We start from the raw sequence: 59443 nt of genomic DNA, 5'->3' as shown, positions 1-59443 counted from the left end.
GCCTTGCCTCATGTTTAGTTGGACGAAGTTTCTTTCTCCTGCCGGAACTAAAAAGCTGAATCGGGAGTGTTTGTGAAATGAACAAAAGTCGGTGGCAGTGGGGCTACGGGACAGTGCGATGACGGCAGGGCCTGGCAGAAAGGGCTCTATGGCCACAGCCTAGGATAAAGGGGAGATTGGGCCCCCTCCTTTCCTGCTCTCCAAGGCCCTGTCATTTTCCAGGTAAGATGAATGTCCCCCCATCAATCATTCCTCGCAGCCCCCAGGGAGAGCCGGGAATTTGCTCGGCTACTGAAACGTATTAGCCTCAGACTAGGCGGCTTTGTTGCCCTGACAGAGCTGCTCTTTTGTGCGCTTTGTTCCCGGGGTTTATACATTTACATAATGGATTAGCCTGTAACAAATCTTAGCGGAATGGCTTTCCACGTTTCCGCCACTTTCTTAGCCGACGGATTTTAGGACAAGTTCATTTAGAAAATATGTGTTCCTCTTCCCTCCAACCTGTTTTCTTTCGAGCTAAGCGGGCAATGATCGATCAATTTAAATGCAAATGGTTTTGTAGAGGAATCAAGTGCACGATCACTTGTCATTGCCCCTACACTTTCCTCTTCTCCCTACCCTGCTCTGTGCAATAAACATTTATTGGACCACGCACTCATCTTTTGAACTTTGAGGGGCTCCGTGCGAGAGGAAAGAGCTTTGTTTAGGAGGAAACCAATTGTCACTGTCGTTTGTCACGAAGTACAGAAAGTATGAAAAACAGCAGGAAACGTAATTTGTAATGCACTGTACTCCGGCCTGTTAATTCTTTAGCGAATACGTCTATCCCTTGAACTCCAAGGAAAGATTAATCGCTCATCAAATAAAAAAGCGTGTTTAGCGTGCTACTGGTTGACGGCGGATATCTTAGTCACGGCATATTTATAACTATTTGTATATCCCCAGCAGAAAAAACAGCAGTGGCCGCTCTTAGGAACTGTAATGCTTAATGCGGTGTATGTTACAGCGATGAACGGAGGAGACGGATTTGTAGAGAATCCAGTGTATTCAAATGTATTCAATTCTTGCTGCTCATTTTAAAGCGGGTAAAAGGAATTGCAAAGAAACCAGAACAGACAAATGCAATGGGGAGTTGGAGAAATCCAAATGCACTGGGAGAAAGTCTCTGGTTTTTTTACTGACTTTTCCATTACAGGCCCCAGGCGATGATCATGTTCTAGTTTAACGCCGTGGAGGCTTGAATAAAAATATTTTGAGCGCGGGAGAAAACAGCTTTTTCTCTTGGAAGTGGTTGGCGTTACTGGAAGTACCAGGAGGCAGCTGACTGAAAGCCACACAATTCACACCCGTAACGAAATCAATGCCATGTATTAGTTCTGCGTCTCAGTCATAACTTCCCCCAAGAGCCATGCATTTAGTCCATCGTTTCCCTCGCTTGGCTTTGGTCATAAATACCTGAGCTCAGAGCAGTCCATTCGTGCAAACGGACGGATGGCTCTATCGCATCGTTCCCTAGCCCCTCTCCGCCTGCACATGCACATACAGAAGCCAGGAGTTGCTGGGGGGGAGGAGGGGGACGGGGACACTCCTTGCTCCCCGAGGCTTTAATATGTCAGCAGCAGCAGGGCTTGCACAGGAGCCGTTTGTAAAACACTCTTTCTGAGTAAAGGTTTATTTCACTCCGGGCTGGAAGCCGCCCACTGCCGTCTCAGCCAATCGGGGTGGGGTTTGCTTATGGCCCCGCCGCCGCCTCCCCCCAACCCCTTCCCGCCAGGATAAAAAAGCAGGGTCCAGGGGCGAGTCGCAGCACCGGCAGGCGGAGAACGGCTCCGAGAAGCCCCGTGCGTGCCCGGGACAGCGCCATGAAGAACCCCATGTACGAAGTGGCCTCTCTGCTGCTGGAGAAGCTGCTGCTCCTGGCCCACGTCAAGCTCTGCAGCGCGGGGCCCGGCGCGGAGGAGGAGGAGGAGAAACGCGCCGGCTGCTACGACCCCACCCACTTCCAGCGGGGCGACCTGCTGGAGGTGCCCCGCACCCTCTTCGTCCACTTCGGCATCTACCTCGGGGACAACCGGGTGGCCCACATGATGCCGGACATCCTGCCGGCCTTCAGCGACGAGCCGCGGCAGATCCAGCGCGTGGTGACCAACAAGCGCCTGGTCCTGGGCGTCATCGCCCGGCTGGCCAGCATCCGGGTGGACACGGTGGAGGACTTCGCCTACGGCGGCTCCATCCTGGTCAACCACATGGACCGGGCCTTCCAGAACCAGGTGCTGGGCGGCGAGGAGGCGGCCCGCCGGGCGGAGAAGCTGGTGGGGGCGGCGGCGTACAGCCTGCTGTGGAACAACTGCGAGCACTTCGTCACCTACTGCCGCTACGGCTCCGCCGTCAGCTTCCAGACCGACAAGGTAAACCCCGGCCCCGCCCGGCTTTGCACACCCGGGAGGGGACCCAGCCACCCGGCGCCGGCCGGATGTGACTCAGGCGAGGGCGCTGGTCCCCGCCGATCGCCCCGCCGCGGCTGGGGTGGGGTGAGCAGAGTGGGTGTGCTCGCCCCTCTTGCCTGTTGGTGTCCCGCCATGGTAAAAAGGGCTCCCCTTAGCCACTCCCCAGGGTCGGGCCCAGCTCGCTTGATAACGACCTGTCGAGCTGAAGTCACCACGCGGTCCCACCCGGCCTTGGATGCAAACACCTGCGGCCGCAGCAAGCCGGGACTCTGCCGACCGCAGGAGCAGGGAAGACGGCCCCGCAGGAGCCGCAGCGATCTTGCGTTCACTGTCAGCCTGGGGCTAGCTCCGCGGTCTGAAAGGCGAGCTCCCGCAGTCTCCCCCCTGCAACAGCAGCATCCATGGCTTAGCGTGAGCCTCTTCTCTGGGGAGGGGCCCCTCCCCCCACTTGGTTTTTTTGGCTGCTGTTCCGCCAGCTGCTTACAAAAGTAGTGCAAAAGGAGTTGTCTGAAGCCATCATCATCTGCCAGAGGTTTTGAACTTTGTCAACATACTTCTAGTCCCTTGGCTAGTGTTTCCTCACACCCCCGGAGCCTGAAAACTGGCAAGAGATTGTTTTAACACTTCGAACCTCCCATGAGGTCAAATGACCTGACATCCTGCAATGGACCATTAATGCTAAAAGGGATTTTGGTCCTTGACTGCTAATGGGTTGCTAGACTCAGCATGAAAGAGCTCTTTCCATGCAGAGGGCACAAAGTTTGCAAATACAGATAGAGCTTACAAACTCACCCTGGGTGTAGGTAATTTCCGCCTGCCCCAAAAGGGACCCCCCCCACAACCCGGATTTTAAGCCCATTTAGAATGCTTGGAAACGGGTTGAAACCCAAGGCCGTCTGGGTCCAAGCATTGCTATTGCTACAGATCAAGCGCCCCTCCCGCCCCCAGTCTAATTGAATGGAAGAAAGGTAGATTGGCAATGTTCTAAAAGTATGCGAAGAGGAATCTCATTGACTGTTTGATCTGACCTAAAGGTACATTCAAAGTAAAGTATCTTCCGTGAAGTTCGACTCTAGGCTAATGTTTTAACTGAATAAAGTAGATCTGTCTGGCATGGATGAGGAGGAGTGTCACCCTTGTATCTGAAACTGCTTGTGGCACTGAGAAATAGGGTGTTTTGTGGCTAATAATCTCTGCGCTGGGGGTAGGGAAACCTACAGTGAATTTGTTTAAAGAAGCAAGTCTGGCAGCAGGCACGGGCAAAAAAAATTAAAATAAAATAAAAATACATTTCTGTCAACAAAGCACCCCCCCCCCCTTTACCTTCTGATGATCTAAACGACTTCGTACTAAACAGGCTTTACTTCGAGGCCCTGGATCCGTGCTCTCAAGAAATGAAAAAGCAAATCTCTATCCAGTTACCAGTTTTTAATGAAACCTTAACTAGGTTCTCAGCAAATCCTGTGCAATGGGAGAGATCATGGATTTTGGAAAAGAGCTGCTCCCTCCTCCCCCCAGATAAAACCGTTATGCAGTGTCTGAGGAAAGCGGTGGCAGCAGCCCAGGTTAGACAGGAGTCTCTCCCCGCACTTTACAAGCAGTCTCAGAAAGCCTACAAAAAGGCAACACGTCAGATTTATGTAGGTAGTGCAAATAATTTCTCGCAGTGAAAGCAACGCTTCTGCGTGGTAATTAGGACGGAGCACATACAGCCCTGTGTGCTCATTTCAGCCAAGGAACAGAGGCTAGTTCTCTTGTTTTTATTTACTTAAAGTAAAACATTTGATCTGCGTGTATTAGCCGTGGAGCACTTTCCCTCAGTGAAAGCTTTGCCAGGTTTTACAGGGGCAGAACGGCTTTTAATTGGTGTTACTGTTTAGCACCTCCAGCACAACAGAGGTTTTGTGTGGGGGGCTTGAATAGTCCAACAAACAGCTTGGCTGGGAGGCGAGGCTGTGTAAAATCTCGCTAGGGCTCAGAATTTTCCCAATTCTAAAAAACCAAACACAAAACCGACTTGTTTCCCTCCCCCCCTCCCCCAAGTATGCTGCCGGAGAAGTAGGTCACTTGGTGCTGAGGCCTGGTTTCCCTAAGTAAGCAATCTTTTGAGCAGTCTAGTCAGTACTCAGCTCTCTGGTTAGAAGTTACTGTGTGCTGGCGCAGCAGCCACAGACTGCTGCGAACAGTGTTTCACTGTCTCTCTCTCTTCCCCACCCAACTCCAAGCAGGATCCTGGAGGTTTTAGTCAACAGGAGATCAAACAGAATTAATGGCATTTTAATGGACTGCAAAAACTAACTCCAGGGATATTTCAGTCTGAATCCTGCAGCACAGAAAGCGTAATTTTCCCGTAGATGTTAACAGTCAGTGAATTAGGCTCACCATCCTGTCCATTTAAATCCTCTTGCCTGTAGGTTTCAGACCGAATTACAATCAGTTACAAGTTTTGCAAGTCATTAAAACAATTTCCAAGCTGTCTAGAAATAATTTAACCTGCAGGTAATTTAACCTCTCCGCAGTGACTTTGATCTTCAGGAAAATAAAGCTGGATTCATTAGATAACTATTAATCCACTCTTAAAATACCCTTGGGCTCTCTAAGGACCCGATCCTGCACGCACTGCAGTCAGTAGTAAAACTGCTAACGACCTCCCTGAGACGGGCCGTTTTTAAAGGGGAATACATCCATTTTCACTCACCCAGACATTCCTTTTTAGCCCACAGGAGTTGAATCCCCGGTACGCAGCAGACTTTGATGATCTGATGTCTCCTCCCCCAATCCCTGTCAGTTTAGAATGACTTTCATTCATGTTTAACCGCTAACCTTTCCCTCTGACTTTTGCAGTTCTGTGAAACAGTGAAGATGATTATTCGGGACCAGAGGAGTGTTCTTGCTTCAGTGCTCCTGGGATTGGCATCTGTACTCTGTCTGGGTCTGGCACCTTCCACCACTCTGCCCACCATCATTATTCCCTTCTTTCTGTGGATGGCTGGTTAACAGCAGCACTGGAGCCTGTGCCTGTACATAAAATGTATAATATATTTATAAAAACACAAATTACTTATCAGCGTTGTGTAAAGAGAAAAAATGTGACCGGTAACCTGTGTAATATTTTAATCACATCTTTATCCAGAACACAATGTACAAGGAGTAGCTTACTGTGTAAGCCAAATAACCAGATTTCCTGAAAATCTTGCAGAAGGTAAATTGAACACACCTTCCAAGCCATGAAAGGATAGGGGAGTGAAATAGTTTTACTCCCTGCTTTCACTCATAAATTAATCTAGTGAATGTATTTTATCATGTATTTTTCTCTCTTAACTTTGTGTATCCAAGCCTCATATAAAATAGTGAGGGCTAGAGTTTCATCCTGAAAATGGATGATAGAGTCCGTCTAAGTACCTAGGTAGAAATGATGGAAGCTGAGAACAAACTCATTTCACTTCCATATATATTCTGCATTCAGGGAAGTTACTGTTTGTGACTCAACTTGTACTAAGCCTAGAAATGTCTTTTAAAGGGGAATAAAAGCAGCCTCAGAACTGTATTCTGCTTTGGTAAAAATTCCTAGTTAAGTATTGTATTGTTTCCTGTATTACCATGTGAGGCTGGATTGATACTGTCCATTCAGTTCCTTTCTGGGAAGTGTTTGCAAATCACATAACCATTTTAATTGCACAAACACTTTCTACCATCCTGAGCTGCTTTTTGCCTGTGTTTAGTTGCAAGGAAAGCCTGCAGTTCCTCAGAATTTCCCTTGCTAATAAGTGTCAGTGCAGCCAATATAAATCACTACAGGGGGTTTCAGAAGATAGAGGAACAAAGCAATTTGGTTGGTGAAAACCAACTAAACATGCAAACCAATAAGAATTTTTCTATGTTCTAGGGGAGAAGGAAAGAGGCCAATATTCTCTTTTATCTTCCCTCAGTAAGGGGACCAGTGCCGGTGCCATAAAGTATCGAGGGTCTCTGTGGCAGATATTACAGTCAATCTACTGTAATTTAACACCTTTACATACCACCTACCCCTTAAAAATTATATGCCTTTCATATACTGAATATGCAAATATTTACCTACAAGCTAGAAACTTTTTGAAGAGAATGTGATATATGATTCAAGGGCTTTTGGAAAATATTACTATTTTTAACTCAGGCTTAAACTTTATCTCAGACCTCTAAGGACTTTTTCCTTCAAAATCCAAACCTGTCTAGTCACTCATTTTGAGTGACTATCCTATTAACTATTAATTATTATTATTATTATTTATCTACAATGCTTATTGCTGTTTGTAAACATGCCTTGTTCTGTGTGCTTAGGCATTTAAATATTATTGTGCCTCTCCTTTTAAATTTAAAGCATGCCTAATGCTGTTTTCAGTAATCTCTGAATTGGAGACGTGTTTCTCTTAACAGTAAAAGTACACTATACCACCGTCAATTAAGGACATTATTAAATAGCAAACAATGACCCCTTTATTACCATTTCTACAGTAAGATTTGCTTTTATCTGTATTTAAGAAACAAAAATCCCCAACTGTTTGACGTGTGGTATCTTGAATTAAATGTCTGCTCTGTTGCTAATAGTGATGTCTCATTTTGGTTACTCCACTACAATGGATTGAAAATGTAAAGAGCAGGGATGAAATCCTGATCTTATTGAAGTCAATGGCAAAACTCCCATTTATTTCACTTGAGACGGGATTTCACCCTAGACTTCAATACTAACGTAGAGTTGTATTTGGAATCAACTACATGTTCTGCTTCCACTCATGCTCCCAAGCAGCTGAATTTAAACTCTCATTAAATTGTTGCAAACAACTTACACTCTTCTTAAGAGAGGTAAGATGCCAAACTACAGGACATTTTTTAATTAGTGTGTAGTGCTTTGCATCAGTAATCTCTACACAAATTCCATTGTACTTTTTATTTACTGTACATAAGGTCAGCACTGTATAATTATATAAATAGAATGTATTCATTTTAAAATGTTTCTTTCTTTTGAAATCGATTAACATAATGGAATAGCGCTTCCCTACCAATGTTTATCTTAATAGGATACTGAGCAATCCATTGAGACATATATGGTATCTAATTACTGGTTGACATTAAATGTCCGCTCATCCCTTTTTCACTTGGGATTTGTAACAATTCCAATTAGTCTCATGAGAAATTTACACAATAAACAATGGGCCCATGACCAGTCAGATAATCATAACTAGGATTGTTGTGAGGTGAGTGTACTTGCAATAGCTGTAATATCTAAAGAGTGATGTTGTTGCTAATGGGGATGGGATAACCAGGGACATTTGGGTCAAGAAGACAGAACAGGCAATGGGAGTAGTTTCTCTGAAACCTTTGTTAGAGAGATGACACGGGGCACCTGGAACAGACAGTGAATTATTGTTCAGGCCGATTAGTAAGTGAAAATTACTCCATAAAGTATCCTTAAGGAGTACCACAGACATACTCAGACTAAGCCTTTTAAACCTGATACACTTGCTGTATTCTCTTGTCAGAGCTGATTCACAGGAGGACTTCAATTATGCCCTGATGCGCTTAGGAGTTTTCAAACAGTCCCCAATTCAGCAAAGGACTTAAGTCCCATAAAATTAAGAATGTGCTTATTTGCTTCGCTAAATTGGGGCCATAGACTGAGCAGGTCTAACACATGTGAATTCTCCTGTTCCTCCCCAGAGGTTGTTTGCTCTGAAGTCTCACACTTTAAATTTCAACACCAACTGTTTTGCTAATGGTTATTTTTTGCTAATATAATAACCTATTTAGGGATTATGAATAGAGTGTGCTTCTCAGGCCTGGGCTCAATTATGAATTGTGACATTGCTAAAAGGAAGGGACTAGTTATTATGAAGGACAAGACACAGGGCAGTATTGTCACTGGGAATTTTGCATGTGTTATAAGTATAGGATTAGCACCGTATATTGGTCACTATGAACGATATGGGATGGAGTAGATAGGCAGTGGAAATACAGCAGTTGCACTGTCTATATTGGTTCTTTGTATGATTGTTTTGAGGGTGGTGGATCTTCTTTAAGAACTTTAATGTGTAATGTGGGGACTTAAAGGGACATGAGTCTTGTGTTGCTGGGAACTGTTAGAAGTAAAGACATCAGGTTAAAAGGACACATTTCATTATTACCTTACAAAGGTAAATAAAAAAAAAAGGGGGGGGGACAATGTCAGAGTAGAAAAATATTTTTTAAAAATCTTGTTGCAAATAAAATCGTAGATTATTAAAACTCAAGTTCTAACATTTTAATCACTTGAAGCTATACTAACTTTTGTATTTTAGTTTGACGAATAAAAATGGGCTAGTCAGTTTCACTTTTGTGCACAGTTAGTTTCTAATTGACTTCACTTTCAGGTCCTTATGCACTAGCACTGTGTTATAATGTGTAGTTTGTAAAACAGTTGGGGAATGTGTGTGTGTGTGTGTATATATAAGTAAAATACCATTGAGATTTTAAATTCATGGCAATATTTGTCAGTCTTTTTGGCGACATATGACATGACAGCATCTCTGTGGGATTTAGAAGGAAAGCCACAAAAACAAGACAGATTCTCTCTTATGGCAACTATAAGTCTGTTTACACCATATTGTGTGTTTGTGTTATGTTATTAAATCAAAGTTTCACAACACTGCATGATAATATACTGCTGCCTGAGAATGCATCCTACATTAGAAAATAAGTGGTTAGTATGCTCTGACATTATATTTGAATATTAAATTGAAGTGACCAGATGACAAATGGCTCCTGGAGGTGCAAACTGCTTAAGCTCTGTAATACTTTAGGCCCCAATCCTACAAACACACATACATGCTTAACTTTACTACGTGAGTAGTCACATTGATTTCAAGTAAGTGTGTGTTTGCAGGATAGGGGCCTTACGTTGTAATATTGTGATTCATACAGCAAGTATATATTGTAATGTACCTACTTTTGTAGTGATCTTGCATGACCTTATGCTGTAGATATAAACTGCTAACTCAAATTTTATTATTCCCCTCCCCCAAAAAAGTTTACATCATTTAAACCTCTTGGGTCAGATTCTCAATTGGCAAAGTTCCATTTACTTCAGTGTTTTTAGATCCTTGGGTGGAATGTGCTATGTAAATACTATTAATATTAATCTCCACCTGAAGTAAAATTTCCCTGTTCGTGGCATCACAATTAGTATCTGTGGCAATCACTGTGAGGCCATAGGCTATGTCTACAGCACAAGCTCAGGCTCGCACACAGAGACTTGTGTTGGCTCAAGTATAAATAGTAGTGTAGCCATAGCAAGTACTCTGTGAGTTAAGTACTCAGCATAGCTGAGTCATACCACTGCTGTCCCTACGATCCTGGCTCCACTGCTATTTATTCTCATGTGAACATGTGTATCATAGAAGGTTAGGGTTGGAAGGGACCTCAGGAGGTCTAGTCCAACCTCATGCTTAAACAGGATTAACCCCAACTAAATCATCCCAGCCGAGGGCTTTGTCAAGCCGGGTCTTAAAAACCTCTAAGGATGGAGATTCCACCACCTCTCTAGGTAACCCATTCCAGTGCTTCACCACCCTCCTAGTGAAAATGTTTTCCCTAATATCCAACTTACACCTCCTCCACTACAACTTGAGACCATTTCTCCTTGTTCTGTCATCTGCCACCACTGAGAACAGTCTAGCTCCATCCTCCCTGGGACCCTCTTTAGGTAGTTGAGGGTAGTTGAGGTAGTTTGAGGGCACTGCGTGATAAATGGAGGACTTCATTTAGCAGAGCTCTCAAACCAACTGCTTCCATCACTGATGGTCATATAGGCCAACTCTTTTATCCAGTAGTAAAGTCATACAATTTTTACACTGAAGTTTCTGGTTATATGCAAATTATTTTCAATATGAAAATGCTCATGAAATAATTTGTAATAAAATATTACAGATGGAACTTCACAAACCATGGAGCAGCTGCAGCAGAGACTGAAATATTTAATTGCTCTTTCCAAGTCTTTGCTCGGAAAGTTGTGCTTCTGCTCCACCTCCCGGCTTCATGGTCCCTCTAGTAACCAGACTCTGCAGAGTCTCTAACAGGTTCTCCGAAAGATTTGCACAACCCAAAGGAGTGGTTTGTAAACAAAGCTAAAACAGCTGGGGTATGTGGAAGCACAGGGGCCCCAATCATCTGAGCTAGGACTCCATGAGCTGTTTCCTATAGGACTTAAGGCCGCCCTGCATTGACACGAGCCAAAGAACTACCACAGGCACAAGATCACATAGGCAAGTTTCCCTACTACAACTTGATGTACTTCTGCTACAGTAACAGATTAGTCATGAAGTACTGTGGGGAACATACTCAGAACTGCTACACCAGACTATGTGTGGCATTGCAGGATGCATTATACTGTGGAGGGTGTCCTTGGTACTTCCATTCAGCACTGTGTAGTAACACTCGGAAGGACATGCCTAGTCCTTACACATAAGAACATTTTTTTTTAGTAATTAATTATAACCAAAAAAGTAAGGAAATGTGGGGTGTGGCACAATGACAAGGACAGCAGGAGAAAGACCATTCACACAAAATGGGATACAGCATAAAAGAAGGGGACAAGCACTACTAGAACCAAACAGGCCTACTTCCCTATGGACCAAGTAGCAAATACAAGTTTATGGTCATATCATTCCTGCACTCTTTACACAAAACTCCCACTGAGTTAATTTGAAATTCTGCACATGTAGTAAGTTAAAATATGTCCCTGAAATATAGTCATGTAGACCAAAAGAAATGGAGGCAGCAGTAGCATTTCTTCACACTATAAACCAGCTACTAGGAGCTAATAATCACAGTATCCAGCATTATTCCATTTCCCTTTTCTATCCCACCTCCTTGGCTTACTCCTGGTGGTAGTGCCTCTGCCACATGATACGTAAGCTAAGGGCCAGAGGTCAAAACAAGAAGAGTGGACATAAGAGTTCAGCTGCCAGGGAAGGTTCATAATTCGATGATTATTAATTTATTTAATAGACAGAATTTAGGTTGGGAATGAGGGCTATGCAAAAACTAGCTAGAAAGAAGCACTAGAACTTGTCTTGTAGATAATAATCTTGCTTTGCCAATGAGATGAACTCTCTAAATAGGTCTTTTCTAGCTGTAATTTCTATGACGGAACCCATAATCCAGTGTTGTCAGAGTGCAGACATTGCTCAAGAAGCAGGCCTCATATATAATTATGAAATATTTTGGAAGTAGTCTGAAGGATCAAACTTCAGGACTTATAAAGATATTTCTTATGGACAAACCAAAAAATAACAATTGTAGAAAACTAATTAACTTCATCAGTAACTTTCTGAATTCAATTTTTCTATTTTTGGGATAGTTGTATTAGAATTAAAGGTATCTCCTTGACAGCCAGTACTTGATCCTGCAACAAAGTCACAATTCTGTGTTTGTGACAACGTGGTCTGTTGCTATGGGAAGGATTAAGATGTCACAAATTCAGCATTATGACTTGACTGCATGATTAAGCAGGAAGAGAAGATGGGCTGTGAGGGAGATACTTGTTTAAACACAAAAAACCTTTGATCATTAGAAAAAAATAGCAAGGAGAAGGTATTAAAACAAAGATTCACTTGATTAGTATGATCAATCTAAAGTGTTCTCCTGTATGAAAGTCCCTCATTAGCAGATTCATTGTCAGTTGAATGAAGTTTCTTCGTTACTGAGGACACACAGTAAATGGCATGGGGCTTGTGCTTGTTCCTATTGAAATAAATGGGAATTTTGTCATTGACTTCATATCAAGATCAAATATGAAGTAATTTTTTCCCCAGCTTTGGTTACTAATCCCTACAGAAATTTTGTTGACATGTTCAGTGCTGCAGTTCCTATCTGATCACTATGAGCCTCGATTTAAATTATGACTAACAATTAAGGTATAGATTTAGTAGATTTATTTAAATGCTTCCTGATGGTGCTGATTTAGCCCTCCCCAAATGTCCCCTTCTAAGATGTGCCAAGTCTTTTGTGAAATCTGAGATGGATGTTTTCTCTTTCCTTTCGTTGTTCTGAAGTCCTGATCAGGAGCAGCTAGAATTTATCTGAATATTTTACACATGCATGTGTAAATTACATACCATATCCACCTGTTATGAAGCTGTGTTTTTAGTGCCTCTCTTCTTATTAAATAAGCTCCCTGAGTTTCTTTTGACCTCAACACTGTCATGTGCCAGTTTTTCACTAATAGAAAAATTAACAGTGCAGCAGGAAACATGGTTGTATTTTACATGGGATGGAAAGACCTATTGTGTAGCTGGAAAGATATTCAGTTGACGTTCATGACTTGGTTCTTTCTTGGCAAATAACTTCCTTTATTCCAAGGTGCAGTTACATGTCTTGACCTTTCTGTTTGGAATTAATATATCAATGGATACATTATAGTCTTGATAATCTTTCTGTGAAAGCTGGATAATATTGTTGCCCCTTTTGGACCCAAACAGCTAATCCAAGTTCATGGCTCTAAGGATGTTTAAGATGGAAATAGAAATTGATGGAATCTGGTATTTTCTTTGAGGCAATCCTGTTTGTTTACAAGGAATGTTCAAAGTCTGGCTTCTCTGAATGTAGGAAGAACCAAAAACAAAAGAAGCAGTTTCTTCGCTTACAGCCTCAAGCCTCTTTATCCAACAGATACTAAACCTCTCTCTCTAGCTTTTTCCAGAGTTACACTGTGCTCAGAGGCTACTGTTTGGTTTTATTGATTTTTGCCTCTGCCTTTCTCTGCCCTAAGTTTCTGTGTGTTCTTCCTCCCCCTCACCCCCCCCCCCTTCTCTCTCACATGTGTTAACAAATTATATGAAAACTCCAGGCCATTCACTGTGCTAATCAATCAATATGACAGGTAAGGACAATCCAAAGTTGAGAATTCTAATGTTCTCAAGATATACATAATTATTTGGTAAATTTTTCGCTGATGTAAAGCAAAATTCACTGGTATTTTATTCTAACAAGATTAACTTGATTTTATGATAGGCTCCACCATGGCATCCATTTTAGTTATAAGTGTTTCACTTGCAAAGAGTGAAGCTGAATGCAGGTTAAGTTGAAAAAGCAGAACTTTATTAAATCCTCTGCACTGCATTGTCCATGTGGCTGAGTTGCTTCCAGACTCACTCCCTGCATTCTTTATTCCACTATTGTTCCATCAATAAGAGTCCCTCCAGGGAGTGTTTCTCAACCTTTTAAGTAGCAAGTACCCCCTAACTTCTGAGAATTTTAATAAGTACCCCAACACTCAATTTTCCACTCTGAGAAATGCAATCTTTTTCCCCCTTACCACTAGACGACTGTATTTCTCGTAAAGCAGGAGAGTTCTGAGTTCTGCAGTGCTGTGTGGCTGGGGCAGATCACAAAACCCCCTGCTCTCTCTTCCATCCTTCCTCCTCCCGTTCCTCCATATAGAAGCAAAGGTCAATGCCAACCAGTCACTATGGCCTGATGGCAGGGTCACGTGGTGTTCTACTCACACAGGCGGAACTTGTGAGGTATGAGCAGGCACTATTGGACCACCAGAGTGGATAGCATTGCTCCCAATGGCCATCCCTAAGGGGGTGCGGGCCTGGGGCAAATCACACTGTATGGGCCCTTCTTAAGATTTTTATACTGATAAAATCTGGGGCTGTCATAGTTGTCAATTTCACTGTTCAGCTACAAATTGACAAGTAAGCCTGTGGGTAGTGCCTGGCTTCAGGACTGGGCAAGCCGCTGGGCTCTCTGCCTGGCTTTCTGTGCACTGGGCTTTGAGCCGGGGAGGGGAGCTGCCACCTGGGCAAGTTGAAGTCGGCTGCCGCCTGGCTGCGAACCCGGGAGGTGGGCGACTGCCACCTGCTCCGAGCTGGGGCGGAGGAACTTTCTGCGCAGGCTGGGACCCGGGGATGTGGGCAGGCGGCAGGCAGCTGCTGCCCATCTTCAAGCCAGGGCACTGGAGGCTGTCTGTCGAGTCAGAGCCAGGGCACGGGTGGCAGCCACCCAGCTGCGAAACCAGCTCACAGAGTGCAGGAGTCTCCTGCCGGGCTCCCCCTTGGAAGCTGGGACTGGGCAGGACGCAGGCGGCTGCTGCCCGGCTTCCCAAAAAGCGAGCAGCTGCCGCCCAAGCCAATGGCTCCTACCCAGTGTCCCAATAAGCTGGCAGCTGCCGCCTAGCTTCCCAGGACTGGGGCAGCTGCCGTCTACCTCCCAGCTAGGAGGTGGGGCCAAGCAGGAAGACGGAGGCTGCCGCATGCCTCCCCCAGAAGCCAGTGGCTGCTGCCTGCTGCCTGCCTCCCATCTGGGAACTGGGACCGGGCGGGAAGTGGGTGGCTGCCGCCTGGCTTCTCCAGAAGTCGGCGGTTGCCTCCACCCCCCTTCACTGGGTTTTTTATTGTGTTCCCCCTGCCTGTGTCTTGCGTAACACAGGTTGAAAAACTATGCTCCAAGGCACGTGGGTCTGCTGATTCCAGTTCCACTGATCATGGTACAATCAGTATATATTGCTAAACTTTTTTGTTATGGTCTAAACTGTTTCTTGTGGTCCTTCGTGTACCAGCTGAAATAAAATACTAAGCACTAAACTACTAAGGAACAATAAGACAATTTGTGCCTATCTCTGAGAAGCAGTCCGGTCAGCTACCAGTGCTGGTGCAAAGGATAAGAAAGGCCTTCTAATCCTTCCTGCAGCTCACAATGACCCACCTAGGGCACATGGTCCAGCAACCTTCCCTGGTCTCCTCTAAATAGGGAAAAGCTGCAAGAGTTGGTGTGTGTGGGAAGAGCCTTTACAGCCTCTTGACATCATCATCACTCTTTCAACTCTAATTGTCTTTTATTTGCTGTACTGCCATTGGTTATGGGTTCTCTTTCATCCCATTCCTCTCCTAGCACTGCAACACTTCAGCTGCCCAGTTTCACTGTCTATTATATTTTTTACATTCTTTCTCTTCCCTACCCCCTCTTCCTCTTACCTTTGTAATTCTCTGCCCACAAATGCCCTCTTCTTTATTTGTCTGCTCTCAGTCCAATCCCTTCTTCTCCACCACTTCATCCTTGAATGTCTTCCCCAAACCCTACATTTTTGTAATATAAATTAAATAAATATATACACAGAGATGTAAAACAACATGGAACTAACATGGCACATGCTTGCCATCGTGCTGATCACTCTGCTTGTATGTTTTATCTCTTTTCCTCCACTCTTTCTGATTTTGTGTTTTTAGACTGTGTCTTCCTGTATGGTGTACAATGCTAAGCACAGTGGGGTCTCTCTCCTGATTGGGGATTTTTGGGCACCAGTATAATACAAACAATAAATAATAAAAAGGATAGTTGCCTTTCACAGCTAGTTCATATCTAGATGGTAAATATGGGGTGAAATTCTAGCTCCATTGAAGTCAGTGGCAAAATTACCATTGACTTCAATGGTGCCAGGATTTCACCAATGGTGTTTTAACATCAGGAAGATTTTTAAAGGATTGTACTGTGGACATCCATCCTCGCTTTGCACGGTTTTGTCAATTTTATTTTGTCAATTTAGTATTCTCCTGCTGACATTAAGACAAAGGCAGAAAGAGTTTTGCAGAGGAAATGAGAGCTGTTTGCTGAGTGTCATTATCCTCTGATAGTAACAGCAACAAAAGATAATCTTCTTAAATAATTTGAAGCTGCATTTAATTGCATGTAGAGAAGACGAGAACAGATTGACTTTTATATCCCCAATCAGGATAATAAAAATCTACCTGCTTTAACTGACTGGGCCAAAAGCACTGCTTCCTTCCCTCAGCCCAAACAAACATGGAAGGCAGCAAAGCATCTATGGCTCCTTGACCAGTCGGTAGCATCTTTTCTACAACTGCTTGATTTTGTTTAAAAGAAGAGCAAAGTGTTTCATTAGGGATCTTCTCTGAGTCTCAAGGTGGATTCCACTCAGTCATCACAGTCTTCCAAAAGAAACAAAAAATCATAACTCACTCCAAACTCCCATTGATTCCAGTAGATCTCAGTGAAAAATTATCAAGAAACTGTTTACAAATTGCTAAGAGACCTGTAATTTTTTTCCCTCTAGCAAATGTAACCATTCATCTTTTGTTTATTTTAGGAAAACAGCCATTGCAAAATGTAAAGAATAAAAAGGGAAAACCATAATGCTTTTTGTAGCATGACAAAGTCTAAAGATATGCTGGATCATTGAAAAACAGTTTTCTTTAATTTTTTCATGACTTGCTGATCTGGTTTGTCACTTTTGGTAGGTTGTACACTCTCTGGGTCCAATTCATTGCTTGCATATGAGCTACAACTTTATTGACTTCAGTAAAGTTGCATTCAGCAGGAAATCATCCAGCAATGAATTTGCCCCTCTGGATACACACAACAAAAACACGGAGTGAAGTACAGAAATATATATTTTAGTTAGAATATATTGGGTCAGGCATCTAAAATTCTCTGATTTTACTGGAGCATTCTGGATAGAAGCCCTTTTAAATATGAAATCCCAAAGACATGGACAGAATCCCAATTTTTGATTTCTTTAAAACATAAATGAGTTTGAATTCACAGGCCCTTTCCTCTTGTATATTACATCCATGTTTGTTTGTTTTCCCTTTGAGGTTGATTCAATTTTAAGACAAAACTAAATATTTTTTTAGATAAAGGGAAGATTCTACTACAGATAGAAGAACCCTAGAAAAGCTGAGCTGGTTCAAATGGGTGACCTGCATACTGTATACATAATGCATTTGTATTTTCATTAGAATTTCTTTCTTCCCAACCTTTTTCAGCTCCCTCTCTGAGAGTTGTGCTGTATTTTTTTCTACTCTGCCTGTTCTAATTTTTTACATTATTATTTTCCATTGGATTTTCACTTTGTCCTCTCTCTCCTTTTTCCACTTTCCCTCCCAAATGCAATCCGTACCCAGCATTATTTAAATTCAAGTCAAACTTTCAAATCTATTCTTTTATTTTATTGTATTGTATTTTTTTCCACTGAAGTAGCATCTAGGAACCCCTGTCATGGACCAGGACCCCATTGTGCTAGGCACTGTGCAAAAACAAAACAAACAGACAGTCCCTGCCCCAAAGAGCTTGCAAATTGTCAAGTGGTCTCAAAGCTAGGCAAATAAGTTAAAACATCCTGAGCTGAGGAAGCTTACTTATTTAAGCCTTCTCTACACTCGCCCTATGGCTCCATGCAAGTTGGGCATCTGCTCATTTATATCTATGTTAGTTAAAGTTGCCAGTGCTCAGTCTATATTAGAGCCCCTTGCACTGAAGGAGCAGCACTGGTGGTGGCAGAACAGTGACATTCCCCAAAAGTGGAGAGACAAGGTGGGTGAGGTATATCTTTTACTGGACCAATTTCTGTTGGTGAGAGACAAGCTTTCAAGCTACTCTTCTTCGGTTCTGGTTTGCTCAAAAGCTTGTCTCTCTCACTAACAGAAGTTGGTCCAATAAAATATATTACCTCACCCATCTTGTCCCTTTAATAACCTGGGACCAACACAGCTACAGCATCACCGTGCCCAAAAATGTCTAGTGTAGCTGTCAGCAGTGGAGCCACAAAATCAAGTGAAACTGACTACATTTTGCACTGAGGATTTGAACTGTTCCCATGTGCACTGGAGAAACATTTGCCTGAGTCCCTACAAACCAAAGCTGCCAAGTCTTGCACCGCTCTATTCTTTTTAAATAACATAATATCCCCACCTAGTGGCAAGCTAGGAAGTTACATCATCTGGTGTAATATGATATAGGAAGCCATTATTTATCATTACCATTTCCCCCTCATAATCTACCACTGCCCATGCAGCAAAAATCATTAAATAAATGTTTCCATTAAATAAATAAGGAGCAATTAACTTTGCAGCCTACTAATATAAAGAAAAGTAGATATTTGTTAAGTTGAAATTAACCACAAAAAAGTACTGAACTTTTCAGTTTATTTGTTTCATCTCTAATAGACCCCTGACACAATTTAGGTTTGCAGCACTTCAGTGTTACGTCATGTTGCCTTCAATGATGCTCCCTATCGTTGCTCTTGTTTATAGTTTTCTTCACCACCAGTTTGATTGCAGGATTATGTGCTGATTGAGCAGCAATAACTAGGCATAACAGAGTGATTCAAGAATGCTTTGATAGCCTTACTTAATGGGGTCTACAAAACACTAATAATGGTAAGTGAGAGTCTAGGTGGATACAGTTTATAGGCTGAGGAATCAGCAAAAGGAGTATGTTACATCTATACATACTCTTTTAGATGAATCTCAGAACTTAGCACTATGTCTTTTAAAACTACCTGAATGAGATAAAGAACTCTTCAGGGAAGTATCCTGTGTGGCATAACTATCATTGGCATCTCTCTGGGCTTCAGCACTTGATATCTGGTTACAGCCTATAGCAACTGGTGTATAAATTGGAAGGATGTAATTTGGACAAATCAATGGGTTTCAGAATTCAGAGTTAGTTGGAGTTCAGAGTACTGAGAGACTGAAGTTCACAACATTTTCTAATCATTTCCCAAATAAATATTAATAGAAATGTTTGCCATTTTCTAAACTACTCTCAAGGCCCTGAATTTTGGGTTATTTCAATTTAAATGAAAAGTTAAATCCTATTCGCCACTGTTCCACTTTAAGTATTTTATGGCAGAGTGATTGAACTGCTCAGGGGGTAATGTGATGTTAAATCTTTAGCCTACAGCAAACTTTTAGTTTAAACCCAGCTCAGATCAAATGTGACCAAAGTCATTTTCAGCTGATAGCTGTTTGGTTTCTATGCACTGAGTTGGTAATCTCCATCTAGTTCCCAGAGAATGTAACCATGTTACAATATTTCCACCACAATTAGCACTAGTTGAAATCTTTGCTGGCAGTCTTAGCAGAGAGGTCCCAAACTATATAGGAATAGAGACTGAACTGCCTTCCGTCTCTTAGGGTATGATCCCTCGAGAGTGAGTGTTAAGACATATTGGTAGGGTATTAGGAAGAAGCTTGTTCTAAAGATGCATATACAACTCCTATGTAATGGAGAGAAGACTTTGGTCTCAATGGCTCTCAATCTGGTACCTTTCACAAACATTAATGCAGCAAACACATGTTTAATTGCCACTATATGCAGAGGACATGTCACCCATCGCCCTTATTCATAACTGCATTTAAAATTTCTGATTTTTAAAAATAATAAAAATAGAAATGAAAGCATTCTATGGCATAAACATGTGAAAGAACTGAGAAATAGTAGCTAAAGAAAGTTGTTCCCTACCTCCATAGTCCTTTAGCTCATCTTTCCCCTTTCCTTCCCTTCCATTTTCTGATTTTCATTTGTGTTTCACATCATCAGTCTTTTTCTCCACCCCCAGCCCCAATTCTTCCAATCAACTTCTTTACTTCCATGAGTTATACCGTCAGGAAACAGTGATTTTTCTCATTGATTGACTGAAGGCACTGTTTGGCCATAGGGGCAATAGATTTTGGAGGCAGATACACAAGGTGGCAATAACCAATAGGTGCTGTAATCCACAGGCCACTATACAAGGTGGTAGGTGTGTAGCATGCTGATAAGAATTTGAACATTGCAGTGTGAGGAATAACTCAAACACATTATTAAAAGTTTTATATATCTGGTTATGTATGGGTTTCTTTTTAAAATCATTCTTGCTGATGAAATAAAAAAAGTTTCAGGGGAAAATTCTGCACTCAGCTACATTGGCATAAATATGGAGTAATTACATTTCCTTCATTGAAATTACTCTGAATTCATACTTGTGTAACCAATGGAGAATTTCCCCCAAGATCTATGTTTAACATTTACTGTACATATACATGTACAAATTCTGATTCAACTGACCCATTCTTCACAAATATATTCCTCGCTCTGAGAACAGGTAATCACATCAAAAGAGGAAGAAAGTGCTATAAAATGCTTTCTTCTAATGCCTCCTTCAATAGTATCAGAATTCCAAATCTCATAATGAAAAAATCCACTCTTTTAAAGAAGCAAACTGTACAAGAGTAAATGGTACTCTTGAAGAAGAAAGATCCTTGAGGCAATATACTTTATGTAGGAGAATTTCACTAAACAGGCATTTGCAGCTACTTGATAAAATGGAAACTAAAATAAAATGTATTGATGGACTGAACTGAAAGCTTTTTCTAGACAGTTTATTATAATTAGATTTACAATTACATAGATTAGGTTCTGTAGAGACTTTTGTCTAAACTTCAAACAATGTCTGCTTCCTTTTAAAGTATTTGCACTACCTTCACATTAAACCTGTCAGAGTGCAGAAATGCTACCTACCAGCTTTTTCAGCTCCGGGACATAGTAAAATTTACTCTGACAAAAAACTTATGTTTCTATAAAGATGAATTACAACTGTAATAATAGTCTACTCTAGGAAAATATGTGATGAGACTTGCTGACATTCCAACCGAACAAAATAGAACAAAATTATGTATTATAGTTAGTTAAAATAGCTGACAAAGAAGCAAAAAGCAACTGTCACACTGTATACTAAGAAGTAAAATGAATTGGGAAAGATCTCCCAAATATTTTCAAATATACCCAAAGGAATAAACAGAATGATCTATGCCAGAGGTGGCCAAACTTACTGACTCCCTGAGACCCCCTCTCCCCACTGGGCGGAACCTTCTAGCCCCACCACGCTGCAGCAGGGCAGAAGCTCCGAGTTCCCCACCCCAGTCTAGTAGGGAGAGAATGGAGGGGGGCTTTGGGAGGGCTCCGCAAGCCACACTTGAACTGTAAAAGAACCGCATGCAACTCACAAGTCACGATTTGGCCACCCCTGATCTATGTGATATTCTATCTTTGTTCTATATGTCTCAGATCAGTGAGAGTTGCGAACCGATCTGCCACATTTGTATAGTAGTGTAGGCCCCACTGATATCGATGGGTGCAAGATATAGCCCCTAGGCAAATGTCACGTTTTATTTGCAATTCCAAGTAATTTTCTAGCTAGAACTGATGCCAAATTAATTTAGTAAAGAGCAAGTAACTATTGTACGATACCCCTTTTTACACATATCTTTATTTTAGTCTTCGCATATCAAGACTAAAGATTAAAACATAGCTATACTTAAGTCCTGAGTCAGCAAAGCACTTAAGCACAGCATTAAGTGCTTTGCTGAATAAGGATGATTTCCTGAATCAGGGCCTAGTTCTCCTGTCCTCCAAGTAGTTGGCCATCAAAACCAGCAAAGTCAAACCTGGCATTAGTTTGATGATCTCAGCGTAGTACCAGTGGACAGGCATCTATATTTAAAAAAAAAAAAAAAAAAAGCTATCACAGTTGATATCGTCACTCTTGTTGGCAGTCTTCGTGGAGATGGGCATGAAGATTTAACTACCCTTCTGCTTATACCACTTGTTCTCTGAAGCTTGACTACTGACAAACACTTGAGCAGAGCAAGATCAGCAGTTTCTCTTTTAAAGGCCTATTCCCCACAAGTGTTATCTAAGGCAAGGAAGGAGGTGAGGCAATAGAAGGAAGAACCAGAGAAGAAGGTAAAAGGAAGGAGAGAGAGGAGAAAGAAAGGAGATGAGACTCACTGCTCATGCAAATATTGCTGTTTATTTGATATACTTACACAAGTGCATAGAGGATTTAAATTAACTGGATTTAAAATTGTTTAATAAAACTGTGGCTGAGTAATATGCTTGATGAAGAGCCTGGATAGTTTTGATATTGGTGTTTATTGCAAGATAATTATATAGGTTTGGAACACTTTCAGCCAATTGAATCTTCCCTTTCATTCAAGCCATTTTATAAAAATAAAAGAAAGTATGACAATAAATTTGTGCAACCTATTGGCTACTGTAGCTAGAAATTGGGGAGCCCTGGGTGCTTGGGACCCCTGCAAACGAGCGTGTGCTGAGAGCCTGTAGAATCGGTCGGCGCTATGCCCGGCTCATGGTGTCAGACACCATCAGATGGTTCAGGGACATCTACACAGAGCACATCACCAGACACTGGCAGTACCAAGAAGAACGGGCTGGAGCGCCAACGTGAATTGGCTACAGAATGGGAATTGAAAGCCTTTCTCTGACAGATCGTACGCACTGAAGGATTATCTATTCCATAATTCTCACTCAAAGAGGGTCAACCTGCTTTCATTACCGTATCTACATCCTACAAACCACACTTAAACTTAACTTTTGTATGAACAACATACCCTTTTACGCAACTTCTTGTATTTTAAACCGCCAAACCTATTACCCTCCATCTGGGATACCACAGATTATGCTTTCCTTGTAGTTACCGACTTCCAACCAAACTCTGTACCCACTGATAATTTGTACATTATGCCCAGATGTCCAAAAACTCTCTTGTTTAAACTCTGTACCTGATCATTTCTTTAATAAAAATTTCCTTTACCATTTAAAATAATATTATCCAGTTCTTGTACACTACAATGGCAGACAGCAATACTTCAAAAGTGTCTGGGACAGTCCAACATGTACAATGAGACTTCACATGCACAGAATCCAGAGAAAACACTCAGATATTTTTTCAAGTTAGAAACTATTGTAAAATAACAATAACCAAAATGCATGGAATTTCTTATTGGGCACTGACTCATCTCAGGCAATTGAAAGACTAAATTGCAGCCAACATGCACTGAACTTTTCTAGTTAACATTACATAAACCCATTTCCCTTATGTTAGAGAGGTCATGACTAATTTGGATGAGGGGAAAATGGGTGTAGGCATCTGCCCTGAGAATGTGTTGACACTCTATACAAAGTGATATCACTGGGTACACTATTAAGCTTTTTTCAATTAAAAGTATAAAATGTAAAACATATTATTGAAGCTTTATTCCATTAATAGTAATAATGGAACAAAGCACCTCTTTTGGAAAAAAATGAGCAAACTGTTTAGCAGAATTGTCTACCATGACATATTAGAAATGACCTGGAAACATTTAAAATTAGACTGGACAAAGCTCTGAAACATGTCACTATAGGGAAGAATCCTGTAATGGCCCCTTGGGGAAGGGACTGAAGTTATAATTTATCCAATTCACAGGAATATGAAATTAAGCATTTCAATATTAAAACTGGGGAACTTTTTTAATGAGTTAAAAGTTATATACTTTTTTTTAATGCCCTCATTGCTGTGCAGTAGGTACACAACATTTTGAAGACACAAAATTAAACTGCCCACAACAAACTTTACAGACTTCTGGTGCCGCTGATGTATGCCCATCAAATGTGCATGACGTGTTCTGCAGCCATGCTCTGACCCCTGAGAAATTCCAACTTTTGTTGTGGTTCTGGAAGTGCTTGTGTAAAAAATACATGGCTTCCAATTGCCGTATTGCTGTGGCATTTAAGAGATGCTTAGCTCCATTATTTAATTGAATATAATGGAGAGAGAAAATAATTTAAAATTTCTCTCTCATGCTGTGTGTCTATTTGTAATTGTGGTGGTTATTAACTGGCACCAGTGAGGTTCTATAAAACTGAATACTTTTTGTGAATGTTCCTGCAATTTTGCTTCAGGTAACTTGGCACCTGGTAAATGTTCTAACTTTTTGCAGGGCTGTTTAAGACTAAATTTTTTTAAGGCAAAACATGTAAAAGCGTATCTTTGTCAGATTGCAATTCGACATTTTCACTCCAACTTTCAGAAAGGCTCAAAATTATCTCAGCCCCAGCCTAGTATTTAATTTAATTTAAAAAAGTCTGTCCTGACTCGTCTGACCTTGCCTCATTGTTGCCCCTTAACCTGCACCCTCTGGTCCCTTTGCAAGTTTCCAGGCCCCAGAAACACCACTTAGTTGTGAGTTAAGTCACTTTTAGTGAAGGGCATAAGTAAGGCTGTTTGCACGTAAATCTAAGATGGCAGTACTAAAAAGCTAAGGGTCCTTATTTTATGTAATGAATGAAACTAAAGTCACTCTAAGCTGAGCAAAAAGCATGAAATCCAGAGGTTTCCCCTCAGTTTGGCTGAGGATGTGCAACCATGGCTGGATGAACACTCTACACCTAGGGGACTGGGATTCACGTGCAACACTGGGGCACCGGCCTAGCTCACAGTAGGAGCCTTTGCCAGCGGCCGTCTAAGTAAAGGTCACGCCCACGAGCGCTTCACACCCCCCCCTCCGCCCTCCAACGCCACACTCACATGATAGCGCCTCTCCCATTGGCTCCTTCATATCCTCTTGTTAATTGGCCCCACTCTTTCCCTCAACCTCCAAGCTTTTTCAAATCTTTCCCGCCCTGCCCTGCCTCCGACACGTTCTGATTGGTCACCCGCGCCCGTCAGTTTGGTCAGGCATCCACTCCGGTGGCTACTGGTAGGCGGCGCTGGGACGGTGCCCTGGCGTCGAAGAGTGGGAAAGTCGCTGGTAGTCGTCGTGGCTGGTACCACGCGCGTGAGAAAGGCGGTGGCGGGTGAGGCGCGTGCGCTGCTATTTCCCCCTTTCCTAGGCCTGGGCGTTGCCGTTGGCGGCGAGGCCCTTCCGTTCAACGTTCCATGTAACGGTCCCGCCTTGGCGGGTGGGCCCGGCTAATTTCGGCCCGAAGTCCCTGCCGAGCTGCAGCAATGGGCGCCGGTTGACAGCCCAGCGGCGGGTGCGGCTCCAGCGGCCCCGTGGGGGGCAAGCGGGTGGGGGACTTTGGGGGGAAACGCGCCGCTGGGACTGTTGCTCTAATGAGTCAATGACTTTAAGGCAACATCAAGACACCCAAGGAGCCTCTCCTCTGCCACCCCGGGTCCACCTTCCCTGCCCCCGTCTCACAGCCTCCAGCGCGATGTACAGCCCTCCCCCCCCAGCTCACAGTACCTGTGTCCTGCCAGCCTGCCCTCCCCCCATCAAACACAGCGTGCTCCATCCACGCCACGTGGGTCTCATATCCTCGGTTGTTTCCACAGATATCCTCAAGCCCCTTCTCGCCAGCTTGATTGGACTGGGTGAAGCTGAGGAAAATCTAACTCTCCCCGTGGTGCCCCATCAGCAGCGAGAGGGGCGTCTGCCAAGGCAGGGTCTGATCAGTGACGGCTGTTCTTTCTCGACACGCGGGGCCTGCCGGCTGCCACCCACGCGAAAAGTAACTAGGGCTTATGTCTCTCCTTAAAAAGCTGCAGCGGCACAGCTCAGTGCAGCGGGGTTCTCCCTTCGCTGTAAATAATCTCGCTGCCCCAGAGGCGGTGGGTGGCTAAATGGATGGAATAATTTTTCCATAGACCTGGCACTATCTACACTCTAGGTTAGTTGCAGAGGGGTAGCCCTGTTAGTCTGTTTTCAGCAAAACGAGAGTCCTGGGTACCTTAAAGACTAACAAATTTACTTGGGCATAAGCTTTTGTGGGCAGAATGTATCTGATGAAGTGGGCTTCTGCTCATGAAAGCTTCTGCCCCAAAACATTTGTTAGTCTTTAAGGTGCTACAGGAGTCTCGTTTTACTGTAGGTTAGGCTAGCCTAACTTTGTCTCTCAGGGCTGTGGACTGCGAGAGGCGGAACTATGCCAATGTAATTTTCAGCAAAGACCAGTCCTAACTCAAAGAGAGAGCCGTATGTGGCCAGCTGCAGTTATGACACCCTCACCACCACCATCATCATCATCGCTATCCAGTAATTCCCAGGACAGCATTTATTCCTCTTTCCTTTCCCTCATGCCTGTCTTAATCTCCATTTTATTGCAAAAGAAGGGAGGAGTGGGATGGGCATTAATAAATAGTAATAAAATAATAAATAGATCAGTGGATTGAACGAAAAAATGTTTTTAGTTGTCTGATATGTATTTAAGCTCTTATTTTCAAACAGCAGCCTTCTTTCTGTGAATCATTTTTTCCCAGACACTTATACCTACATATGTGTATGCTAATTAACACATGCAAAATAAGATAGCCTATTATATGCCCATGTAAGGTTTTACTGCTTGAAAAATGTACACATGCAAGTTTGTACACATATTACTCCTGGGGGAATTCTGCACCAAAAAAAAAAAAAATTCTGTACACAATATTTTAAAATGCTGGAAAATTCTGCATATTTTATTTGGCTGTATAACACTATAATCGTGCCAGTTTCAATTATTTTGGTAATTTATTTCAAAGTACAGACAATAAACATTCTCATAGAAGTACAGACTTAGAGAAACCCCTGTGACAACCCAGATTCTGTTTCTCTGTCCCATCCCCTGAATCAAACTGGGGGGCTAGACACCTGCATCCCCAGAGCCCAACTGTGGGGTGGCCCCCAGACCAAAGATCTGCGCCCCTCCCCCCAAAGCCCAGGAGTCCTGCCTTGAAGTGTGCTCCCCAGCCCAGACACCTGCACCCCCTTCCCCCAGAGCCCAGCTGCAGGGAATCCCCCAACCCAGACCCTTGCACTCCCTCAGAGCCTAGGGATCCAGAGGGAGAAATAGCCTGGTGCAGGATCCTGGGCTTGTAGGAGTTTCCTGCATGCCACCGCCTTCCTTCAGGGCTTGCTGGGAATTGCAGCTGCTGGGAATCCTCCAGCCTCTCCTCCCTCTCCTCTGGCAGTGTTCTCTATTTGCGAGCTGGGGATCTTGGCTCTGCCTTGTGGCAGTCAGCAGCTCTGTAGCGCCAATTCTGCATTGTGCAGTGGCACAGAATTCTCTCAGGAGTAAAATACACTGTTTCCAAGTTTCCAAATGGGGCTGGAAATCAGGCCCTTAATGTTAGTGGTTTTTTAAGTAATTCTCTTTTCCATTATTATTATTATTATTTATTTTTTTTAAAGTACTGTTCCTGGAAAAAATTCTTCATACAACTATACCTGCTTTCCCTGAATTTGTGAGATGATAAATATTCATCTAATTTTCTTAATCTATCTAAAAGTCTTCCTTGAGGGGTAGCACCTATGCTTACTTAGAAAAAATGGTTTTGACTTTCTTTTATGTTAGTATATTAAAGTTGTATATTATGCATGCGCACATTTTGTTTTCTATGTTTGTGCACTTGGAGAGATAGATTGTGCCTGCACACTTCAGAAGTGGTTTACTCATTTTAAATATTGCTGACATTAAAATTAAAGTGCTGAAATTCTCAAACTTGGCATGTTAATAGAAGCTGAAAGAAAATAATGTGAGTGTTTTTAAAATTGTGTGTTTACGTTCAAGTTGAACTTTTGTTTGAAGATCAGTTGGAACTAGGGTGTTCTAAAATATTGTGCGGGAACTCTGATTTCCTCTCATTTTAAATTCTTCTAAATTGAGTTAAGATTGTGCCATGACATGCTGACTTGAAATATTTATGATGATAGAATTAATAACCTTACTTTTTCAGACTTTTTTTGATTTCCATGAATGTTGTTAAGAGCTACATAATAGGCTATGTTTGAAGAAAGTGAGTTTAATTCATGTTCAGAGGCAGCAAATGCGTCCTGAACTTTAACAGAGGCTGTTCTGACTCCAGTCTGAGCTTGCCTCGCTGTTGCCCCTTAAACTGCACCCTCTGGTCCCTTTGCAAGTTTCCAGGCCCCAGAAATACCACCTAGTTGTGAGTTAAGTCACTTTTAACAACTTTTAGTGAAGGACATAAGTAAGGCTATTTGCAATCCAAGATGGTATTACTAAAAAGATATGGGTCCTTATTTCATGCATATGTGGGGATTTGTAAATGGAACTTCATTACACTTCTGCACATAAACTTGTGAACCGTCCATGTCATGGTGCTGGCTCTTTGAGGGGAGCCAAGGGTCTGCAGAGCTGTATACACTGCAGCTCTTCTATAGAGCAGCATGCAGTTCCTGACTGGCTGAGCTTCCTGAGCTGAGAACCCTGCTGCAGGCAAATGGTGGATCCTGGTGGGAATGGATAAACTGATACTGACTTTAAAACACTGGGGTGAAGGCTTACTTGTATTTTCACTGGGTTTTAGGTTAATAATCTAGACCCACTCCTAAGGAGCATTGTTCCCTAGTCCCTACATAAAGCCTTGGTGAACTTAATGACATTAGGGGAAACTTCAGCAGAAAGCACTGCACTTGGCCAACCTATGACACTCCATTGGAGAGTAATCCATATAAAACAGAACTTTCAGGCTAGATCCTACAAATTATTATTGCTATGTGTACTGTATTCTCATGCATAGTTCTATTATAATAAATGGGACTAGGTTTGGGAGCAAATATATGGATAACTTCCTAGTTTAACACAAAAAAGCTTGCTTCTGCCAGGAAAGAATTTAATGAGGCAGAAGTTAAAATAACTTATGCTGTTACTTTTCTGTCTTTTATTAGCTATTGTATGTGGATAACTGAAATTCTTTAATGTGAAATTTTGTCTTAATGTTTTGTTGAAGATATTGCAAATATGCATGACGAAAATACAGATGTAACAAATGGATGTGGTAAAGTCCGAACTGGTACTCAGAATGAGGCTGCCTTACTAGCTTTGATGGAAAAAACTGGCTACAGCATGGTTCAAGAAAATGGGCAAAGAAAATTTGGTGGTCCTCCACCAGGTGAGCATTTGTTTGAAATTATAAAAATACCAGGCCAAGTTCCATCTTCACTTGCACACAGTTAAACCGCGGAAGTTGACATTTAGCAAAAAAACCACACAAAATCCCAGAGAATTGAGATTACATTGTATGTGCAGTGCAACCGAGGTAACATGGAAGAAGACGCCTTAACTTGTGTAACTTCCTGAATTGAGCGCTTCATTTCCCAACTTTAACAGCATGAATGAAGTTATTTATCTTTGAATTTTCATCTTTTTGTTTTTAGGGGGGAAAAATCCATAACAAAAGCTTGTGGAGCTTGAAACCAGTGGCAAAACCAGTCCTGTTTTAACATTGCTTGAAGTACAGCAAGGATGTGTAGTTCAGGAATGGTGCCAGGACAGGGCTGTAGAGGTCTGAACTTGTTTTTTGGAGTTAATACATGTTATGATAATAGCTATTTCTTCACTTGAGTGCACTTAAAATTCTGGTGTGCATGCACAGCATGGTCAACTTGAAACAGATAAAATTTTAATTTTGAACCAGTTTTCCTCAAATTTGAATTGCCTTTTGTAAGTCACTGTCGTCCATGAGATTTACTGCCAAGTTTTGAACTGATATTTTACACTATTAAAGTTATACGAATACAGAATTCAGAATACAGGATGCAGGAACAAATAGAGAAATTTCAATTTTTCATACGTGGGTATTTCAAAACCAGCTCAATGAATTTTACTCAGACTTTAAGAAAAATTGCTTTTATGCTGAGTAAAGTAATTGAAGTAAATAAAGCAAAGGATTGTATTGATAAAATTACAGACAATGGTGGAAACTGCATTATCTATAGCAATTGCAGGTCACTTGTGAAAGACTCAGTGTCTTTGGACTTGACTCCACTGCAGTGTTATCTCAAGTTATCTACCCATGAGTTAACTCCTCTGGAGTTAGCTGAGCTTGAGTGAGTGCAGTTGTGCTGCAAAATGTCACTTGAGCAGCATAGAGTGTATGTATTAGCAATGCAGAAGAGCCGAGGCACTTACTTTTAAAGGTATTTAGGCATTGTGATGCTGAGCTGAGAAATGCTAAAATACCTTTAAAAATCTGGACCCAAGTCCTTATAGCATTACTAGTTCAAGCATCAGAAGCACTCAACCTTCAGTCTATCCTCCTCCCCCTGGATAGGCCAGCTAATTTGAGTTTAAACCACAACTTAACTTGAGTTGGAGACTTGCATATGTGCACCAGATTTGAGCTGGGAACAACGTTAGAGTTACATCTCGAGCTAATGCTGCTATTCTTCCTCCTATCATGGCCTGATCTGGAAACCACAAAAGATAGCCAGGAGCAGGGTGTGTGTGTGTATCATACTGAGAATACACAATAGCCCACTGGCACTCACCTAAGATGTAGAAGACCTGTTTTCAGATCCTCACTCTGACTGGAAAAAGGGACTTGGAACCATGTCTTCCACAGCCCAGGTGAATGCCCTAACCACCACGCTATTTGTACACTGGGGTGAGCCTCTGTCAGTTTCTTCTGTTGTGAAGCTGTTCCACATTGTATAAATTATATATTCATTGGGCTAGAGAGACAAAGAGAGTGTGATTCCATACCCCTATTGTTAGGGCACTTCCTGGGATATGGGAGGTTCAAGTCCCTGCACCAAATTAGGCAGAATGGTGATTTAAAACAGATCTTCCACCTCCCAGGTGAGTGCCCTAACCACTGTGATGCTGGCTATAATGCAATGAGGTTATTGCTCTTACTTTTTTTTTCTCTGGTATTTTGTGAGAAATGGCTTACCTGGTTTAGGCGCCTAATTCCAGGAGAGGGATCACAGCTGTGAATCCCTAGCAAATACTTTGTCTAATTAGGTTTGAGGGGCAGGACTTAGGCAGTGTCCCTCTCTTCAGCATTTCCTACTGTTTGTCTTAGGTGGCTTACCTCTCAGTATGCTGGCATCTGTGAATCTTTGCAGGTGCCTAACTTTTCCCTTGCGTTGTATAGGGAGCATTGGGGCCTAACTTTGGGTTGAGGATTCTCCTGGGTGGAAGGTTGCCTAAAAGATAAGTGTGGCAGTGCTGAGTAGAGCAGTAGGACCCTTTGTGGATCTAGGCCTTAGAAGCTTGTTTTAGAAACCAAATTAAAAATGAATTCTAAAGTACAATAAGTATAATTCAACAGAACAAAGGCTAGTTTTATAATTAGGAAAAGTTAAGTATAATCTGTCAAGAGTTTGAAGAGCACTATTGTTCCCAAACTTCTTAGTACTGCAACTCCCTTACAGATACCTTACAATTTGGTGGCTCCCCACAACTAAATACGTTTTTTTTTTTTATTGTCTCAGGACACTAGATTCAAGAAGGACCACTAGTTTGGTTGGTTTTGGGACTTTATTTAAATATGTATAGTTTGTTTAATTATGTAATCTGGTCTAATCCAGGTTTTTTAAACAATTAAAAATATGAATTTTTGGCAAGTTCGGACACTGTTTAAAATTTTAATGAGAAGAATAGGTCTATTTTGAACTACATGGTTGCACAGCATTTTCTAAATTTAAATTATTTCCATGTTTAGTTTTACAGAAATCATTGGTAAAAACCGAGATTCAAAGATAACTGGAAGTGAATGAGAGCAGTATTTTCAAAGCTTCATCACTGAGTTCTTTATACTGTCTTTTAACAGAAATCCAGAATTCCTGGATTGTTATGTTTGAATAGTTCTACATGTGATCACTAGACAATGTAATACTTAAGGTTGGTGTGGAGTCACTTGTTATTGAGAATTTGTTATGAATCCAATCAGTAACAAGATTCATGTTCAAATCTAGGGAAATATTTATTAAAATGGGAATACAACTCAGACAAATGAGTCAATATTTGGTCTTTAATGGTATTTTGATCACTTTCTGTTCTTTTTAAAAGTCTGATAACACTGGAAACGTGTTGGTAACTCCCTTTTCATTGTGGCAATTCCAAAGACAAAGCTGCTTCATGAGTTGCCTACTTTCCTTTCATATCTAGTATATCTGCTTTTCTACCTGGAAGTGCTAGATTCAGTTAATTCAGTTTGCCAAACATGTCCACTAGGTAAGCTAATACAGTCAAGAAGTCCACATTACACGTGCAGTCTGCAAGATCTGTTTTTCCAAGAAGAAAAACTCTGATTTTAGTTGTTCAATTCAAAGACATGTTGTAACAGTTTCCCACATGACAGTCCCGACTTCTCTGTGAAATAAGTGGAGTTTGGTCAAAGCCCATCTGTTCACACAGCATACTAAAATGATATGTTTGCTGCCTGGAATTAACAAATTTGGGAACTACGTTGAGGGCCTCTCATACTTCAGGTTACAGCTTCTTACATGTCGAACCTTGGAGGTGAATCATGTAGTGAGTCCAAGTTGCTGCTGGTGCCACTTTCTTTACTCATTCTGTGACCCTAGTGTTCTTTCCGATCATGGCTGCTGCCCCATCAGTGCACAGCCCCACACACAGTCCATTCAAAACCTTCATCCACTATGAATTTATTGAGGATCTTGTTCTTAACTTGTTCTATCAACTAATCCTGGATGTTTTCAGTAAGATCCATCAGCATGTTGACGGATGGTCATATTTGATGTAGGAATGGTTTTCAGTGTTATGGTGGCTTTTTTTCTCAGTCATAATTGTACGCATGTCTATTGCTCCTGGAAGATAGAAAGGTCTTCTTAGTGGTGTGTGCTTGTTTGTGTTTTGCAGTTCTCATGGTTACAACATAAGATGCTTCTAAGGCATTTTGAAGAACGGTTCCTTCATTAGACATTACTCTTTTGCTTCCTTAGTTCTTCGTGTTTTGGAAGGAAAAAGTCACAGCTCTTATTTACAAATTCTAGGTGTTTGGTTTCTAAATGTTGCTACAGTTCCCCTGGGCCTGTACTTTTATTCACTATTGTTTGAAAACAAATGATACATTGTGGCTGTGGACTTTCCAAAGTACTTTCCAAAGTAGTATCAAGACCTGAAAACCCAAACATAATGTAACTATTGCTGTATTGTCTATTTCCTTCATTTTCTGTTTAACTTTTAAAAAATCTTCAGCTATATATATGCTTAGCACTTGGTAAAAATTGTTCCATTAAAAAAATAAAACTTGCCCATCTCTGCCTCAGCCCTCTTCCCTATGTGCTAGTGCAGTGCTGATGATGCTGCTGGCTTTCTGTGCGCTTTGCTTCAGCATGGGGCCTTCAGCCGAGATTTCTGGGGAATATTAACCCAGCAGGAAGTCTCTCTGCTGAAGGCCCTGTGAAGGAGTGGAGGACATTGAGATGCTTCCAGTCATGGTAGCAGCAGGACAAGACCTAAATGATTTCTGAGCTTAGTTTAATAGTTTCTTAATTAGGGGAAAAAACCCAAAATGGACTTATTAAAATTTTTTCCCCATACTCTCATGGCTCCCCCATGAACCATTCATGATTCTCTAAGGAAGCCATTGGTCACAGTTTTGAATGTACTGGTGTAGTGCATACAAATTTTGCCAATGTCTGAAAAAAGATACAGAATCTGACCATGCTGGAAATACACCATTCATCAAAACAGCATCAGCAGCGTGACAGATGACAAAAACAGCAGAGAACATAGCTTAACAGCATTTGGCAGAATGATGTGCTGCTTCAGTGTCTGAATATGGTATATATTTTGCATTAATTCTTTGACCTGTAAGATTAGGTTAACAAGTGAAGGAGGATTTGCTATGTACAGTGCAGTTCTTGAGCAGCTCATAGATTGCAGCAGGCAAATCTGATCATTCTGTTTGGAGGCAAACTTCACCAGTCAATCTGGTAAAAACTTTAAAGGTAACCAGTAGAGTTTTTATCCCTGCTGCTGCACCTGTGGAATTTTTCTGTGAATGAGGATTATCTGGGCCATTCAAATTTTATGTTTGTGCACATTTAATCACTATAACATTAGTTACAGTAGTTATTGTAATAACTCTCTTAATTATTGATAAACTTTCATGTAAAATGTAGGAAAATTCTTATCCACCTTCTGGTGACTAGCTGGCCTGCCTCTTTATTTTCCCATTTTATTTCTTTCCTCTTTCTCCTGTGTCTCCATGCTGTTGGTCATCTCATAAGTCTCAAATCTGCTCTTTGTTTTGCATGTAGATGCAATTGTTAGGTTTCAAAACTTTTTTCTTCATTCATTCTAAGTTGGGAAAGAATGTGCAAAGATGAAGAGTATGTTACAAAGGGGTGTTTATCAGTATTCAAATTGGTCTGTAAAATTCATCCTATAATTTTGAAATCATCTGATTTTTTGTATGAAATGGTGAAAGATAATGTTCTGTTAGATCTGTGGTGATACCAGATAATCAGTGCATGTGAAGACTTACCTTGGCTAAAGGATAGATAAGATATACATGGATTTGGTGGGTACTTTCAAACCCCAACTAAGGATTTGTCTAATTTCTCACTTCTTCAGGTTAGGAAAGACTGTTCTTCAGTGCCATGTACCACTGATTCAGATTCTTTTGTCCTGAGAGTGACTGACACAAAGGACAGTTAAATCAGAATGTTTGTTCCAATTTTAATTTTAAATAATTGATGTATGGATACTTACAGCTAATAGTGTAAAGATCCTAGTGCACACAGTGGTATTTAACATATTGTGGATTTGTGTCACCATATGATTTTAGTTGCATAATCAAAATTTTACATGGGACAGGATACAATTCTTTAATATTTTCAAAGGAAAATTCACCTATCTTCTTCAAACATTCTCAAATTTCTAAATATGAGAAATAGCATAAATAAACTCAGACATGAAGTATATATGAAACTTAATTTGGCATCAGCTTGTGAAACTGGAGAATTATGGGATGAGCAAAGTGGGTACAATTTTCCTACAGTTTTTGAATATATGAGAAAAAAACAGCAGACTGCAAATTATTGATCAAATATGCAAAGGATGCAAGATTTTGTTATGTCAGCCAAGTGAAAAATATGCCACATATTCATCTTTTGGCAAGGACAAGATGTTCTGTATCATACCGTGAGCAAGATATGAAACGGCACAGCCTGAGGGCCCATAAACATATTATCTGACAGCACATTCAGATCAGCATAATGTTTAGAGGGTTGAGCAACATGTTAGAGAATAATGAAGCATATTATTGCAAATTCTGAACCTATCCTGTAATCAGAACTTCAGTTGAAACATTGAATAAGTGGACAACATGCCATAAGGATCTGCATTAATTTTGCAGCACAAATGGGAGAAGAGAATTTTGCAGTTGTTTTGGAACTTTACGTGATTGACAGTAAAATATATTTATCTTTAGCACAAGAGAGATGCAATATTTGATCTTTTGGTGATAAATGTCATTTTTTGAATATGTGGTCTGGGATACTTTATTTTGGAATAATCCTCCAGAGTTTTAAATCTGTTGTATAATCATAGGTGTGTGTAGGTGAGAAGTTTGTCATTTTTAAATCCCTTGAAGTATTTTAATAGTCTTGGAGGCTGTGCTGTGTGCCGCTCAAATGCTAGCTTGAAGAACTTGTGAACATGGGAGCAGTTTCATGGCTCTCCATGTTACAGCTTCTTAGCTGTTTGGTTCAATGGAGAAACCCAGCTTGCAGAGGGAATAGACTACTGCTGGACTGGGGCTGGATAGTCTGACATCAGACACTGCCTCCTCCCACTATCTTCAAGAGCGATGAGAATTCTCCCTCTGGCTACAGGGGATGGGGTGGGCTCACAGCCTACTTCCAGTACTGTTAGAGAAAATCTATTATGGCACCTCAAGTCAAGAGTCAGGCCCCACACTGAGTAGAAAAGGAAAAGGGAACCAAAATGTGTGGTATTTTAGGGGATGGGGTGGGGAATAAACTCTGTGAGGTAGGGAAAGAGAAGGAACACAGCGAGAATCAGTAACATGAAAAGACAGAATGGGCCCGGGGGAGGTGTGGAGATCAAAATAGAAGCAACTTTTGCGGGTTAGGATGTGAAATAGGAGTTTTTTGTCACTGCTAGTACAGTTAATCACCATTATATTACATGGGTAACTGAAATGTAAAAAACTAATCTAAACTTAGTCTCTTCTAACAATCATAAAAGTAATTTAGATAATATTAATAGCAATTGTATGGTATGTATAAATTCAGGTAAGAGAAACTGAAGTTGTTGTTTCATGAAGCATGACACTTGCAATTCATAAACATCAGGAACAGAGCTAGCTTTTGGAGGAACACATTCTGTATATTTTTAAGCAGTATGTATCTGCCATAGCTATATCTCAGTTGTAGTCGGGGAAGGATTTGGATTGATTTCCACCCTCTATTTTATGCAGAGATATGTGCAGTTTGGAAAACTGACATATCTCCCTTACAGTATAATGTAACTGACTTTTTTTGGACAAAGCATTAGAGCTTTTCCTTTGAAAATTATTTGTGAATATATTTCCTCTAATTTCTTTTATGGTAACTTAGTAAAAAAAATTTTTTTAAAGCCAAACTGTAGGAAGGGGTTGTCTTATTTTTAGAGTTATAGGGGTGTCAAAAAAAGATAGAAAGTTAATTATTATATTGATTTATTTTAACATACTGTATAGTATTATCAATAAATCAGAAGCTCTATTTGTGTGTTTACAAATTCTGAAAAAATACTGCTTGAGAAAGTTTGTGGTTATGGCATTCATACTTACTTGTTGCTGGACAATTTTTTTTTTAAGGTTGGGAAGGTCCTCCCCCACCACGTGGCTGTGAAGTTTTTGTGGGGAAGATTCCTCGTGATATGTATGAAGATGAATTAGTCCCTGTTTTTGAGAGAGCTGGAAAGATTTATGAGTTCAGACTGATGATGGAGTTTAGTGGTGAGAATAGAGGATATGCCTTTGTGATGTACACAACTAAAGAAGAAGCCCAGCTGGCCATTAGGATCCTTAATAATTATGAAATTCGTCCAGGAAAATTTATTGGTGTCTGTGTAAGCTTAGACAACTGCAGATTATTTATTGGAGCTATTCCAAAAGAGAAAAAGAAAGAAGAAATCTTGGATGAAATGAAGAAAGTTACAGAAGGAGTGGTGGATGTTATTGTTTATCCAAGTGCTACTGACAAAACTAAAAATCGTGGTTTTGCTTTTGTAGAATATGAGTCTCACAGAGCTGCTGCTATGGCTAGAAGAAAACTAATTCCAGGTAAGCCTTTAATTCTGTTATTAAAATGTGAAATTTAAAAATCAAGCATTTATAATTGATCTCCACGTTTGAATCTATGCTTATACCACTTTATCTTACTCTGCTGATTTCAGTGGGTCTTGACACATTTAGTTCTATCCTGAAAAGGGATTTTTTTTTAAATTGAGGCCATTAATGGAGAGAAAGGGGAAGGGATGAAGTGACTAGAATTGGGTAAGGGAGTTATAGCAAAAGGTATGGTAGCAAGGGGGAGAGTTGGAAGGAAAAAAGAGAAGAGATCAGAGGGAACAGAGTTACAGAAACAAGAGTGACAGGCAAAGAAAATGTATACCACCAAAACCGGGTGAAATCATTGATCTATTGAAGTGATTGACAAAACTCCTATTGAGTTCACCTAAAGTCTTAAGTTGGTCACAGACAAGAAGCATTGATGTTAAAGAAGCTTATCCAAGCCTTGAAAAGTAACAGGAGAAATAATAGGCCAACTCTCCAAGTGTAAAAAAAAAATTGTACGACACTCAAATTTGAACTTTTAAAAAACAACATGCTTTACCATCTTCAGTGAATTTGTTTTAATGCATATGGGGAAATAAATTAATAGGGCTCATTCTAACATGGACACACATTATTTTGTTTTTTGAATTTTTTCCCCAAAGTGTGACAATTTAAAAAATACATTGCATCATCAACCGGCAGTTTTTGACTACTTGAAACTACACAGGTTTCACAAAAGCAGTCATCTTTAGCAAAATTGGCAATGATTGTTATTTAATGATTGTTATTTAAGCAGAAGCAGACTGAGTATTATACAGATGAACATTACTAAAGAATTTTTCACAAAGATTAATTTTTCATATTGACCTTATATTTTCAAGTAATGTTGTCTTTGTTTTTAGCAAAGTGAGTGCAAACAAAACATATTAACAGAGGTTTGTTTCAAATTTAGTATTATAAATAACATGCTTGTTTCAGTGTTTTAGTTCTTCTTGTAATTGTTAATAAACATTATTTATCACTTAGCTTTCTTTTTACTAAATCTAATACTTCTTTGCCCTAGGAACATTCCAGCTATGGGGCCATACTATTCAAGTAGACTGGGCAGACCCAGAGAAAGAAGTTGATGAAGAAACAATGCAGAGGGTTAAAGTGTTGTATGTAAGAAATTTAATGATCTCTACTACAGAGGATGCAATTAAGGCTGAATTTAACAAATTCAAGCCAGGAGCAGTTGAACGTGTAAAGAAACTGAGAGACTATGCTTTCGTTCATTTTTTCAACCGAGAGGATGCAGTTGCAGCTATGTCAATTATGAATGGAAAATGCATTGATGGTGCTAGTATTGAGGTAACACTGGCAAAACCTGTAAACAAAGAAAGCACTTGGAGACAGCATCTTAATGGTCAGATTAGTCCCAACTCTGAAAATCTTCTAGTCTTTGCAAACAAGGAAGATGGACATCAAAAATCATTAGGAAAACCAGCAAATCTTTCAGTTCGTCTTAATGGTCAGCACAGTCCAAGCCCCCCTGAAATTGAAAGGTGTACTTACCCATTTTTTCCAGGGACAAAGCTTACTCCAATTAGCATGTATTCTTTAAAATCCAATCATTTCAGTTCTGCAGTAATGCATTTGGATTATTACTGCAACAAAAATAACTGGGCACCACCAGAATACTATTTATATTCAACAACAAGTCAGGATGGAAAAGTACTCTTGGTATATAAGATAGTTATTCCTACTATTGCAAATGGATCCCAGAGTTATTTTATGCCAGACAAACTTTGCACTACATTAGAAGATGCGAAGGAATTGGCAGCCCAGTTTACACTGCTACATCTAGGTAAGTTTAATAATTATTTTTAATTCTTAAGAACTGAAACCTGAGAAAGTTACTTTAAATTTGTTCTGTGTGTATGTAGCCTTCATACTTGCTTTGTGGGCTAAGTGCATCTTCTTTTCTGTATTCTCAGTTTGCCAGTCTAGAACTTTAGGGTAATGTCACTATTGTTTGTGATAGACAAGAAGCAGAGCACTAAGGAAATCTTCAACTTCATACATCTAGAGCCATTTTTATGTTTTAGTTCCTTCACATGAGTGCAAGTTGTAATAGTGCATCTCTTATTTTATTTTCTTTCTTCTGTTTATATACTTTTTCCCATTTCATCTTCTTTTGAACTGAGTACCAAATGGGTTCCAATAGGAGCTTCATCATCATACAGTATACATTTTGCCCATAGGAGTTGATTTAGACCATAGGCTACAGGAGAATTATCAGGAAGAAGAAATAGTTGTGTGTCAGGAAGAACTATAGCAGCCTTTAGGAGGGATTGACATACATGGCTCTTAGAACCAAGGACTGAAAGAAAAGGTACAGGACTATTTAGAAAGGCTAGACATGCACAAGTCCATGGGGTCAGATGCAATGCATCCCAGGGTGCTGCAGGAGTTGGCTGATGTGATTACAGAGCCATGGGGGGAGGTCTCAGATGATTGGAAAAAGGCAAATATGCTGCCCATCTTCAAGAAAGGGAAGGAGGAGGATCCGGGGAACTTTAGACCAGTCAGCCTCACCTCAGTCCCTGAAAAAATTATGGAGCAGGTTCTCAAAGAATCGCTTTTGAGGTACTTGGAAGAGAAGAAGGTGATCAGGAAAGTCAGCATGGATTCACCAAGGGCAAGTCATGCCTGACCACCTGATAGTCATCTCATAATAGAAGGCAAACTCTGTGGATGTGGGGAAAGCGGTGGACATGATATATCTTGACTTTAGCAAAGCTTTTGATACAATCTCCCATAGTATTCTTGCCAGCAAGTTAAAGAAGTGTGGGTTAGATGAATGGATTATAAAATGAATAAAAAGCTGGCTAGATCATTGGGCTCAATGGTAGTGATCAATGGCTTGATATCCAGTAACAAGCGCAGTGCCCCATGGGTCGGTGCTGGGACAGGTTTTGTTCAACATCTTTATTAATGATCTGGAGGATGGGATGGTTTGCACTCTCAGCAAGTTTGCAGTTGACACTAAGCTGGGGGGAGTGGTAGATAGCCTGGAGGGTAGGTATAGGATACAGAATGACCTAGACAAATTGGAGGATTGGGCCAAAAATAATCTGCTGAGGTTCAACGAGGACAAGTGCTGAATCCTGCACTTAGGACAGAAGAATCCCATGCATTGCTACAGACTGGGGACCGACTGGCTAGGCAGCATTTCTGCAAAAAAGGACCTGAGGATTACAGTGAACAAGAAGCTGGATATGACTCAACTTATTGCCAAGAAGGCTAACAGCATATTGGGCTGCATTAGTAGCAGTGCCAGCAGATAGAGGGAAGTGATTATTCCCCTCTATTCAAAACTGGTGAGGCTACATTTGGAGTAACGTATCGTGTTTTGGGCCCCCCACTACAGGAAGGATGTGGACAAATTGGAGAGAGTCCTGCAGAGGGCAACAAAAATGATTAAGGGGCTGGAGCACATGACTTATGAGGAGAGGCTGAGGGAACTAGGCTTGTTTAGTCTGTGGAAGAGAAGAATGAGGGGGTATTTGATAGCAACCTTTAATAGCCTGAAAGGGGATTCCAGGGAGGATGGAATTAGGCTGTTTTCTAGTGGTGGCATATTACAGAACTAGGAACAATGGTCTCAAGTTGCAGAGGGGGTGGTCTAGGTTGGATATTAGGAAAAAACATTTTCAATAGATGGGTGGTGAAGCACTGGAATGGGTTACCTAGGGAGGTGGTGGAATCTCCATCCTTATAGGTTTCTAAGGTATGGCTTGAAAATGCCTTGGCTGGGATGATATAGTTGGGGTTGGTCCTGCTTTGAGCAGGGGGTTGGACTAGACCTTCTGAGGTGCCTTCCAACCCTAATCTTCTATGATTCTATGACTGCGGCAATAGAAAGGTAGCTTTACAACCACTTTCCACATCATGGGTCCTGTGCCACGGGCAACTTGGCGACACCAAAAGGATAGGGATTTAGATGCGAGGTCATATATATGGATCTGAGAATCTATTTAAATATCTAGGTTTATTGGAATGCTAAACCGTTTGGACATACATGAAAGCAAAAATGGTTAATAATCCAATTAGATTAGATCTGAAAAGAAGTTGCCTGATTTCTCTCTACATTCATTGTTAAAACTCCAGAAGAATGATTTGGAAGCCTCAGCTGATGAGAGTCGTCATCATCATCATCATCATCATCATTAGTTAACCTAGACAGCAAAGGTCCGTTGCGACAATCCCCTATGGTATCTACCAGTGGCGTTGTTCCATTTATTCTGATGGTGGCAGATGAGCGTCTCCAATTTGTTGCAACCAGGTTAGCCATGGGCGACCGGGTAATCTCTTCCAGTTTGGAGGTGGCGATGATCAGAGCGTATCTTCAGGACCCACTTAGTCGCTCTGTGGGCAGGGACGAAGCTGTCCATGCGAGTCACGTGTCCAAATAGTGAGGACCGACGACGGCAGATGATGGCTTTGATGCTGGGGAGTTAAGTTCTGGAGGTAACTTCGCTGTTTCTGACAAAATCAAACCAGTTTATGGGTAATAGTTGCTTTTGACAGCGCATATGGAATGCCTCCAGATGCCGGATATCATCTTTAAGTAGAGTCCAGGTTTCGCAGCCATGCAGAAGAATGGGCATGATACAAGATTGGTAAATCTGGATTTTGGTGCCATCAGATAGTTTTTGCTGGCACCAGGCCTTCTGGAAGGATTGCATTGCAGAGGTCATGAGTCCTATCCTCCGCATGATGTCGGGTTGGCACCATCCACTGGAAGACTGCTTGCAGCCCAAGTAAATGAATTCTTCCACAACGACAACTGTGTTTCTGTTTACTATTATGCCGGATGTATCATTACCAGTACCCAGATTTTGGATCTTGGTCTTCACCCAGGATATCTGTAAGCCAAGTGCCACAGACTTGTGTTGGAAACTTGCAAGCGATGACTGAAGGTTTGAGGTGAGTCCGTCTAACAGGGTGACGTTGTCGGCATAGTCCAAGTCCAAAAGACATCCTGCATCTATCTGGATGCCATTGTGTTGCATGACTCTTTTTAAGATCCAGTTGATTGCTCGACGAAACAGTGCTGGTGCAAGTATGCACCTGAGGTGGTGCTGAACCATTCAGTATAGCCGCTTCCAGTCCTTATCCTGGTTCTGGTTCAGGTGTGGAGGTCCTTTATAAGGTTGAGGATAAGTAATGGAACTCCTATCCCTTTCAGTGCCTTGCACAGTGCACTTCAGTCTACAGAGTCGAATGCTGCCTTCAGGTCCACATAAGTGACATGGAGTGTCCAATTGAACTCTCTATAGAGCTTGGACAGCAATCTTAATGCTAGTGTTGCATCTGTTGTTGATTAACCAGATGTGAACCCAGACTGTTCAGAGCGGTGTTTGGCTGTAAACAGTGGCTGGAGTCTAGCCAGCAGGACGTGAAAAAATACCTTGCCCAGTACTTGACAGCAGAGTTATGGGGTGGTAGCTGCTACACTCAGCTCATAGGCCCTTGCCCTTATAGAGGGCTAATACTATGCCCTCCTTCCATTTGGCAGGTACCTTCCAGCTTGTCCAGATCCTGAGAAATAACTTATGTAGAGCACTGCTCACTGGCTTGATGGCAGATTTCAATAGCTCCAGTGGAATAAGGCCACAACCTGCTGCATGACCGTATCAGAGCTTCTTGATTGCAGCTTGTACCTCATCCAGTGTTAGTGTGTCCATTGATACTATGAGGTCATTGGCTGCGGTAGCTAAGGCGTCTTCAAGGTCCTGGCTGTATGTGGCCTTTGGGTAATTCAACATTTTGATCATCCCTCGCAGCCTGGACATTGTAGGGAGGAGAGCACACTGGTTGGGACCGAGCACGAAAATTAATTACAATATCAGTGACGAAGAGGTGGTGATCGGTATTAGCTGGGGCCTCGGCTCCTTGGTACACTCAGTAAGACTTGACAGCACTCAGCCGGCGGGTAAATATATGGTCAAGTTCCTTTCTCATTTGACCATCATTTGATATCCATGTCCAGCAATGGATGTCAAGCCTCTGGAACCATGAGCCTGTTATGACAATGCCCTGAGAAGAGCAGAATGACAGCAGCCTGAACGAATTGTCATTTGTTGAACCTGTTCCAAATTGCCCTAGGACAGACTAAAAGCCAGGTTAAGGCAGGCCAAGGTTTGCGTTCATATCCCTCAGGAAGACCAGTTTGTCATGTGGCAGGACAGACTGTACAGTTGATGCCAGGTGATTGCAGAATTCATCTTTGACTGCATCTTCTGCTTCCTCAGTAGGAGCATAGGCAACCACAATTGACTATGGCTATAACGATGAACTAATCTGGTGTAGAGCAGTTGTGCCGTAAGTGGATGCCACATGACGAGAGTTTTGTCCCATGGTGGTCGCAGTATCAGCACTACTCCTTGCGTCTGGTCTGGTCTGGTCTGGTCCACCCGAGTGCAATATAGTGGCTTCATCGACAATTTGAAGATCATGATGTAGCAGTTGTGCTTCAGTTATACCAGCCACTGCGATGTTATATTTAGCCAGTTCGTGGATCAGGGTGACTTGATAACCAGTGCCATTCAGTGTGAGAATATTTCAGGTAGTGAATCTGGTAGATGACCTCAAATCAATTTTTGGGGCACGTTGGTCGACCCTTATCCAAAAAGGGCCATCTCCGGAGGAGCTTTGGGTTCCTCCCTTCATATGTCCAATTGTGCATTGACTTTCGGTGCTCAAACTATCAGGGGCTTTAACCCTGGTGCTATTAGTTATGCATGCCTTATTGGATTGTATGTCGCTAAATACTTCGCCATCTTGCAGGGGGAATGGGAAGCGCAGTAACCAAAGCCGTCTTCCTAACTATTAGTACTTCGCCTTCAGCTATATGGCCACCATTGCCATTGACCTGGGGGGTTCTGCCTGATCTTGACCAGAGCCTCGTTCACCAACTGTTTTGGGGTTCATGACAGGCCCTCATGGCTACCATAATGGCTAAAGGAAACGAGCCCCACCATATTTTGCCCTGCCAAGCAATCTCCTACTTTGGTCGTTGCCCACTCCCCACGAGCTAGGACATGAGGTTGGACTTTGATGAGAGTGCTGCAATGTAATAACTTGGTAATTAAAAAAAAAATCTTCTAAAGTGAAAAATAAGACTTATATAGTTATTCATAATTACATTTCTACCTGGGGTCTTCATTTATGTATATATCCCACTTTAGGATTGGAATACGTATGACTTCAGGGGAGAGAAATTTTGATGGACTTTATCACGTCTCATGTCTTCTAGTTCTGATATCTGCCAGTCCAATCCACTCACTTAATTGGAATTCTAATATTGCTTTTTTATCTTTGTTTCTTTGAAAATGTATGTATATAAATATACATTTATATAAATGAGCATCTAATGTATTTCCTATGTCTACGTATTCTACAGTGAATTTTTTCTTTTTCGGTGGTAGTGGATGTGTTTTGTAGTTTTCAGACGTCCCAAACAGGATCACGGTCTATCCCCTGACAGGATGAATAAAGCGGAATATTTTTATAGGTATAACAATTTATACAGAGTGTGTGTTAAGAGGTTAGTAATCTAGAATTATTCTGATGACCATATTGTTATAACTATGGAAATTCTCTGCATTGTTATTCCTTTAGTGGATAGGGCTTAGTTCACTTTTGAAATGACAATTCTTCTTTGCTTGCTCATGTCCATTCCCAGTTAGGTGTGTGTGTGCACCATGTGCACAGCTGACAGAAATGTTTCCCTTAGTGGTACCTGAAGGGCTGGCTCTAGCACCTTCTGCAGTGGTGTGCGAATGCACCCATATAGAGGGTGCTGCCTGCCCCCTTCCCTCTCAATTCCTTCTTACTGCCTGTGATGGTGCTGGAACGTTCTCTTGCTGCTGCAAGTTTCTTTGACTACAGGTTTCCTCAGACCCAGTGGTTTTCTTCTGATTTGTGTATATAGTTACTGTAGAGTTAGTTTAAGTTATTTTTAGGGATAGATTAGTAAGTGATCCAGAGGTGGGGTATGCCCCAATCTCTGGGTTTTAAATCCTGTGCTTCTTACAAGAAGTCTGTGCCACTGAGTGACCCGCACCAGAGCTGTCTGAAGTGTCTAGTGTGGGAGAAGTGCAAGATTTGGAGGAGTTTCCAACCCTAGACTAAGAAGGACTAGGACATTAGATTTAGAGCCCTGCTAATGGAGTCGGCTCTTAGACACACATTGGAACCGCAGTTGGACACGGCGCTGAGCACGTCAGCCTTGACACAGAGTACTCTCCTGGCAGGGCTGTCTTTCTGGCACTGATCAAGATCTCCGGTGCTGAAGAAAAGACAAAAGAAGGCATGCACCGAATGGGGGCATGTGCCAGCGCTGAAGACTGATAGTATGGGTGTGGGAGTGCAGGTGAGACCCATGTCGGGTCACTCATCCCCACAGGCCCTGAGGGGCTCAACACCAGCCCGGACTTCAAGCCTGGTCCCGGACCCACTGCCAACTCCAGGGAGCGGCAAGGGCCTTCAGTACTTGGTGGTGCTCACAATGCCTGAAGCTTTTCAGGCAATGAAGGACCTTCCCGTGCTGCCAATGCCCAGGGAGGGGAGGCCCACGCATGGGGATATGGCACCCACACCCTCAGCGAGTTCTAGGGGGAAAACCCCCTTTGAAACAGCAATCCCTGTCCCCAAGGCATTATTCTCCAATGCATCCCCGGTAACCGGGCCTGATCCCCAGAGCCGCACCTTGAGAGGTCGGGCTCCTGTCTTCGATCTCCGGATACCTGGTGCTAGTCTCCAGAACAATGGCACTGCCAGTCTCTGGAATCCCAGCACCATTCTGTGGGCTTCCGTTGCAGGTCCCCAGAAACTGACTAAGGTCAAATGCAAAATGTAAACAAAGTGAGGGAGGGGAAAGTAGAGAAAATTAATTTCTTCTCTGATAATTTTCAGCGTAGTAATTGTAGGTGTAACAATAATAGGGAAAATATCAGGCAAAGTAGGATTTTTAAAGTTCTTTTTAGAGTTCTTTACAATATAATACAGTGCATAGGATTGCTACACATCACAAACTGGATTTTTACTTGTTAATTTGATTCCTGAAACCAAAGCTCTGGCTGCAAATAATCCATGAGACATGGATACCTTTGAACCACTAAGAGAGGATATATGTTCATAAAGTACTCTTGGTGTGTTTTTTGTTTTTATTTTTTCATGGTTCAAAGGTATCTTCTTTGATGGCCTCTGGGTTTTCCCGTTTTTGGGGGGTGGGTGTTACCCACTGGAAGAGAGCACACAGCCCTCTTTCAAATGTGTACTTTTGACTCTGGAAAGAAAGATGTCTCATGTATATTATTAAAACCTTTTTTGGGGTTAGTGCTGGGCATAGATGTGGTTCTAAAAAAGAGCCTCTAGTGGTCTGTGGAAATGGAGAAATCTTTCCAACCTTATCTATACTATACTAAACTATACTATACTATACTATACTATACTATACTATACTATACTATACTATACAACCACTATACTAAATAGAACACTAAACTTTTAACTATGTAGAAAAAGATGTCTGAAGCTAAACCTAAGAATATGAGTAGCTGACAGATATGATAGAGGGTCCCTCTGTGGCAGTCGAGAAGAAACTGAAGTGGGGGTTGGGGTGCATGCTACTATACAGATTAGGGCATCTGACACATGATGCTGCTCAAGGATGCTCATGAGCCAACCAACACAGATGTGGCTTTGAAAGAGGGTTCAGTGTGCACACTACAGGGGGCAGCTCACAACAAATGTGAATGCAGAGAGATGAGTTGCAGAACAGCAGTTACTGGTAAGTAACCTCTCTTTTTCATACTAGTTCACTTTTTACCTACTGCTAAATTCAGTGTGGTTTTTAACTACATAAGCAGTTTAAGATATGTGGGTGAAAGAGAGGACTATTTTGGAAGAATTGGAAACTGAACTGCCTATGGGTGAGGCCAGCAAGAACAAGAGACCAAAGTCCTTTACTTCTGATTGGCTCTGCCGCCTCTATGTTAAGGAAAAAAGAGAGAGAGCATCCAAACAAAAGGCAAGATTCTTACTTAGACTGGGTCTTCAGGAACGAATCAGGGAAGGAATTGTGGCTGAGTCAAAATGCCTACCCTAGTTACTCCTTGCTCTGCAGGAGAAGTAATCTGCTACTCCACATTTTTGCCAGGAATGTGTTGAAGCAACATAAGGGAGTGCTTTATGCTCCCATACTCCCGTTTGGCCATGTTGGGCAATCAATCTTTTCTGTTATGAATTGGTGACTTGACTAAACTATGAAAATAAAATTAACAGGTACAGTCCATGTTCTCCCGCCTCCCCCTACAAAGTCTCTGTCTTCATGTCACATCATTCTGTATTGACCAGAAAGCAGCATGTTTGTCTTTCTTTGTGCCTCCAGGTTAGTCTTGACCTTAATGTGGTATATCCCATACTTATATTTTACTCTGCATGTACCTCTTTTTTCTGACATTTAGCCTTTAATGTAAATGTAAAAGGTGTGGTCCAACCTCTTCATAGATTTTAAGGCCAGAAGATATCATCTAGTCTGCCTTCTTGTTTAGACGATAGTTATTGCAACAAGTGAAATCATAATTGTCTCCGTTTGACCACTGAGCTAGTGTAAGAGGTAACTTCACATGTCTGATTTCTTTGTCTTCTTTAAGAAACTTTCATTATGTCCCGAGACATCTACTGTTCCAGAAATCTCATACTTTTTTTTTTAATAGCATGGGCCACATCTTAACAGAGAAATTACCATGCAGACTATCCTCCCTCCCCTTCTGAATTGTGCAAATTACTAGTAATACCTATGAGAGTGATTTTTATAAATAGATCTTGAAGGATCTCACAATTTTTTAAATGTAATTATTATCATAACACCTCTGTGAGGTAAGGAAGCATTATTTATCCCCATTTTACAGATGGGGAGCTGAGACATAGATTGACTTGCCCAGGGTCACACAGGAAGTCCATGGCAGAGCAAGTAATAGAACCTGGGTGTCACACATCCTAAGCCAGTGCCCTAACCACTGGACAGTCCTTCCACTTCACTTAAAATTGCATAACATCCCTGTAGTAATTGCTTATATGGGGAAAGTAATATTTTTAGCAATCTTTTAATACAGTTTAATAGTTGCAAACATGGAGCGCTAGCACCATGTGACCAGCTACTTCATTGTAGACCATCAAGTGTTCCATGGACAGTAGTTTAAACCCTACATCTACATTATTAGATTTATGAGTATGCAGAAATAACATACGATATCATTTTAGAATGAGTATAGTGTATCAGGCTTGAATTGAACTTAAAATATATTTGATTATAGTTTTTACAGTTGACTAAATACCTTTCTTGCCTTGTTGACAAGTCTCTGTGGGGATCACCTGTACTTGATAGGGGAGTTTCTTAAATTGGTCATCATTTCTAGAAGGCTAAAATATGTCTTGTGTCTCACCCTAGATAGACTCATGTTTTTGCTTTTTCTTTCTGTTAAGTTTCAGCCCTGTATTAGTAGTAGAATAATTCAGTGTAAGGCTAATGCTGGGCTTGTATTGGGCTAAGAGTGGACTCGTATGCCACATACCTCCCTGCTGCTGGCCTAACAGAGAAGCAGTATGGCTGGGATACACCTGTGTTACTCCAAACCTGTTTAGTTTTCAGACTGTTTTTGCTGGTGCAGCACAAGGGGATTGGTCTGCCAAGAGAATCACCAATTTGAGGAACTGCAAAGATGAGCTTTAACCACTTGCGCACATACCCCTAACTTGATGTGTTCACTTTTGGACACACCAGAAGATCTTGTCCAATATCTCTAATTTTACATTAGTATCAGTGTAGAAATCTCAGTTTCTCCCATAAACTGGAATATTATTCTTTAGATCTTTGGAGTCCATCTGGGAAGACTTTTGCACAAAAATCCAAAAGTGCAATTCAGAGTTTTTTAAAAAATTACTCTGATGTATACAATATTTAAAAAATATATATATATACTGAAAAAAATAATCAGAAGTAGTTACATTCTTTTATTAAGTTTTAAAGCCTGGAACAAATCAGCAAATTAAACTGTACAGGTTTAAAAAAAAAAAATTTGAGTAACCGATTATAATCATTTCAATAGAATGATTTTTGTTCCCAAAAACAGTTGCTTCAAATTTTTCTTACTTTTTGACTGAAGGGAGTGAGATAATACGTTGAACTTTAATGTTTCAAGAAAGGAGCAAAGGAAAAATGCATCTAAAATTAATTTTTTTTAATATTAATGGCCTGTTTTCGCAGGCATTATGTATGTGCATCATCATCTATTTCTTCGAGTGCTTTGTGTCAGAATGTGCATGTCTGTGCATTCCGTGATCAGAGATTTTTGTCAGTGTGTGAGTGCTAGACGCCATTGTGCTCCAGTTCGTGAGTATAGGGAGGGGCAGACCCACTGTCATTCCAGTTTCTTCTCAAATGCCTGTAACTTGAGATGGAGAGGTACAGTATCCATTAGTTAGTTTTGGCTCGTTACTTTTCTTTCTTTCTTTAGCACAGTTTGTACTCTTTTAAAGGGGGCTAGGGCTTCTCCTTCCTTCCTTCTGTTTTTTGCCCTATTTGGGCCTTTGTTTCTGAGGCCTTAATCCATGGTCTCAAGTGTGGGTTATGCTCAAGACCCTGGGCTTCAAACCCTGCCAGACCTTCCATAGGTCTTTTCCCTGAAGCGATGGACATTCAAGCTGCCTCTTCTGCCTTGGGGACTCTTGCATCCCCTTCCATATGTAAGATGTGATCAGGCTTTAAGAGTAGATCTAAGAAATTGAGGGAGGACAAGCTCAAACTCTTGTTAATGGAGCACTTGCTGAGTCCTGTGGGATCCAAGACACCTTGCTGTACATTGGATCCACAGAGAGATCCAGTTGCCATCTCTATTGTGATGGTAAGCAAAGTCCCATGGGACCTTCAGAACTATCTAAACTATCAAAGAAGAAAAGATATCCTTCTCCAGATCAGGAGAGGAGAAAAGGAAAGTCATCTCCTTGGTCTGCATCTCTGGAGACCTCATGTCTCATCATGGGTACCACTGATGCTCCCATCCCCTCTGGTATAAACACCAAGGCACCAGCTAAGAAGATCATGCTGTGTACCAAGAAACTGTCTTTTAAAGTATCTAAAATGATACCTGCATTGGCATCAGAGTCTGTGCCTCCAAGACACAAGGATTCAAGAGCTAAGTCAAAATAGACATCGGTAGGGCCTTCTGTATCTAGATATGCAGGACACACCAATTGTCCTGTCTCTGTGCCGTCTGTACTGTACCGTCTCCTGATGTTTCCCATCTGGAGTCCCTGGTACTGTCCAGTCTTCTAACCCCTGAGGACCTTCAGATTCTGGAGGAACTTGAATCACTGCTTGTGAGATGTACTAAAACCATTTCCCAGTATCACCTCTCCTCCTGAAGGCTACCTACTCTCTGCTACCATCTTCTTCAGTGTTTTGTCCTCTGGTACCATAACGGTCTCTAGTTCTATACAGGGACAAGAGGTCACAGACAAATATTTCAGGCTGGTACCAATTCAGTATCTTCATGCTCTCGACTGCCAGTTCCCATGCAATTACAGGATCCATTTTGGACCTGCATACCAACTCAACCACCAGTACCGATGCCATTTGCCCCTCCTATTTACATAGGCAATGACACTTCTTCTGATTCCCTTTCCACCTCCCTCATTTGAGGTATGCCCTGATTATGAAACTTCTAATAGGTCAACCTTGGCAAGGACATCCATGGGGTCCTGCCCTCTTTCCTTGTACTCCATCACAGTGGTCTTATTGGAATCCCTTGGCCCCTTTATGATGGCCAGTTTTACAGGGTCCCATTTCATGAGAGGGCACATCAGGAGCAGCATCTGCTGCCCTTGAGCCTTCCTACATAGCAAGGTATTACAGAGGAGTAAGAGCCACCTGTGGGCAAAGAAACATCCTCCTCCTCCTCCACTGGAGCGAGGTTGTCATATCTCTTTCACAATCTTATGTTGACTTATTTCAAGGCCTTTCAAGACCTTATGAAACGTATAGGAGAGACCCTACATATTTAATTGGAGGAGATACAAGAACTCCAGTACTCTGATATTCTTCACGCATCTCCTTAGCATAACTACCTTGCCCATTAAGTGATACTCTCCTGATCCCTGCATGTTCTGTGTAGCAAGTGCCAGCAACTATACCACCTACATATAAATGAGCTGACAAGAAATTCCACATTCCAGAGGCGTGCAATATTTATTCTCCCACCCTGCACCCAACTCCCTGTTTGAGGCAATCAGTGAACAGAACACACAATTTCAATTCCACTCTCCATCATCCAATAAACACTAAAAAGACTGGACCTTCTGGGATGGAAAAGCTACTCCTTTGTCTCACTGCAGTTCAGAATAGCTAGTTGCCAAGCCCTGGTAACAAAATACAATTTTACAAACTATTCCAAATTCTCATCTTTTATTGAATGCCTGCCACAGGATCAGAGGAACAATTTCAAGCCCACAGAAGCCTGGACAATCACCAAACCATCTCTCTAGGCTTCATTAGATGCTGCCAACACAGCTTCATTCTCCATGGCTACAGCAGTAGTCACGTATTGAGCTTCTTGGTTGCAGTCCTGTGGCCTGTCTCAGGAAATACAAAACGCTGTTGAGACTTGTCTCTTTGAGGGTCCCAAATTTAGTGATGTCAAATCAAACATCATGTGCTTGGTCATCATCTGAGATTGCCGTAACATGACATATGGCATAATGCAGGTAAAACCACAGAGCAGGAGACACACAATTCTCCCCCAAGGAGTTCAGTCACAAATTTAATTAATGCATTAATTTTTTTTTAACAAGTATCATCATCATGGAAGCATGTCCTCTGAAATGGTGGCTGAATCATGAAGGGGCATACGAATGTTTAGCATATTTGGCATGTAAATACCTTGCAACGCTGGCTACAAAAGGGCCAGACGAACGAATGCCTGTTCACACTTTCAGGTGACATTATAAATAAGAAGCAGGCAACATTATCTCCCATAAATGTAAACAAACTTGTTTGTCTTAGCGATTGACTGAACAATAAATAGGACTGAATGGACTTGTAGGCTCTAAAGTTTTACACTTTGATTTATTTTTGAGTGCAGTTATGTAAAAAAAAATTCTACATTTGTAAGTTGCACTTTCATGATAAACAGATTGCACTACCATACTTGTATGGGGTGAATTGAAAAATATTATTTCTTTTGTTTTTATTTTTTTCAGTGCAAATATTTGTCATAAAAATAATATAAAGTGAGCACTGTACACTTTGTATTCTGTGTTGTAATTGAAATCAATATATTTGAAAATGTAGAAAACATCAAAAACATTTAAATAAATGGTATTCTATTATTCTTTAACAGTGCAATTAAAATTGTGATTAATTTTTAATCTCGCAGTTAATCATGATTAGTTTTTTTAATCATTTGACTGCCCTAATTATTAGATAAAAGTTTTGAACCATTCATAGTTCAAAGTATGAATTTTCCACTGGTTTAAATAAAGTAAAGTTTCTGTGTAAGCAGTAATGGTGGTTAATTAGAACATGATGTTCCTGAGGCCAAAGGTAAAATATTGTCCTAGTAATTTTGGTGGTATTGTACATACTAATTTCTTAAAGAAGGTCTCTGCTTTTATCTTTTTTAATATCAGAAAAAGGTAATATAGGTAACAAGTCTTCATAACTGTGTGATTGTACTGAAAACTCTTTGATGGATATTCTCTCTGTTAATCCTGTCAGTTTTTTGTAAAGCAATTTTAGTGATAATATCTAAGGGCCAAATTCTGATATCCTTATTCACCTAGAGTAGTAAGTACCTGGCTTCAGAGGTAGCCCAGCGTGACTGTTTGTAGAATGAGGAACTGCTCAACATGAGTAACAATATCAAAATCTGGCCCTTAATGATATTTTTTTTTTTTATGGCAGGTAAGCAAATGTTTACTACAGCTATATTTTTTTCAAAATTATTGACCTTTTTATGTTTTATTCTAGAATATATGTAGACTTCTTAAAACGTATTTTTGTATTTCTCTTTCATTCTCTTACATAGGTCTGTACTGAGAGCATGATATTCCTTCTATGAAAGTAATGGAGACAGAAAGAAACTGAAACTTCTGGAAACTTCCCTTAGAACGTGTTGGAAATCTGATATAAGTAGTTATATGCTGTCTTTACCAGAGGAGATAGGAGTATTGTAGTTCCGCCATTTGTTTACAGTTCAAGAAAAATATTTTCCATTTTGCATGTTGGCTTCCTTAAACTTTTTTTTCAAAACCCTCTCTTATAGGTCCTATGTAGGTTTTTGAACTCCCATGTCTTACTGTCTTACTAGAAGTTGATGTTTGAATCATCAGATTTTTAAAAAAATCAATCTACTCTGAACAGAGTCCCAGCAAATGAACCTGATAGCCATTGCAGAAAAGTGAAAGCTAGTGTAGTATTTTAACATACTGATGGGTATTGAGAATAGGCGCATTATCTTAGAAATGGGATTTCCATTTCTCTGTGGGTCAGATCACCCACCTCGAGATCCATATGCAGATATCCATTCTTGTGTGCAGAAGAGGGGCTCAGTGTTTCTGTAGCAGTGCCCCAAACTGCCCTCTCCCAGCTCTGCGCATAGTGATCTGTTCATGGTCCGAGATTCTTACAGAGAGAAAGGTTGGGTGGAAAAGCATGTCACTCCCCCCCAAGACCCATACAACTTACCACATACTGCATGAACTCTTTTGCACAGCCTTTGGTGGTCCTTGGAAGCCACCACAGCTAGAAGTGGAGTCCCTGGCATTGTGGCTCTATTGGAGCTTCACCTTCATAGAGGGGAGGTGCAGAGGGTTGGAGCTGCTCTGAAGATTTGTGGCCTCTGTGGGATCTACAAGGTTTGGGGGTGGCTGCTCCATGTGGGGAGATATACCTTGTTCCCTTCCTCTAACATGATGATGCAGGGGCATCTCTGTGTGAAAATCCTTGTGGATATTTCCTGTCAGAGTTGCCACTTCTGGTTTTTAATGTGGGAACAGACTACCTAGGCCTGTGTCTTTTTATCCTAATTCACAGGAATATTCATAAACACTGCAGACTGCAAATATTTTGATTGTTATGGATAGGTGAAAGTGATCCTAGAATTTATCTGTAGTAAATCTTTTAGTGATTTCTTCAGTGTTTTTTCTTTTTTCTTTTCCTGCTCATTGTAATTTGTACATAAGAAAGTTTCTCTTCATTACGATTTCTAAATTACAGCTTTCTTGTTTTTAATTCCAATTCATCATTTTGTCTTGTATAAATTCTGGGGAATTGAAGCACAGAGAGGCTATCTAAAAATGTGAATTTGATTATTGAATTCAACATGGTCCTTATAAATCAAGGACAAAATAGGAAATGCACCCCCTCATGGTCTAGCTTTTAAAGCAGTGATTTTAACATAAATATTTAATCCCACTTTTTCCTCGAAGATATCACTAGGTTCCACTTTTCTACATATTATTGAGAAAAAAGTTATTTCATGGCGCAATGATTTAAATATCAGACCTTTTATTTTACCATTTAATTGATTTATACTTTTTTTTCCAATATGGCCTCGATTTGCTTTAACAAAATTCAAGGTGTGGTTGTTGGAGCAATTAAAGCAAAAAAAAAGGATCCTTTTTTTGTAGTCTGAAATCCTGATATCACCAGACTTTTAAAGATACTAACATTATCCAGTGCTTTACTTTCTGATTCTTCCTTGAAGTAGTAGTAGTATTCGAATTTTTACAAAAAGATTTGAATCACTCTGATTGCTGTTAGTATTACAGGCTTAACTGAGCTACTCATAAACTTGTGATTCTTTTTTTCTGAAGGTAATTTAGTCATATATTGTTGACCAGAAATTGATTCTCCTGCCTTTTTTTTTTATAAAGTCCCTGTTGTTGTAAATGGGCGACTTTGTTTATTTGGAAAGGTTTAGATTGTTCCAAGCTGCTCTTTACAGTGATCATTAATGGTCTGTAATTTAGAAGCTTGTAAATATTTAGTAGGTGAGGACTAAATTGTGCCAGTTTATACTTAGCACAGATTACTTTCCCCAGAGCACCAGCTCATTTGCACTGGTTAGCCAAGGTCTCTTTCCCACAAAGGTTGCTCTCCCTCTTCTGCTGCTACCTGCAAAGATCCCCATTGTTCACCTGTGCAGACTCCTTAGCTAGGCTGCAGTCTGGTTTTGATTGTGTTAGGTGCTGCACAGATGAAGTTTATGGGTCTGATTTTTTTTAAAAGGACCTCAATCCGACCTCCAATTTTGAGTGCATTTTTGTAACCACAATTTTATGTTCAAAATTGGAGCTTCTCACTTGAAAATCAGGCCTTATACATACAGATGCAAAATACCTTCTTCTGCTGTGAGGCTTTCACTGTATTAAGATGATCTCTGCCTTCCTTTTTGGGCATAGAGTGCTGAAGTGACATGCAAAAGAAAAGAAATTGGGCTAATACCTTTTTGTTGTTTGTTTGTGATAAAGAAAGCATATTTTTTTTAAAAGTCAAATCCTGCCTCTGACATTAGAAATTAAGGTCTTCTCTAAAAGACTGGCTGGATTATTAATAATTATTTCAGTTGGAGTTGTGGGTGCTCAGCTGGTCTGAGAACCATGTCCTTCTTTGCCTCAGTTTCCCCTTCTGTGTGAAGGGGAGATACATGTACCAACTCAACTGAGTTGTTGCAGGGTTAAATAGTCAAATGTTTGTAAGGCATTTTGAAAATATGAAGGTTTTTTTTATTCATTGCTGAGTATTAATTATACTGTTGGGAGTATTTTGTAACTGAGTCTCCTAGGGTTCCATATACTTCAAGTAGAGATAACAACATTGTCTTGAAGATTCAGTTATTGTCTGTCTCCACTGCTTACCAACAGGGAACATAACCTTATTAGTCTGGATCTATGTAGGAGAATTTGGAGAAAATAAATAACAGGTAAAAAATATAGACTTGAGGATGCTGGGTCAAATTTATCACTAGCATAAGTTGATTCCCTTCAATGGAGTTTTGCTAGAAATGAAGTTGGCTCATTTTGCTCTGCTGTTAAATGGCCAGGTTATGTCATCTTATGTTAATTATTCTGAGTAGTCCCTTTGAAATCAGTAGGACAGTTTATGAACAATTACTTGGTGCAGCAGAATATGGCACCCTAAAATGTGTTGTTTTAAGGGTATATATTTAATGCGTTTAATAAAATAAGTAAAATGAAAGAGATGATAATACAAAATTGTACTATATCATATGAAATATATGAATGAGAGGAATTAATAATTTAAAGATTTGATCTTCTACACAGTATAAACAAATTATATTCTGTATTTATCGGAAGATACAATGGGTCTGATATTCATTTACATGAAGGTCTCATTTCAGAGTCAGAACAGTGTAAAGGGGTTTACTGTAAATTATATTCAGAGAGAGAGAGAGAGAGAGAGAGAGTGTGTGTGTGTGTGTGTGTGTGTGTGTGTGTGTGTGTGTGTGAGTGAGTGAGTGAGTGAGAGTGAGAGAGATAGGCAAATTAGCCACTACGAATATTGATGTTCACTGATGTTTTTGGATAACTTAGCAATAGCTGGCAATTGGATGTCATAAAGACACTTTTCATCAAGTAATTTTAAAAAAACCATAATTTTTGACTCTCTGATCTTGCACTGAGAACTCTGTTGGCACTTTGATCTGCCTGCACAGTTATCAGTGAAGGATCAGAGCTTTTGCTTGCAAACTCACCACTGACTGAGGTGCACATTTTTGCTAATTTCAACCGTGAATGTTATTTATTGGAAAAATACATTTTGAAAAATGTCTTTTTTTTAGTCTCAGCACTGAAAATGAAACTAAACTTTCTAAGTAGTTTCCATTTTTAATTTCTCCTAATTTTTTTGTTAACCTAGGTCCTTTCTGATGTCTGAACTCACGCTACTGCTGTTGGTCTCATTCCTGTTGGCTAAACATTTATTCTCATTGACTTCATTAAGTTAATACTTACCAAAAATTTGAGGTACAGCATTTACAGAATTATCAGGATACTTCAGTGAGACCTTAACCTTCATCTTAAACTGACTGAATATTTGCAATTCCCTCTGGAGATATAGTGTACAATGTTTATTGGAAGCCAGAAGGTCTCCTTTTTTTCCCCTAGAATCAACTGTGCACCTTGTTTGGCTTGAACTACCCTGAAGAGCGTAGTTGTGTGTTTGAAAAGTTCAGAATTTATTATTTTGGATCTAACTATAAAAGAAGAAAAGTGTAACACTGTATGGTGTAGGAGAATTACTGGAAAATAAAATGCACTTCTTTATTGGGAAACAACAATTCTACAAATAGCACCTCTGTATTTTAAACTGAAATTTGTTACATTTTTTTTGTCTTTTAGCTAATATTTGATTTTATATAGTTTTTGTTTTAAAGAGGTGGTTTGTTTAAAATTGTATTATCAGTAATACTTTAAATTGGTAGGTAAACTAGACTTTTATAAAAGGTTTGCAGTAGTTTGTAAATCGAATATTGGTAAAGTAATCTAGTTAGAATAGCCCACCCTCCACATTACCGTAGTTTTAGAGAAGATTCTATCGGTTGGTCTGTATTGTAAATAATAAATCTTAGAAAAAAGCAAAAATGAACTGACTAGACCTCTTCTTTCAGAGATGAAATCCCTGTATTTCAGTACCAAATCGAATATGAAAGAAAGTGAATATCTTGTGGTAGCAAGATAATTCAGAGATTTGTTTCTGCAAAGTTAGAAAGATGCAAAACAAATTTGTTAGTGGAAATATATCTTGCCAGTGAAATCTGTGGTCCTGGTATAGAAGTATATCAGTGAAGTGCAAGTATGTTTTTTTTTGTCACCTACTGGTAAAACAAGATTTGCAATGCAACAGATCAGCATAGTCTCCACCAGCTGCATCACTATCTTCAAAATATTGAGGATAGAAACGTTAGAAAATGATTTTTTGTGTAATAGTCCATTTTGTCTCTTTGAATTAAATCTGTATCTATAGACTTACATGCAGAGTAACTATTCATTTATTTATGTACAGACTACAATTTTCATCGCAGCTCAGTAAATAACATTTCCCCAGTTAGTGCCACACTTTCTTCTGGGACACCAAGGATACTTCCATACATATTAGGGCCTTATTCTTATACAAGCTACCCCTTGTAACCAACAGTATCGCTTGCTAATGGCAGCCATGTTGGACAGTGAGTACATATCTCTATTGAGACTTCATTCTTCTGAGAAAAAAAAAAAAAAAGTTGTATAGCATTAATATGAAAGTTTCATTTTTAAAAATACAGTTTTAGTTTTTAATTGGGTCTACATAATTAATTTTCATGAGTAAAATATATTTATTTCCATATAGTGAGCTTTTTCATGTATCAGTAAATATAAGCATTTTACTAAGCATTTTTCAAAAGATAAAGTTCAAAAAAGTTATTTTTCTTGGCCTGAGAACTGTAGAGTGATGCTCTTCTATCTGTTTATGATTCCTAGTCAAATTGTGGGCAATAAAACCCAGTGGTTTATGTTAAGAGTTTTTCAAATAATTACTTTGCTGAATAGTATCTCTTTAATAATTTAATTTGTACAAGCATTGGTTGTAATCTTGTTACCAAAGATCGCTCTTATATTGAAGATTAGTAGTTATTTAGCCAGAAGGCAACTATTATGTGGCCGGAAAATGATGCAAAGGAAAGATTTTAAGAAACTTTTTTTTAAACTTTAAAGAAATAATTAACTATTGTGGTCCTTTGCATATTTTTAGTTAAGTAGTAAGTAGTGGTTTTAGTAATAGAGTAAATTATCTGAATTTTTTTGTGTGCTGTTAATTTATTCACAGTTAAAATTGTTAAGTTTCATCTGTGTTTGGTATTAACTGTATAAATAGTTTTGTTTTAAAAGAGTTGTGTTGTTTTTTAATGTTGAAATCATGTGTTAATTTCTGTACGTGAATTCAAATATTTTGACATTAAATTTATGCTGTTCTTTAAAATATATTTGTGGGTTTGTATATATTGTGGAATCTCAATGTTATTTACAGTAATTTTATAAACAAGTGGATAGAGCTTTAGGGCCTCCTTCTGCCCCAATAGAGTTCAGTGGCAAAGCTACCTTTGCCTTTGATGGAAGCACTTCTATATGATTTTAACTTTAAGCACATGCTTAATGCATTTGGTGAATCAGTGGCTTTGAGAGTAAAATAACTTTATTTTAGAGCTGGTGTCTGAATGGGGTGGGGGTTGATAAACTAGCTCATTAGCTTAGCATGCTTCAC

At 40.6% G+C, this 59443-nt stretch overlaps 2 protein-coding genes across 3 annotated transcripts; both read left to right on the top strand.

The window, feature by feature from the left end:
* The first annotated feature begins 1862 nt into the window (after nucleotides 1-1862).
* On the top strand, nucleotides 1863-8910 carry LRAT (lecithin retinol acyltransferase). The gene is made up of 2 exons (XM_067551858.1): nucleotides 1863-2408; nucleotides 5292-8910. Exons 1-2 carry the CDS (start codon nucleotides 1863-1865, stop codon nucleotides 5442-5444), a joined length of 699 nt encoding a protein of 232 aa, XP_067407959.1. The 3' UTR covers nucleotides 5445-8910.
* Nucleotides 8911-24746: 15836 nt separating this feature from the next.
* On the top strand, nucleotides 24747-58327 carry RBM46 (RNA binding motif protein 46). Of its 2 annotated transcripts, none has more exons than XM_067551857.1 (6): nucleotides 24747-25061; nucleotides 25363-25538; nucleotides 28759-28920; nucleotides 36610-37077; nucleotides 38135-38917; nucleotides 57062-58327. In XM_067551857.1, exons 3-6 carry the CDS (start codon nucleotides 28770-28772, stop codon nucleotides 57070-57072), a joined length of 1413 nt encoding a protein of 470 aa, XP_067407958.1. In that variant the 5' UTR covers nucleotides 24747-25061; nucleotides 25363-25538; nucleotides 28759-28769; the 3' UTR covers nucleotides 57073-58327. The 2 variants fall into 2 exon arrangements, with proteins under 2 accessions (XP_067407958.1, XP_067407957.1); XM_067551856.1 differs by lacking the exon at nucleotides 57062-58327 and adding an exon at nucleotides 44307-44479.
* The last annotated feature ends 1116 nt before the right edge of the window (nucleotides 58328-59443 follow it).

The sequence above is a fragment of the Emydura macquarii genome, unplaced genomic scaffold (genome assembly GCF_026122565.2).
Source record: "Emydura macquarii macquarii isolate MOO-44397 ecotype Brisbane River unplaced genomic scaffold, CSIRO-AGI_Emac_v2 contig_1363, whole genome shotgun sequence".
Lineage (NCBI taxonomy): Eukaryota > Metazoa > Chordata > Testudines > Chelidae > Emydura > Emydura macquarii.
The sequence above is the reverse complement of the archived record's forward strand: the minus strand, read 5'-3'. Positions and strand labels throughout refer to the sequence as shown.

Bases quoted from the DNA above. Each gene is read 5' to 3' on its own strand.
- LRAT (XM_067551858.1), top strand. From the start codon at position 1,863: ATGAAGAACCCCATGTACGAAGTGGCCTCTCTGCTGCTGGAGAAGCTG. The intron at 2,409-5,291 runs GTAAACCCCGGC...TGACTTTTGCAG, and splicing joins TCAGCTTCCAGACCGACAAG to TTCTGTGAAACAGTGAAGAT.
- RBM46 (XM_067551856.1), top strand. From the start codon at position 28,770: ATGCATGACGAAAATACAGATGTAACAAATGGATGTGGTAAAGTCCGA. The intron at 28,921-36,609 runs GTGAGCATTTGT...TTTTTTTTTAAG, and splicing joins ATTTGGTGGTCCTCCACCAG to GTTGGGAAGGTCCTCCCCCA. The intron at 37,078-38,134 runs GTAAGCCTTTAA...TCTTTGCCCTAG, and splicing joins TAGAAGAAAACTAATTCCAG to GAACATTCCAGCTATGGGGC.